Consider the following 64,513-nt stretch of genomic DNA (forward strand, 5'->3'; position numbering starts at 1 on the left):
AAGAAGCAGCAGCCCAAGCCCTCTGCATCCTAAGTGTAAGTGGGGGAAGAGAGGTGGAGCAGTAGGAAAGGAGACAGGGGAGGCTGAAGAAGTGATGGGAAGGGAGGAGAGGAGGAGCCAGAGATAGAAGAAGTGATGGAAGGAAAGAAGGAGCAGAAATTGGAGAGGAAATCCTCTCAAGCTCTATGGCAATGAATGAATGAATGAATGAATGAATGAATGAATGAATGAATGAATGAATGAATGAATGAATGAATGAATGAATGAATGAATGAATAGTACCTGTTAATTCTTTGCTTTGCTCATTCAAGACAAGAACAAATGGTCCTTTTCCTATCCAGCTTTTGTTTGAATGTGCATCTTAGCCCTTTGGTTGTCAGGCATGACTTGGCAACTAGCAAGATATGGGGGAAGCAGGGATTTAAGGGGTGGATTATGATGCTCTCACATTCACCCCAAACTCTACTGGTTTAACCATAGAGATTTGGGTGAATACTCGAGCATTACTTGGTGTGATGTCATCACTTCCAGGTTGTGCTGGCAGTGCCATCATTACACTGGGGATGCCAATCATCCCTTCCCACAAGTCCCTTCCTCCCCGTTTCCTACCAGTTGCCCTGCCCAGAAGCAGAGAGAGTGAGCAAGGAATAAGAGGTCTGCCATGTCCAGCAGGCAATTGCCAACTTTACTTGGCAGCCATGAATGGAGCCCCACCCAATTCTCAATAAAGAACCTATCTGTTCAGGATGGCAATATTCAGATGGGGTGTGTGCGCACTAAGCTCCTGGCAGGCGAAGCAGCAGGGCTGATGGGCTGTGTTTGGCTTGATGTGCTGAAACTTTGAGCAGACCAACATTTATTTATACTTAGTTTATTTATAGCCTACCTTTCTTGCTGAGACTCAAGACAGGTTATAGCAGTGTGATGGAATGTAGGAGACTGGTTTATACAGAAAATGCCAATACCTTTTTACACTGTCAACTGAAATCCAGATTGTTCATGACTATTTGAATATCTTTAGGTATTTTTACGCTGCTCTATAGAAGACCTGCTTCTGATGCATAAGCTGGGGAGGCAGGAACTGCGGTTCACATCCCTATTCAAAAGTGGGGGCCTGAAACTGAAGCTTTATGCTACCTAGCCAATAAGAGGAGTAACTATTTAAATAAGCTTCTCATCTGGTGGCCATTGTTTTGCCAGCTGCCGCCCCATCCCCCTCCTTAGGATATAGGATTACCTAGTCACCTTGCAAGGAATGAGAAGGAATTTTTTGGACTGCCCCCAAATTGGGCAAAAGGGGGTCTTTTCCTTCCCTACTAGCAGTGCCTTTCTAGTAGAGTAAATTCTTTCCCAACTCCTGCTACCTGAGATCCTTAACTGGAGATTCCAGGGTCTGAACCGAGGACCTTGTCCATGTAAAGTCTATGCCCTGCCGCTTAGCCAGAGCCTTCCTTCTAAGTGACAGAAGCAGGAGGATTCAATGTGTCAAGGCAGCCCAGCCAAATGTGCTGTATCAGCCTTTTCTGTCCGTGCAGGAATGGCACCACCAAAAATTTGAAATCCTCAGTAAGTCAAATCGGTTGATGAATTTTCATGTTAGGATGTAGTTAAAAGAAAGGACTAGCTGAAGAAATAATGAAAAACCAGAATAGTCAATGTTTAAAAAACTGAAAGATCATCATAATCTGTCTTGCTACTGCAAAGGCACATTTCAGTTGATATTGAAAATAAAATAAAAAACAACAAAACTATTATGAAGTGAATCAATTTCTCGGGCAAACATTGCTAGGGTCACAACTGATATTGCTTTTAAATATGTTTATCTACAAATTAACATAAAGACTGTTCAGTATGGTTTCCAATAAAAGGGATTTGTTCTGTGCTTCACCTTCCTCCCAGGAGACCAGAGCTCAAATTCAACTTGCAGATGAAGATGGATGAAGTTAAGCCTGACAGATGTAAATAAATTGGCCTGCTGAAAGTGGCAATATTCCCATCCCTCCTTGATGGGAATACATACAAAGCAAGAGAAAATCATCTCTGTTGTTTATACTTTTCCTTAAAGTGCATACAAGTTCACATCATTACCTCAGTTATCTTTTTAATAACTCTGTAAGGTACATCACTATTATTATCCCTCAGTTAAAGAAGGAAATTGAGGTTTCCAAAGTTCATTGAGGGAACTCACGCCTAAAGTGTGATATAACCCAGAGAATTCCCAGCTCAGAGATCATTCTCATAACCACTTTGTTATATTGTGTTGGATCCAGACTAAATTTTCTTTTGAGGGAAGGCCAGTAGAACATAACTTTTCTGCCCCCACCTTCAGTCCACTGATCTCCCCAAAATGCTGCTCCTGAGGAACAGGGGACCCTGACCAATGGCATGGGGGCAAACTGAGGCTCTGTAGCATTTGGTAACTATTACTTCTCCCCTTTCATTAGTGGAAAATATAGTCTGGATCCAATCCATTAGCTCTTATTGGAGTGGATGCCCCCTACTTTTGTCAGCTAAGTGTTCTCATGCCAGATGAAGCCAAACACTCAGGAAAGGACATTCTGGCCTCTGCCCATGACCAGAGGACTAAGGCCCACAGGATAGTTTCACAGGCAAGGGAAGATTAACTTGGCACAAGTATATATATATTTGAAATGTCAAATTACCTTTGCCTTCCTCCTCTTCTTTTATCTAATTTTTAAAAATTGATTGTAAGCCTGTGGTCAGGGCCTGCTTTCCTCTACTGATTTGAACAGCTTTGGAAGAAAGCTGTAGGCGGGGGGCAAATGCCTGGATAACAGGGACGCTTCATTTCTCCCCACCTTGTTGCTCAACATGAGGACTTGGGGACAGCTTCATTTACTATCAGTGACAGCCATACAGCCAAATCTAACTAGTTACGTGATATCTTTACACAATCTTTTTTAGCATATGATCCCTGATTGACTGATTATTATATGATCTGACTGTGAAGAAGACCTTTAAAAAATATCCAACCACTGCAAATGGGAGTAGCACAAATTTCAAAAATATGCAAAAGAACTGAATGAAGGTTTATTTTGCAAACCTTTTTAAGCCCTTGAAAATCAAAACCTCATGAAAATTCAGTGTGGAACTAGATTGAAATGAAATGTGTGCCTAGCTGAAATTAACAGGGAAATATAAATAAGGGAAATGCGCTAGACAACGTGTTTAATCAAATAAGTCATTCAAATGGTCTTCTAAGACATTCATTGATTTTTGATACCAAAGGAAGTCTTGATATAAAGAAGTTAATGCAGAAGATAGCCGTTTGTTTTGTTCTGCATGTTCCGATTGTAGCATGGAAAACCATGCCCTCCACAGGAACACGTTGGAAACTGCAAGGCAACTTCCTATCACCTCAGTCTTTCAATTGCAGCATGTCTGAATATCAGGTACATTGCAAGTGATATGAGGACTAATGCCATAAGGAATCAGAAGAATAGCTGTGGGATGACTGCCTAGACAAATACCAAAGAATGAGATGGAGGAGCATCATTACATACTGACAGGGCTTTTTTTCTGGGAAAAGAGGTGGTGGAACTCAGAGCAGAACCACAAGTGACAAAAGGCACAGATTGGACACTTGTCTGCTTCCCTCAAGTTTTGATGGGAAATGTAGGCATCCTGGTCTCGCAGCTTCTCTCTCTGACTGCCGTCCAATGGACTTTTCAACTGTCACTTGTCCAACATTCCGCCAAGCTGCCTACATTTCCCATCAAAACTTGAGGGAAGCTGACAAGTGTCCAATCTGTGCCTTTTGTCACTTGTGGTTCTGCTCTCAGTGGTGGAACTCAGGACCGCACAATGACGTCACTTTGGGTCAGCTGGAACAAGGAGGGAGTTTTTAAAAGTTTAAATCACCCTTGGCGAAAATGGTCACATGGCTGATGGCCCCTCCCCCTGATCTCCAGACAGAGCAGCGCGGAGGGCAATCTAAACTCCCTTCTGTCTGGAGATCAGGGGGCGGGGCCACCGCCCATGTGACCATTTTCAAGAGGTGCCGGAATTCTGTTCCAAGACGTTCCCGCTGAAAAAAGCCCTGCATACTGGACGTATTCAAGCAAGTCCTGCAACAAAGAAGGGGGTGAGATTCCAGGCCAGAGTTATGCACCTACAATGGCTTCTGCCTTATACTGTCACTCATTTCCCTGCCTTGGAGTTGCCAAAATGTTTGGATGTTTCAAAATTTAATAAAATGGGTCTTATTTCTCTCTCAGCCCAGTGTAATAGCTTTCTATCCTTCCCAGAGTGAACATAACTTGGTGTACCAGCGAAGGTAAAAAACGTACTCAGTAAACATTGTCCAGGGTCAGCAGCCCAGCCCCCGGACTTGCTGACAGGCAGTGGCAGGGGGCAGCTGGGAGGCAGCAGTTCAACTGCTCTGTCTGGCAAACAGAGCCAGAACCTGCCTACTCCAGGGGAAAGGGGCGAAAGGCCAAAGCCTCAGAAGGCTGGAGGGAGCAGAGAGAAGCCAGCTAGTCCCATCCCCCAGGGGGAAGAGAGGGGGCTAAACAGGCTAGAGGAAAAGGGCCAAGGCAGGGGGAATAGGGACCCAGCAACAGCCCAAACAGAGCCCTTACCTTCCACGGAGGAGAAGCAGCCACTACAGCCCAGAGCCACACCCTGGCTAGAGGACAGCAGCCTGACTCAGGCGGTGCTAGGAGCCAAGCCCCTCCAGGTGGAGCTGCCACAGGCATTCTGGGGGAGGAGATGGGTAGCCCTGCCCGGCATCAATGAGCAGGCAGCCCAGAAGCTGGCCAGGGCAGCTCCTCGCGAGCAAGGCCAGGCATGCTCAGCAGCACAGAAGCTGGCTGGGGCAGCTCCTCATGAGCAAGGCCAAGGAGACCTCAGCTGGGGATGGCTCGCATTCAACCCCACCCTGCCAGCAAGGCAAGGAAGCCAAGAAGGGATTAGTGGTAGGAGGGAAACACCTGAGGGAAGGCACAGCTGGGCCAAGTCAGGAGAGGGAACAAGCCTAGAAGGAGGGCGGGGCAGAGAAAGGAAGCCCTATATAAGGTGGCTAGGAAGAGCTCTGAGGTGGTGGGTTTGAGTAAGGAGTGATGGTGTGGAGTGAGAGCAGAGCAGTGCGAGAGTGGAGGCTTGGAGGAGAGTTCTGGGAGGAGATGATGGAGGACGCAGAGGGTAAGCAGGCCAGGTTGAGCAGGCCAGCGAGTAGACTGAGAGGGAGTCTGGGTGATGTATACCGCCCCTCCTTCCACAGAGCAGGGTCCTGCAGTATCCCTGGTGCCCCTCTGACGTCAGGGCTGGCCCAGCTGGGGTCCCACCCAGCGGCGGCAGCGACAAGCCCTGACAAACATTACTGATTATGACATTGCAAAATATACAGCTGTCAAGCTGAAGTTAAAATGCACACATAGATGGGTGTGTTTCCCAAATAGGTCTCCTTAATTAGCTGGGGGATTTAGCTTAAAGGAAGTAAGTGAGAGGGGGTAACTGGAATTCTCCATGTATGTTTACAGGGATTATTCTCTTAAATATCTCTCCAAATAAATCAGGCAGATGTTCAACCAGAAAGTTATTAATGAGAAAATAAAAAGGACAAACGTACAGAAAACCACACACAGCACACATACAAGGCTAACTAAGAAAATCACAGAGGAAAGGAGGAGAAAGCAGTTTAGGGAGGACAATAGTTACGTCTTGAAGATAGAAGTCCATGAAGACAGAAGCAAAATGACCAGCATTTCACAAAGAGGCCCAAATGAATTTGGGGGTGTATGGATGGGTCCCAAGACACGCACTGGTAGCTAGGGAGCCCAGATATAGGGTGAAATGCTTCCCAGGGCAAGCTGACATCTTTGCCCCAGAAACAATGACTTGATGGGTCTCTCTGGAGGTGGACAATGGAGTTGGGAGAAGCTAAATGGCTGTACCTGTGGTGGACTATAGGTGTGAATAGTGCTTGATGACTCCTTGAGTACTGGATGGGAAAAGGTACCAGGTTTGATGAGTAGCTTTGATTAGGGTAGATGGGTGAGGGGAAGTTCACGCATTGACACAATAAGTCAGGAGCTTCCTGGGAGCCTCATTGTCCTAACTCATGCATCTCTCCAGGGCAAGGAGGGGGCCGTTTGTCAGCCATCCACTCACATTCTGGTAACTGATTATCAATGTAAATAAGAAATCAAGGAAGAGACTATCCAAGAACCTCCTTCCTGTCATTTGAAGGAAATTCACTATTCCAGCTGCTGTGTATACAACCCAGCTACAGATGTACCATGTGAGGGCTTCTGCTTTTCTGGTTTACCTTTTTAAGCCCATCAGCTTCAATGAATTTAGAAGCAATATCCCCGCTCTTCAGGTGAGTGTAACCCCATCCAGAACACAAACCTCCTTTCCTACCTCCATCCTTCCACTCACTAGTAGCACTTCCATTTTGTTGGCATTACAGTTTATGACCCTGCCTCCACCCCAAAACTGCCTCCAAGCACTTCTTCAGTTTCTATAGGATCCCTGGGATCTGCTGGAAGCACAAGGTGAAGAGCCGCATGTTATCTCATTTCAATCAGTGACAGCCCAGCCCAAATCTCTCGTGGATCTCAACCAACAGATCAAATAGATAAAAAGCATGAGGGACAAGATGGAAAGCCCAAACAGCACTCACCCAGCACCGTCTTTGAAACCTACCTTCCAGATAGGACTGAAACTGCAAAATGGTGCCTCCCAGTCCCGACTCCGAAATGTGATCCAGAAGGATTCTATGAATGATTGTTTTGAAATTGAGAGGTCCAAAAGAAACAGTAGGGTTGCATTTCCCCCATCCATATCTGGGTAGAAGTCATGCACCAGGGCAACCAAGGCTATTTCAGTCCCACAATGAGGCCTAAAGCCAGACTGGAAAGCATTCAGGTGGTTCACTTCATTGAGGAAATACTGGAGTTACCCAGCCACACACTGTTCAATCATGGTACATGTAAGGCTGGTTGACAATTACTGTACTAAATGCCTGAAGTGTTTATTGGAATTACAACACTGTTATAGATTGTGAATAATTTTAATTACTACTGTAACAATGGACCCCCTCTCCCCATTTAATACGTAGTACAATGCAATGAACTTGTTAGAACTCACAGTACTGGTTTTCAGAATTTGGACTTTCTAAGTAGTGTGAGGGGGCCATGCTTGAGGAAGACAACTTTGCTATCTTCTCCCTCCCACAGCAGCTTTCTGTGACCTTCCCAATTACATTGCTCTAGGTCAGAGACATCCCCCAGAACAGCATGGGAGGCCAAAGTGGAAATCTACAGTGGAGGGGAGGCAAACTCTCCCCTCCTGCACAGATGAAAATGTTGTTCTGCTAATGGAGCAAACCTTGATTTTCAAAATGAATTTCATTGGCAAGGATCTTTTTGGTACCTAATAACTCTGGTGGCAGTGCGGAAGGGGTTGCAGCTATATAAGAATTTTCCTTATGTACTCTAGAGGGCTGCTCCCATAAGACTTCCAAACTACAAGGGGGAAATTGCAATAAGCAAAGTTCCCGGGAAATAATCTGGAGCATACATGGCCATTTAGAACAAAGTCTTGATGATCTATTTCTAGAGAGATACCCAACTCCTAAGCATGTGGTGATTATTGGAGAACTAATCTCCTTCTAATTGCCATGTTTTCAATGCCTACGTTTTCTCTCTCACACACACAGAATACAAGACTGTATAAGCATTCATGCAAATACACATCCCAAAAGAAACAAAGCGATACAGCACTTTTTGTGGAAATTTTTTTTTGGAATGGTTATTGAATTTTCCAAATTTTAATTTAAATTGTTTATGCCTTTTTTGTTTAATTTTGAACCATTCCATATTCTCTCTTTATTGCAAAAAGACAACATGCATCTTAGAAATTCAGGTTGTAATCAATAAAACAAACATTACATGTATGAATTTAAATGTATAAACAGTTAGAAATTCAACAATATCTCCTAATATACTATTACACGTTCACAATTTTGTAAAAACTATAATACAAGTTTACTATACATTGAGAGGAATTTAACATTCCTTTTCACATGATTTTGTTAAAAACCATTGAGCATCTCCATCATATGTGGCCATATATTTTCAAAGCAGTTTTCAGATGTTTTTATATGTTCCAGAACTTATAAAAGAGAAAAAACCAAAATATTTCACACCAGTTAAATTGACATCTTATATAGCAGTAATATGTGTAAGTTTTAGAGGGTAATTCACTGACCAATTTACACTGTTGCATTCTTCCCATTTTCGATCAGCGTATTCGCTCTTAAGTGGTCAGTAAGGCATAATTCTAGCATAGTAATATTTTAGACTGACTTACAGTTCTGAAGTTACTTGGAAGATATATTTGGTATTAATTATGCTAAATCCATTATAGCTTGTGAAGGTGGAAATATTTTCACAGCCAACTGAAAATAGTGTTACCCAAAGTGACCTATCTAAAACATACAAATGATGTTTAGTACTACTAAGTTCTAATACAGGGAGATCCATAGCTATGTCAAAATGAAGGTCACTTTGAACTAGTTTTCACCTTCTCCTCTGTATTAACTGAGTTACCACTCTGCTGCCCATCACTTACATTCTCAGTAACACAATAGTATGCTTTCAATACATGAGTTCAAGTGCACAACTCATTTTTGTGCTTCTGGGCCAAGAAATCACATTTAAGATGTCACTAGAGGATTTATGGAAGCCAATGTATCCTTAAAAAACCACCTCATTAAACACCCTCCCCCTTCAGATCCTGTATTTCATACACAACTAAAAAAGCCAACACTTATGAGCAAGGGCATTTGTCCTCTTTTTGAACAGTGTGTTAACAAAATTTTAAAACCATATGAAAAGGAATCCCATCCGGTCTGTGTCAAAAGCTACTGAAATTTTTCTTATAGCTTCACTCGCTTCTTGTAGTCTTCTGGATACAAAAATACAAGAAATCTTATGGAAATCTAGATGCTGGTAGTTTTCGTACACAAAAAGCAAAATATTTACAAAATTATACAGCTTTAAGAAAAACCCTGTACAAAATATATATATAGAAATCCTTTGTTCCCTCTATAGTTTGTTTAAACTGTCCAGACTCAAGCATTTTGATGCAATGGGGCATTTCAAACCATAAGCTGAGCCACAGACATTCCAAAGATTTTATAAGTGGCAGGAGAAGAGCAAGGCTTTGTATATTGGATGTGCAACAATCGTGCTTTTTTTTTTTTAAACTTCATTCACTGAGATTCAACATTAGTAGGAATGTAGCAATCTAGAAAACAAATGCCTTCATTTGAAGGGAAAAACGTCTTAAATTCCTTTCCAAATGTCACTAGAATCTAAATTGATACTGGTTTGGCTTTTACAGACCACCACAAGAATACAGAAACCAAATTGAGAGGAAGAACAGGGGGGAAAAAAAGCCTGACTTCATGTAAAAAGTCATATCCATACCTAGTCAATTTAAAACTTCCGGTACTTAACAGTAAATCAAGTACTAGTTGTTATTATATTTGAAAAAAACTTCTGAAGGATGAAATTAATATTTTTTTCTGATTTGCTTGCAGTTATGTTTGAGTTAATACAGTAATGTTTGCTCTGCTCCTTCAACATTCAGAATACAACTGGCATTACATGCCTCCTTATATGACAATGCTATTGTGTATGGAGTACCAAACAGAAGCACTAAGAATGAAAGGAAAAGACCCACTGGGTAGAGCATTTAGTTTTCACAGCAACAGAAGAGGTATGAAAATCTAGTGTCCTGGTAACTCAAAGCATATTAACCCACTCTCTACCAGAATCAGCACAATTTACTATTTGGTGCTTTAAAAAAAAAGATAAAACCAAATACACACAAAAGGCATCTAATTTACTCAGCATCCAATTTGTTTGTCTTCTCAACAGTAATTTTAACATTCAGTTTAAGAAATTACTCTGTGAAGAGTACAGCATTATATCACTCAAGTACTTGTTTAGACTGTATTTTCTTTGAACAAGGCTTGGCCTTTGTGGGCTAGAGACAATAACTTCCTTGGAATACTGCACAGATTTGGACTAAAAATTAAAAATAACGAATTCAATCATAAGAGTTGGCAGAATGATTTCTAATGTCTTGGGGGACATAAAAAAGTCTAAACACATTTTCCAATACTGGCAGAGGATACTCTTCACCAAAAACTGTCATCTCTGTTCACTTCAATGCGATTTATGCAGGATGTCTACTCATGTTCCACCAAAGCGAATGTGGAATTCACAGAAGCAGTGGCAGGTCAACTGAACCCTAAATTAATCAAAGACTGAGTTAATTTTGAGAATTAGATTGAGAAGAACTGAAATATTGTGATAGGATTAGCTATCATCAGTGCTCACAATGACTAGCTGGAATCCAACATAGTAGACTTGGGCTGGGCAGCCTTGTACTATAATTCCACCAGACAGCAGATTTCAGATAGAACGTAGGGGAACTAATCTCTTCCCCAATCACATTATATGCAATTCTCGATGGTTTATGAACACAGTGAAATTGACATAAGTGAAACTGACATAAAGCTAAATAGTGTCTCACCAAATGAAGGAACTTGGTTGAATTATTAGATCAAGGCAATGCTTACATATAAATGAATTTCACCCATCTCTCTCATTTGAGACTCTGCATTACTAAATAAAACCCGTAAAGGTAATTGATAATAAAATAATCCATATTTTAAAAACCAAATGGAACAAGTTGGGCATGAAACATTAAAGATGAAATGTATCAGAGTTTCACAACCATCTTTATAGTTCTGTATAAGCTTTGGGCCTTTGGCTGATCTAATGTCATGGCTATTTCTCTGCCAAGTTCATATATTAAACTCACACTTGCTCTACTGTTTATAAGGAAAAACAAAACAAAAACAGATTTTTGGCTCATTCACTTCCTTTAAATAATTTTTAAAAGTTTTAGTTTGAACAGTTCTAAAACTATATGATTCAATTTCAAGTTTCATCTTCTCCAAGAACGAGATTCATCTTCATCTTCATCATCGTCATCATCATCTTCAGGCAAAAATAAATCTGACGGTTCTGTCTCCTGGATAAAGTCAAAAGAAAAATGACACTATCATAAGATAAAACTGGCAAAAAGCAAAATTTTGGTCTAAACCAACATTCCCAGTATATTTTAACATAGCTGAAGTTGTTTTAAATAGGTATCTTAGGAACACATTACACAGTACACACAAAAAATGATGAGCACATGGTAAACAGGCATGATCAATGCTGCGAAGCAATCACACCTGTCCGTCATCTAATCAGTACTGTGAAGCTGCTGAACACAAGCAGCACTGATTGCTTCTAGAGTAAATAACAACCCTGCTACATCAGACCAACGTTAAACATTAAACTAGAGCTGTATTTTCTAGGAATCCTACCAACTTTATTTAGTGCCAAAATATAGAGAACTGAATCAGTCTACAATCTTTCTTAAATGTGTGCAGTGTAGTCCAGAAGCAATGACAAACTACTCCAGAAAATTATTCCAGTACCTCTTCCTTAGGTTCCTCCTCCTCTGCTTCAGCAGACACAGAAGGTACCTTGGGTTTGTGCCATGATATCTGAAGCTGTCGGTCTTTAAACTTCAATCCTTGGTTGGCAGCCTAAAAGTAGGATATTGGAGAAATTCATAGCTATGAACATAACAGGGCAAGGTTATCAGTAACTATAGGCTGTATGAGCACCAGAAGGAGCTTGAATTAACATTCTTCTTCACCAGAAGACATTATAACAATTGTCACCTCTACACTCTACTTTTTCTCTGAATTATTGAGTGCTTGGTTACTGATTTGCTGAATTACAAACTGGAATCAGTTTTGAAACAGTGATACAACTCAGATACAAGATGTTTGAAAAATCCTTGTATTGAAGCCAAACTGGAAAACTACTTATGCAAACCATGCAGCATCCAATAACATCTATTAACTGATAGTAACATAACCACTTTCCAGTATGATGAACATTTGTTCAAATATTAAGCAAGCACCACCTCTTCAGAATTAGAGCAATATTAACTTGCTAGTCCTGCCTGCTCAGAGCAAATGAGGTTATGCCATTATGCAAGACACCTTCCACCAATGGAACATGTAGACTATTTATATCATCTTACTTACAATTTCAGCTTCAGAGCGGGATTTAAATGTCAGAACAACACTTAAAGGAGAGTCTTCCTCATGAAGGCCTTCGATATCTCCAAATTTCTATAAGACACATACATCAAATGAGTGTTTTACAATGCAGCATGCTATTATTTATTAATTATTCATGTTATTTATAGAGGAAACACTTCTGAAACAAAACATTAATAATTTGACATGAAAAGATGTAGAGACTACCTAGTAGGAGCATATCTACATCAGATGGTACCCTGTAGTACGGTCTACAGGCTCCATCCCTTTACCAAAGCATCTCTCTGAACCAACTCCTTACAGCAGAACCCTATACCATAATATAATATGCCATAATAAAAGGTAACACATTTGATTCGGTTTCATTTTCCCGGCCATGTCGGACGCTCCTCTCCGCAGGTCCGGGAGGAAGCGCCCGAGCAGCCTGACCGGGTGGTTGACCTGTGAGGGTTAACCCCCAGGACTCCCAGTGAGGGGGTCAGGGTCCGGAGCGCTGCGGGAAGAGCCCCCTGAAGTCGATGCAGGGGGTAAATTGCCCGTCTGCTCCTACGGAGGCCGGCAGACTTGCGCAGCACATCGCGTGCTGCTGGGCCATGGAGAACGGCAACAAGCAGAATTAAGGTGAAAACCTGTAAGTAAGCGAATCCCTTCTGTCATTCCAAGCGTATGCGAAGGATTGGTGGGAGTTGAAGCTCAGAAGGTTCGGATATCTTCCCCTTCATTGAGTTTTGGAACTTAGTTGGCGGACTCCCCCCCCCCCTAAGATGGCGACAAAAAAGCAGAGCCCTGCTGTGGGCAAATCTGTTTCGGCTGCTTTGCAGGGGAAAGGAGAGTCTCTTGAAGAGGTGGTTAAACGGCCGGTCGTTGAAGCTACGAAGCCCTTTGTTGATAAGCTAAATGAAATCGGTCAAAGGGTTGGCTCAGTTGAGAAAGAAGTGAAAACCATTAAAGACGTAGCATCTGGGGCAGAGCAGTCTGCTCGGGAAAACGCAGTACCATGAAAGCAACAAACAAAGAAGTAAAGCTTTTGGAGAATCAATTGAAAGGGTTACAAGTGGATCATGCTCAGACGGTATTGCGTCTTCAGAATGTGAAGGAGGAGGAAAGTGAAAACTTAAAGGATTTGGTGTCGGAACTTTTGGCGTCATCCGCAAAGGCAACTAAAGAAGAGTTAAAAAGCGATATTCTGGAAGTCCGCCGGACATCTTCAAAATATGCAACGAAGCGTCAGCTGCCTCGCGAGATTATTATTGATGTTTCATCTAAGAAGACTCGGGACACCATCTTATATAATTCGTACAATGTGGACTTGGACTTTCTGGGTAACAAGGTTAAGATATTGAAGGACGTTCCATTTTTAGCTCGGAAAAGAAGATTCAAATATAAAAGGTTTACAGCTCTTCTGAGGAAGCGTGAAATAAAATACAAATGGTTATTTCCGGAAGGCATCTGGTTCAGTTATAAAGACCAAGCCTACAAGATAACATCAGAAGTACAGCTGAGGGACTTTGTGTTTAATCATCAAGAGTTCCAGCAAGGAGAGCATTTAGAATCTGAAGGGAATGGGGAGGAGTGAGTGAGCGCAGCTACTGTAGCTGTTCAGAGAGAGCTGCGACCGAGACGCGGGGGGGGGGGGGGGAGACCTGATCCTGACTGTAGTTCGTATTTTATAAGATCTACCAATCTAAGAGCATATTAGAAAGTTTAACTTTAAATAATTGTATTATGAAGGGAATGCAATACATGTAGATGTAGTGTGTCTGTTTTTATATGTTGTTTCTTCCCTTTCCCGTGTTCCCTTTTTCCCTTTTTTGTAGTTTTTGATGTTAGTAATTAAAAATAAAAAAATTATTAAAAAAAAAAAGGTAACACATTTCACTGAAGACTTTGATGAAAAACAATGTGCAAATACTTGATGAGCGAAAAAATGTCACAATAGTACTGTATTAGTAAAAGCTTTATCCTAGAAGTTTAGAGAATGTTTGGATTTTCAACAGAAAATTAATTTATATATTAAGCATAGCATCACAATGTTAATTCCAGAAATATTCAGTGGCTTCCTAGATACTTGTCCATTAAGAAGATATTCTTATTTTAAAACAAAAGACCAATTTGTACAGTGAACCAAAACGGTAGTCATCAAGTAACACGTTTATAACATCGCAGCTTTCCTCTATAAGCTTGTCATTCAATCTGTGACATGGCTGCAGCTGAACATTGCTGCCGTTTGACTGGACCATAAAACATCTAAGACTGTATTGTTATATCATATGGCTTCACAGGACTGTGTGGAAACTACCCTATCAGTTCTCATTGAACTCCCAAATTGTTTTGTATGTTTCCAGGGTTAAAGAGCTGTTTGCAAGGTTGGTGTAAGAGTTGCTTAAAGGGAAACTGTGTCTATATTCATGTGCTATGCTGAACATTCCAAGTACTGAAAGAACAGTTAGAGTTCAGTGCAGGCAGGTGTTCCGGGGGAAACTAAGAATCTGGCATCCCTATTCAGAATTCTGGCCCTTAACATATGGTATATGTTTGCAAGTGCTCATGCACATGTTAAATGAGTATTGCTGCCAAACTGGAACACAGAAAGACAGGCTTAAAAACTTCACTGGACCAAGTCACAGCAGTGAGAACGCCACAATCATCACTTAAGAAAATATTCAGTTATGGAAGCATGCTTCTATAGTTTGGCAAGGTATCAGAAGACCAGAGACAAGAAAAGGTGTCTACACTAGAATTTGAGAGACTCAGGTGGGAAGATCTTTGATTCTGCTATAAACTGTTAAGTACAGTTAGAGCAGAAGTGACAGTAACGCATTTAGAAACATTTGCATTGCTTCCCGGAAGCGATCTATTCTTTGGATTACTGCTGCTGCCTGCTTGGATGGAGCGACATAGAAACTGCTGCCTGACTGCTTGGAGGACCACCCAAGGAACTTCTGCTTAGTTTGAGAGTTGTAGACTTGCTTTCCCCATGTATTTTTGGCCTGGCCTGTTTTGCTTGTTTGAGTGACACTGGTTCTGTTGGGCTTGCTTCACTTTGGTTCTATTGAGATTCTCATGTTTGACACTGGTTCTGCTGGGATTTTCTGGCTTGGACTTGGTTCTGTTGTGCTTTGTTGTTCAGCTTACATTGGGACTGGCCAGGAGTTGCCACTGTGTGTTTGATCAAGGTTTCTTTGCCTTCAAAAGCCTTGGAATCCCCCCATAGAAAACAAAAGAGATTAGCTGGGGGCACCTTGTTCAGGGGCCTACAGAACTGGACCCTCTTCTTGAAACTTGGGTGCTCTGTAGTAGACAAGGAACATGTACCCTGTGATTTTAGGGACCTATCTGGAGCCAAATAAAAATCCAGATTTGAACAATAAATTGGTATTTTTGGACCCTAATATCCGGGATACCAAATATATGGTTTTCTAGATACTCGGATCTGAATAATATCCATTTTCTTTTGTGCACAAACCTAGCTGGTATTGAAATACGGTCCTGCAGCACTGAGTCTTTCAAAGTCTCCCCTACTTTGGGATACTTTCATTGAGTCAATGCAGAAAACGAAATCTACAATATTTGTTTATAAATCTTTGATGCCTGTTGATAAATATGCTATACAAAGACTCAAGGATGAATGAAGTAAGGAGTTAGATTGCCCAATTTTGCCAAAGCAATAGGGTATGGCCTTAGGCTTTATACCTGTTACTTCTATGGCTTTTAAGTTAAGACTTATTCAGCAAAAAATTATGTTTAGGGTATATTGGATACCCCAGCACCTTTTTAGTAAAGGATTCAGTACACTCTCTAACTGCTGGCATAATTTACTGGACTTGTCTCTTAACCATATGCTTTGGATGCATCCAGTTAAGTCTTTTGGGGAGGAAGTCATTACTCATTAATTCTGTATAAGAAGATTCATTGACTTCTGAAGATGTTTATGTACTTCTGAATTATTTGCCTGTTTCCTGAAGCCTAACTGATGGTCAATAAAAACGGACCCTTTGTGCCCTTATAGTAGCCAAAAGACTAACATAATGGCACTGCAAAGACAAATGCCACCCTCATGTAATTCAACAAATTGAGGACCTTACAACTTTATCAACATTTGAAAGTATAGCATGCTGATGACAACTGCATATAGATTTATTTTTAAATATTTAGAGACTTTTATAGAAGCTTACACGTAGACTTCTCACCACTGTTTTTGTTGCTGCTTATTTGGCCATTGTATAAATTTGTTAATTAAAAAAAAAGAAACTAGAAAGATTAAATATTAGTCACAAAATTGTTTACTTACTGAGAAATGCTGCAGCAACTCATCTTTTTCCTCTTCTACAAAACCCCCGATAGTTAGTGCTTTGGGACGATGATCTACCACCATATGATTCACTGTACCTCTCCCTCTTCCTCCACGACCTCGTCCTCGTCCTCTACTTTGAGCAGACATTCCTTTTCCACAACCAACAGGCAAGATTCCTAAACGGGCAGCCTATAGAACAAAGGAATGGTCTTCAGCTTTTGCTGACATTGTGTTTTATAGTATGCATTACACATAATGAGCTTGTACCTTTGATATTCGTGAGGGGAGCAGAAGTTCTGACATACATCTTGCAAATTTGGACTTCCCTGTTTCCCCTTTCAGCTGCAGCTTGCTGAGAGGCCTCCCCCACCATTTCATTCCTGATTGTCAGAGGACCTTCACGAACAACTTATGGGATAAGCAGGGGTCCACAGTGGGTGGGTGGGCGGATGCGTGTGAGCGAAAACTGGTGGAACACCCACCCCCCCGGTAATGCCTGTCTGCGACTGGAAACAAACCACAGGAGGCTAGATAATATTATTATAAATAGAGTAGATAAATTTGCAAATTTACCTCCACCTGTAACTGGTTGAGCTTTTTTCTTAACTCTGTTGTATCTTCTCCTGAAGATAGTCTTTTGTGATAGTCTAGTTCTGCATCCAAAAGTTCCTTTTGTGCCTTGAAATGGGAGAAAAGGTTAAAGAAAATATATTTGATTTTGTTTTTTCTTTCTTTCATTAGAGGTTTTGAAATACGTCCTTTTGGGATTAATTCGTCACCCCTAGTCTACCCGAACACTCAGCATGCAAAGAAGCAAAAGAAGAAAGTGACACCACACTAATTTCACAGCACTGATGCCAACTATAGACACTAACTATAGACAATGGTGATTCAGACCACACATAACTCCTGGAGATGCCCCGCGAAACCACACATTCTTGTTAGAAAGCCAAGAACCCCAGCTTTCAATTTTTAAGGAATTTAAAAGAAATTCATAGATGCAGGAACACATTTGAATAAAATGACAAAATATGCTAAATGTAGGAAATAAGGTAGACAGTATTGGTAGATTTTTTAAAAAAGCTCAATTTCACTGGGTTTTCAAAAAATCTATTCACTTTTATGAGTAACTATTTCAGAACATCTTGTTTAATAAGCATAACAAGCGGATCAATATAAGTTGCTAGCTACTATTTTAATGGAAATGAAACACTAAAAATATGCAGGTCTACTTTCTGGAGCGTGACAGAATTCCACCAGAGTCCAGCGCTCTGATGTAGGGCTAGGATTCTCTGGTCAGCAGATTAAAATGATAATTCCTGGTCTGAGACTACTATACTACCAATGCACAAAAACTGTATTAGGTGGATGAATTAGAAACATAATGGAAGTTAATTAACATTTATAAAGTTCATTATTTTTTATGGATAAATCTGCCCCACCATTTAATTTTAAACATTTCTATCCCACCTTTCTCTGCAGTGGACTCAAGGCAGTTAAACCAAACCACTGGGTATCTGCATTTTGAAATTCACATATGAAATGTAGTTTTAATGTATTTTTGCAAGTGAAAAGAGTTCTGAATGGATAAATATGCGATTTATGTTTAGCTTGTTATCCTATAGGACGTTTTATATCTTCAAACTTGGAACCTATCATTTTGGATTTAAACCAAGAAGATGCACTGTACTCTGCACTACCTGGGTGGTTCACATGAGCCATCAGTAAAAGGAAACATCTATCTTCAGGTCCAGATAGTTAATTTTTTTCAAAAATGTGACAAATTATTTTGCTACTGATTTCACTTCACATCTACATTGTATGGGTTACTGCTGAGTGGCCAAGCAAAAGGCACTGGGAGATGTGGAAGCTTGTTGCACTTCCCTCCCCGCCAGCAGTCTTTTCTAACCCCAGGAAAGCCCATTTCCACACGGGGCTGATGTGAGGAGGATGACGGGGATAACAACTGTCCCTCTTCCCTCAACAGAGCGGGATTTGCAGAAAAGGGAGCGATTCCTCCCTACCGCCCTTCATCCTGCCCAAAGCTCCATGCAGGGCCCATGTGAATGAGAAATCCTTAAAATCAGGTGTACTGTGTGGTTTATGTGGGGCAGCAAATAGCCATACTTCTTCCATTGATGACTTCACAGGATATAACCCAGTATCTTCCTTAATTAAGTTTATTAGAGTTGCTGCATTAACAGGACTGACCTCAGTTTTAGACTTAGGTTTTGATGTTGTAGAAGTTGCAGATGAAGTTTTTAATTCATCTTTCAACTGAGATATTTTTCCTGTTAGCTCTTTCAGTGTCTTCATGATCTCTGCTCTCTCCTCTGGTTTCATGGCTTTATTCTTTTCTAGCTTTGATATCAGCATCTATGTAAATGAAAATACGAAGACCACAGTAGATTAAGGTAAGTTCATCTAAGGAACTCATAAAATGCTACGTACCTACTAGAAAAACACTCTACATTAATGGGATAAAATCCAGGCCTACCTTTTGACATTCTATTTGCTTTTCCAGCATTTCTTGCTTTTTCTTTCTCATGTCTTGCTGCAGCTTCATTGCCTCCTAACAAAGAAGAAAATGCTTTCAGTGATATAAATAAGCATGCCCTAATTATTGTAACTAGAAAACTAATTTAACAGTTGGTTTCTCTTAGCTGATACTGTAAACATTATCAATTTAAAAACATATCAAATGTAAAATTACTGTTTAGTGGAGAACTTTCAATCAAGTACAGTACTTTCAATCAAGTCAGCAATAATGTATATTATTGAGCTGAGACTCAGGTCTCAGCTGAAATGCTATATCCCTCCCATGTCCTGTTAAACCATTATTAAATAAATACTTTTGACATCTAGGCTCACAACCAACTCAACAAGGTCTTTACTACCTCTCACCAACCCATAATCAGAGAAGTAACAAAATAGTATAAAAGTATCATTGGATCACTGCTGTATTCACAAAAAAATTCAGATGTGAACTGCTGAAGAGCCCCATATGCAAAGTTCAGCTATTTTCTGAAGAAAAAGGTAATTCAACATGATCAAACCAATTGTATTCTTGAAGATATTTCATATGGCAGAAGACTCATTAAAGAACTAACATTTTTCATATTAACTCTGCGAGAAAAGAAACTGGCAATATACTGAATATGGATTTTGAACACTATGCAAACTAGATTTCAATAAATGGTATATTCCAACAATAGGTGGCACCAGTGCATCATAATAGGCTGGATTCTTATATCTCCAGTGGGAGGTGCCGGCAAATTTCTTTCCCCTTCCCCTTCCTCACCAGTTCACGGCAGAAAGATAATAACAGAGAGTTGGAGGACCTCCATGGGATGCTTTACTGAGGAGGAAAGTGGGCCCAAACTTCTCTTTTGCCTCCTCCATCAGCAGTCTTTTTTTTTTTTTTGAAAAATTTTTATTGGGTTAGAATCCATTATTTCCACATTTACATTCAATTTTCCCCAATTTTTTCTCTAACCCCCTCCCTTTCCCCCCCCCCTTTTTGTTGACTTCCAACAGCTTTCCAACCCTTTGTCCCCTTTCCCTTACTTTTATTAGCTTCCTCTATCTAAAACAAATATATATTCTCCATTATTCTAAGCAGTACATCCTTAACTATTTTTAACATTATATGCCCAAACTGTAAGCCTTTGTTTCCATCTTAGATAAACAATTTATCCCAATTTTTCAATTTCAGGTATTTCTATATATCATAAACCATATAGATCATACATTCGTTTATATCAAACAATTTGACTTATTCTCTATATATATTACTCATTCTATCTTTTTATAATAGTTCTATATATCTCTCCTCACGTAGTCAATCAATTTGACCCATCTATATCTTCAGACATTCAGTTTGGTACAAAACTTGTCAGAAAAAAAGAAAATATTGTTAGTTAATCGCTCCTTATATTTAGTCCTTATAATTAATTATTTTCTCTATGTTCTGTTTGTTAACCTATATATATCTATAAATATGTCAATCTATTAATCTGACTGCTTATTAATTCACATTTATCTCTTCTCCCCCCGGTAAAGTCTCCCCCCTCTACTTCAATACTTCAGTAGTTCTCAAACTGCCACAGTTTTCCTCCCACCTCCCATTTCTTCTCCAGGTATTGTTTCAGCTTCTCCCAGTCTGTGTTGAACTGCCCTGAGTCCAGATCTCTCAATTTTCTTGTCATCTTGTCCATTTCAGCCATATACAGCAATTTGTAAGTCCAATCTTCAATAGTTGGCACTTCTTGTACTTTCCATTTTTGCGCATACAAAAGTCTAGCTGCTGCTGTCATATAAAATATCAACGTCCTGTGTTGGGCTGGAATTCCCTCCATTCCCAAGTTCAGTAGCAGGAGTTCTGGGTTCTTATTAATTTGAAATTGTAAAATTTCACTCATTTCTCTTATTATTTCCCCCCAGTACTGCCTGGCTACCTCACACGACCACCACATATGATAGAGGGAGCCCTCATGCTTCTTACATTTCCAGCATTTATTAGAAGTATTCAAATTCCCTAGCGCAATCTTCTTTGGTGTCATGTACCAACGATAGATCATTTTATAAATGTTCTCTTTGATATTAATACATGTCGTTGTCTTCATTGTAGTTTTCCACAAGTATTCCCATGCCTCCATTGTTATTTCTTTATTAAAGTTTATAGCCCATTTCACCATTTGTGTTTTAACTATCTCATCCTCGGTATACCACTTCAACAGTACTTGGTATACCTTGGATATTCTTTTCTTATCTTCTTTAAGAAGGGTCTGCTCTAGTTCCGAATTCTCTATTCGTATACCTCCCTTTACAGAGTCCGAATTATATAAGTCTCTGATCTGTCTATACTGGAACCAATCGTAGTTAGGTGATAGTTCCTCTTGTGTCTTTATTCTAAGTTTGGATGCTTCAGTTTTAGTTATTTCTTTATACGTTAAACATTGTTGTTCATTATCAACAGCTCTCGGGTCTATCACCTCATATGGAACCACCCACAAAGGGGTTCCTTCTTGTAGATAAATTCTGTACTTCTTCCAGATTATGTATAGACTTCTCCGAACAAAGTGATGCAGGAACATCGAGTTGACCTTTACTTTGTCATGCCATAAATATGCGTGCCATCCAAATATTTTTTTATATCCCTCTAGGGCTAATAGTTTCTTGTTCTTTAATGTCATCCATTCTTTCAACCAAACTAGGCAGATTGCATCATGATAAAGTCTCAGATTGGGCAGTTGCATTCCGCCTCTTTCCTTTGCATCTTGTAAAACTTTCACTTTCACTCGAGGCTTCTTGCCTGCCCAAACAAAATCTGATATTTTCCTCTGCCATTTTTCAAATTGTTTGGAGTCTCTGATGATTGGTATTGTCTGTAGCAAAAACATTACTCTTGGTAACACATTCATCTTAACTGCTGCAATCCTGCCCAACCATGACAAATTCAATCTATTCCATTTAATCAAGTCTCTCTCTATCTGAGTCCATAGTTTTTCATAATTGTTTTTGAATAGATCTATGTTCTTTGCAGTTAATTCGACTCCCAAATATTTCACTTTACTTGTTACTTCACAATCCGTTGTTTCCATTAACAATTGTTGTTTCTGCTTAGTCATATTTTTGCATAATATCTTTGACTTCTTTTTGTTAATGAAGAAACCTGCCAAGTCTCCAAACTCCTTGATCTTATCTATCACTCTTGGCATGTTCTCCAATGGGTCCTCTACAATTAACATTATGTCATCCGCAAATGCTCTGACCTTGTATGAATAGTCCTTTATTTTTATTCCACGAATTTCATCATCTTGACGTATTTGTATCATCAGAATCTCCAATACTAAAATGAACAACAATGGAGATAACGGGCAACCTTGTCTTGTTCCTTTACTTATCGTCAATTTCTTAGTCAATTCATCATTCACCACAATTGCTGCAGTCTGGTCTCTATAAATTTCCTTAATTGCTCTGATGAATCTTTCTCCCAATTGTAGCTTTTCCATAGTGGCAAACATAAAGTCCCAGTTTAAATTGTCAAACGCTTTTTCAGCGTCAACAAAGAAGAAACCAACCTCTTTGTCACAACGCTTGTCATAATATTCAATAGCATTGATCACTGTCCTTAAGTTGTCTCTTATTTGTCTGTCTGGCAAAAAGCCTGCTTGTTCCTCCTCTATGACTTCCGAGAGCCACCCCTTCAATCTCTCCGCCAATATCTTCGCAAAAATTTTATAGTCATTGTTGAGTAGCGATATAGGTCTATAATTTTTCACATTAGTCAGGTCTTGGCCCTCTTTTGGGATCAATGATATATTCGCTTCACTCCAAGTTTCTGGAATCCTTTGATCCCTTAAAACCCCATTCATCACCTCTTTTAGGAATGGTGCCAGTTCATTAGCCATTGTCTTATAGAATTTAGCCGTAAGTCCATCTGGCCCTGGCGCCTTTCCTAGATTTGCAGATTGTATTGCCTTACTTATTTCCTCATCAGTTACTTCACTATTCAACTTATTTCTCCAAGCTTCCGAGATTTCTGGAAGTTTGGTTTTCTCCAAATATGACGCTATTGATTCTTTGTTTACTTCTTTTTTATTATACAGCTTAGCGTAAAATTTATAAAAGGCTCTACTAATGGTAGCCTGCTCCAAATACGTTTTGTTGTCTTCGCAAATTTTATTTATTATCTTCTTTTCCCTTTTCTTCTTCAATTGCCATGCCAGGTACTTCCCAGGTTTATTAGCACCCTCAAACGCTTTTTGATTCAGTCTTTTGAGATTCCACTCCAATTCTTTATTGCTCATTGCTGTTAGCTGTTCTTGAAGTATTTTAATTTCCTGGTATACCTTCTTTTTCCCTGGTCTCTTTTTTAGCTGTATTTCTTTGGCTTTTATTTTCTCCTCAATCTCTTGTCTTTTCTCCTCTTTCTTCTTTCTTGCTCTACCATTTAAGTCCATTAGTATGCCCCTTACAACCGCCTTGTAAGCATCCCAAACTTTATTGGTTGGTACTTCTTTATTCACGTTGTATTGTATAAAAAACTTTGTCTCTCTTCTCAGTATTTCCATATTCTCTCTTTCCTGTAACAAGTCCTCATTTATTCTCCATGCTTTCCTTTTTCTCTTTTTTCCAAATTTCCACATAATTGGGTTGTGATCTGAGCCTACCATAGGCATTATTTCTACCTCCTTAGTCCATAATGCTAAGTCTTTTGAGGCCCAGATCATATCAATTCTTGATAATGTAGAATGCCTTGCAGAATAAAAAGTAAACTGTCTGCTTTTAGGATATTCTCTCCTCCATACATCTTCAAGAGTCTCTTGTTGAATCAACTCAAAAAAAAGCTTTGGTAATAGTCCTCTTTTCTTTTGTGCCGTTGTAGTCTTTTTGTCTAGTTCCAAGTCTGTCACTCCATTGAAGTCTCCAGCAAGAATTATCTGGTCGTATGCAAGATCGTCTAAATGCTTCCTTAAATCCTCAAAGAAGCTTTCTTTTGCACCGTTAGGTGCATAAAGTCCGACTACCAACACTCTCTTTAAATTCCAAATACATTCCACTGCTACAAATCTAGCTTCCACATCTCTCATAACAAATTTTGGCTGTAGCTCCTCTTTTATGTACAACACCACTCCTCTTTTTTTCTTGTTGGAGGCCGCTACATATTCTTTGCCCAATTTTCCAGATTTTAAATATTTTACATCCTGCTTTCTGATATGGGTCTCTTGCAAACAAACAATGTCACATTTTTGTTTTAGTAGCCAGTGAAAAGTATTTTTCCTCTTATTCGGTGAGTTTAGTCCATTTACATTCCAAGATAATACTTTACACTCCATACTCATAATCTTGTTGGTAAGTCTTTTTCATTGTCCTTAATAAATCGCTCCATCTCTCGCTCAGATCTGATGCGTTTTTTGGCCCCTCCAAACTCAAAGGACACTCCTTCCGGTAACTCCCATCTGTACCTGATTTTCATGTCCTTCAAAATCTGAATTAGCACTTTATATTTTTTCCGGTCCAGTAACACTGATCTGGGCAGTTCCTTCATTATAATAATCGTCTTGCCATCAATCTCCAATGGATCTTGAAACTGTTTTGTCACAATCCTCTCTTTCATATTTCGTGTTGTAAACTGCACAATCACATCTCTTGGTAGTTTCCTCTGGGTTGCTATTCTCGAATTCACACGGTATGCCACATCTAGGATAGCCACAACTTCCTCCTCCTCCTTCCCCAGGTACTCAGCCAACACCTCAGTCATCTGTTCTTGCGCTGACTTTCCTTCCACTTCTGGCAAGCCACGAAAACGTAGCTGCTTCTCCATATGTTTAGTTTCTGCAACTGACATTCTCCCCTTCACCAATCTCATCTCTGTTTGTTGCGTGTCTGCTAAATTCTCCATCGCGTCTTCTACTGTTTTAACTCTCTGCTGCGTTCCTTGTAATTCACTTCGTATTGTTTCCATACCTTTTTTCACTTCTGACAGCTCCGATTTTACTGTCTGTGTAACCTCTTTAACCTCTTTTATCAGCTCCAATTTCGTGTCCTTAAGTTCTTTAATCATATCTAAAAGTTTTTTGTCCAGGTTTTTATCCAGGTTTTCTATTGCCGATTGCCACTCTTTTTTTGACATCGTGGGGCTTGCTTTAGCTCGCTCCCACGAATCCGCTCTCTTCCTTAACTCCGTGGCGTAAAATTTAACGTTTTTCTATTTTAAATGTCCCGGTCTTCTTATAGAAATTAAATTTTAAAGAGTCCAAAATGTCGGGCGTCTTTTCTCTATGGTTTCTCTATGATTTTGTAATCCAAGATGGCCTACTTCCTCTTCCGCTGAAGCCGCGACCCTTCCCCTTTCAAAAATGGCGATTCCCTACTTCCTGCCCTCCAGCAAGGGCCGCTTCTCTCCAGCCACTCTATTGTTATTACGCACTTCCTGTCTCCCGTCTTCCCACAGCAGATCTCGCGATGGTGTCTTTTTCTCACAGCTCCAAAGCCACAGGTATTCAAAACAATAGTCCCATTTCTTTAATAACTTCTTTAAACTTAGTCTCTTTTTAAATTCGATTCCTGCCGAGTCTTCCCCTCCTTTTCACTAGTCTGTTGCAGTTTAAAAATCTACTTTTTTTCCTCTCTGTTTTTATCAATCTGTCCCGTCTCAGAAGATAATGATCTTTACCTTCTCTTCACTTTTCTTGGGTTGTAATCGCTGTTTCGATTTTAAGTTCTCCTCTCAGCTTCTTCCCCCAATCGATGCTTGGGTATGTAGGTCTTATGCCAGCCGAATTGGCCCCAAAACTGCCGCAGAGATTATAGCCGACCCGTCGCAAGGTGGGACCTCAAGGATCGGGGGGAGACTCGTTGTGAAGAGCCCCCCCTCGTCCGAGATCTAGCTCACCCTAGGGTCTTGAGCGTTCTTTGCCTGCTCCCCGCCTGAGAGCAGTCGGCCGCGGGCTATTTTCACCCCGCCGGCCGGTTAAAACGGCAGTCCGGTCAGCTCCGCAAGTGGAGCTGCGTTAGACCTCCATGGATCCCAAACAGGAAGTCCTCCTCCATCAGCAGTCTTGAAGCAGCACTGGCAGAACAGTGATTTTACTTTTTTTCCGGCTTCTAACTGTAGCTACCCATATTACATGGCTTTTAATTCATGTGGGTCCTCAAGCCTCCTAGATCACTTGTTCACGGTTCACAAAAAGTGTGTGTGTGTGTGTGTGTGTGGGGGGGGGGAATCAGCTTCCTATGTCAGCATTTGATGGTGCCACACAGAATCCAACCTGTTGTATCAAATACAGCACAAATAGCAAACGTATAAAAACCTACCTGTTTCTTTTTCAAAACTTCTTGGACATCGTGGGATTTATTGCCTGTAGTAGACTTGATGGATGTTTTTAAGTTGGAGGAACTGTACACCATCTTCATATGGGCAGAAGTGGGAAACATCTGAAAACAATCATTTAGGATAGTATGTATGTTTTGCCATTATGCAATTTTTTCAAGCAGCTATCCTGTATAAGAACAATCTTTTTAAAGATGAACTCAACATTGCAAAACTCTTGATATTTTGTAGGTTGCGAGGGGCTTTTTACTAGAGCCACTGACTGTTTTTAGGGCATCAGCAGAAATAATGTCACAGTACAGGACACAAATGCCTTCATAGAGACAAATGACTAGCCCAAGTTTATTAAGCACTGCATGGGAAAAGAGGGTGGACAAAAGAGAAGGTGGTCAAGCTCAGCTACTGTTCTGCTGGATACAGAGCCAGGATTCATTTCAAGATTCAGATTCATTTCAATGCTTTGCAAGTTCTGATATCACCACAAATTCAGCTAAATGCTGGGAGAACACTCAAATGGTACAGCCTGCTTACACCTCATGTGTTTCCCTTATAACCTCCTCTGGATTTTGGCAACAGACAAAATTGCTATCATTATTTTGCTGATCTACTTGGTGGTTCATCATCTTATTTTGCGACCACAGTAATTTCCATCTCATCAGAATGGGTTTTTAAATAGCTATCATGATGCATTTTCAACCTTTCATGCACAGAAAAAACGTCAATTCTGACATACAGAAGAGTTTTATTGGTCAACCTCAAAAGATAATTTGTTGTCTTACTGAACATTTTATTCAACTTGATGAGAACTACAGATCACACCACAATATCATTGCCGACCTATTATAATCCTTATTACTATTAAATCCTTTGCTAGTTTTTTCTTCAGTTCCCCTTATATGACAAAAATAATATACTGGAACTGTGATCTAAGCACTCTATTTCACAGAGGTTATGAATACCCAAGATCATTTGGAATATTCATGACAGAACCAGGCAACAAACTCTACCACACAAATACTAGCCATATACAAAATGCTTTGTTTAGATGCTAATGTACTTACCTGAGCATCTCCCGCTGCAGCACTGGACTGGCTAACCAATAAATGTTGAGAATCTGGCTGATTTCCACTAGTGGCTCCAAGGCGATGTTTAACTGGAACCTTGTTAATGACATAGGAACCTGATGTCACTGGTTTATTTGTCACCTGCAAAGATGAGCATAAAAAATAACAATGTGATTGTGGGTATTTTGATTAAAGACTTAGAAAAAACCCACTTGGAGGTACTTGGGGGTAGGAGGAAAAAGTACTCATTTGAACATGGGCACTACACCTTTGGCACACTGCTGTGCACTGTTACAGCTGGAGTCTGAGTCAGCATTTGCTGCTGCAGGGGAAGTTGGTGATGAAGCGGCTGTGGGTTCTGCTGCTGCTGCTGCTGCTGCTGGGAGGGTTGCAACGGCTGCTGCTCATTGTTTTCTCGGTGCCACAGAACTCTTATAAACCGATTATTTAACACTGCCTCTGTGCTCGAAATGGCTTTTCTGGCTTCATCATTTGTTAAGTACTGAATTAAAGCTGCTTCAGGATCACTTCTGAAGGCAACCTAAGGAATATACATTAGAATTAGTCAGCGTTACCTACTGTTAAAAAAGAAACATCAAAGACACCTGCTATTTAGGGTTTTTTTTTTTTTAAATGTCTTGTGCTCAATCTAAATAATACATGATCAATATTCCACCTGAGTAATGCATTTCCAAGTCCCTTTTCTGGAAACAAGAAAATGGTGTCAGAAACACCATTCCTGAAAGTCTTAGAAACTTCAGAAACAACCTCATATTAGAGGTGTAAATTTTTAAAGCACCACGTGTACTTTCAAAATTAGCTCCTATGTATAGAAATTCAGCTAGTCATTAACAAAAGAGTCATGAAAGGTTATGCAGTTCTTCAGTTTTCCAAGAAGAAATTAAATGTATCTTTTAAAATTTGTTCTTTTAGTCTAGATATGAGGATTTTGCTACTCCTTTCTCTTCAGCTTGATTTTCAGAGGCATACAAAGCAGGGGACCTGCAAGGATTTGCAGGGGGCATCTCATTTCCTCCTCCCCCACTATTTCTTCTTCCACTTCTCTAGCAGCCCCCGTATCCTGTCCCTTTTTCCTGCCTCCTTTTCTCCTTTCTACACACTAACCTTTATCTGCCTCCTCTCTTCAGCTTTTCTTCCTTCCCCTGCAAGCCAGCAGCCTCTATCTGGGAAAAGTATAGTCCAGTAGCACACTGCAGCTGCCAAGCCCAGATGTACCCACAAGAACTTGTGAGAAACACCTCACTTTTTCCTGCATCCCCACACTATTTCCTTTTTTTTCTTCCTTCTGCCAACCCTCCATATTCTCATCTTTACCTGCTTCTTTCTCACCTTCCTACCCACCAACCCATGTTTTTATTTGCTCCCATCATGGGCTATTTTGAAATATCACTTCATTTATACCCTGCCTCTCTCCACAATGGGGACTCAAAGCAGCTGACATCATTCCCCTCTCCTCCATTTTATCCTCACAACTCTGGGAGGTAACTTAGGCTGAGAATGTGGAGTTGGACCGTGGTCACCCAGTGTACTTCCCTTGCAGAGGGGTGATTCAAACCTGGGTCTCCCAGATCCTAGTCGGAAACTCTAACCACTATACACACTGTCTTTTAGTGCAAAGCTGCTGTTGAACAGTAGCAAACAGCAAGTCTTGGATGACACATGCAAGTTATGTTGTAGCAAGTTGCCTGGTGGTTACTAGTGGGGCTGGCCCTGAAGAAATCTCCCTCAAAGGCCAACACAGCCCCGGAAAAGGTCCTACTGACAGAAACCAAGGCCTAAAGCCTGGTAATTCTGTTGTGGCTGCCTAGCAACAATCACTGAGAACATTCATTTCTTAAAGATACAGGAGCTGCTTCTATTATTTTGAACAGTTTTAATCCTGCAAACCTGTGGTGTTTTAGGCTTCTCTGTTCATGGCTTCAATCTCTGGATTTAAGTATCCACAAATCTGGCCATGTTAAGAATTAGATTATTTGGTCAACATGGTGCCAGTTCCAAAATGCTTCTAAGAGGTTTGCCTTTTGTACTTCCCGTGTTAATGTATTTTAGTGATATTTATGTCTCATACAATTTTATTTTTTATTCTTAAAAATACATATATTTCATAAAGCTCTCCCTTCTTAGTTTATTGGAAATGTTTTCTCCCCCCTCCCAAATCATGTAAGCATAAATATATAAGTTGTTAACATTTTAACCTATATTTGAGTTTTGTTGGATATATTAAGGTAATATTTTTATCTGGATATATGTATTTGCAATTATCTTGAAGATCATAATGTAAGATATAAGTAGAACACACTGTAGACTGGTCACATAGTCTTTTGATTTATGCCCCATCCCCCAATCTAGGATGCTATTGGTTTACCTGAATGTTGACAATTGTTCCAAATTTGCTGAAATGTTCATTAAGCTGGGTAATATTGTTCAGTTCTGGGGGTATTTTACGAACTTCCAACTTGGTATTTGTATACTGGTTCTTTTTTGGGAATCCTGGCTTATTCTGATTGTTATTAGATTGTCTGAAGAAATAAAAAGCAACACTCACATTTTTAAGAGACAATTTTAAATAAATACTTAGGCAGAGAAGGAATGTTTGCTTCTGAAAACAGTTCACTACCCAAAGAACATAAGAAATGCCTTGCTATGCCATACCACAGTCCATTTAACAGAGGCTCCCAAGCAGGGTGAGATAGAAATACTCATTCTTGTTGCCTTGTTATACACATAATCCACTTTTAGCCATCATGGCAAACAGTCACTGATATATACACATATACCCTTTATAAATTCACTTAATCATTCTTAAAAATGCTTACACACTAGAAGCTATAATACTCTATGGCAATACATTTTGTTCCTAGAATTGTTTCCTTTTTCATTCTAAGCCTACCAGCAATCAATTTCATTGTAAAACCTCAAAATCCTAATGCTGAGTATGTGTCATCTCTATGTCAGGGCATTCAAGGCAGTTTATACTACTAATAAAACAAAAAGATTAAAAAACGGAACAGCCTACTTCTCTTAGGCCACTGGCAGTTTCTTCAGGAACAAATATCCTGAATACAGCAACTATGCCATACAATATTCCATATCCTATGCAAGCAAAGTGATGTTCAAAATTTTATAAAGACTCTCACTATATATGAAATGAGAAATACCTGATGTTCAAGAGGAACCAGATATCATATTGCAAATTCACAACAGTTACTGGAGTATAGCAGAGAATATCAGAAGAAAGCTAGTTTAGGTTTTATAGATTACAGTATAGATTTCAACTACATGGACCATGAAAAAATATGGGTGGTGTTAATGCCACAACATCTGACTGTTCTGATGTGCAGACAAGAGGCTAGTATTAGGACAAAATATGGGGAAACAGAATAGTTTCCAATTGGCAAAGGTGTCAGACAATACATATTTCCCTATCTGTTCAACCTACATACAGAACATATCATAAGGAAACTGGATTAGGTTTAGAAGAAACTGGAGTAAAAATTGGTGGAAGGAACATTAACAATTTGAGATAAGCAGATGACATCACACAACTGGCAGAAAACAGTGAAGACTTGAAATAATACTGATGAAGGTTCAAGGAGAAAGTGCCAAAGCAGGATTAAAGCTGAATATCAAGAAGACAAAGTAACGACTAGAGAGGAATTACACAATTTTAAGGATGACAAGACAGAAACTGAGATAGTTAAAGAATTTCTATTTCTTCTACCAAAATGCAGATTGCAACCAAGAAATCAGGAGATTGAGACTTGGAAGAGCAACCATGAAATAACTAGAAAAGATCTTTAAGGAAGTGTTGCTGGAGACCAAGAACAAGTTAATTCATACTATGGTATTCCCCATTATTATGTATGGATGTGAAAGCTGGACAATAAAAGCTAACAGGAAGAAAACGGATTCCTTTGAAATGTTGTGCTGGAGTTTTATGGATACCATGGATTGCCAAAAAGACTAGATAAAACCTAAATTCTCTCTAGAAGCTAATCTGACTAAACTGAAGGTGTTGTACTTCGGTCACATCAAGAGAAGACCCACTGGAAAAGATAATAATGCTACAAAAAGTGGAATGAAATGAGTAGGAAATGAGAAAATCTAACATATGATGGATTGACTGAATAAAGTATGTGGAAAGTGAGCCTGAAATGTTGGATCCCAGCTAAAATGGTAAACATTGGTTCATTTTGCTTCAGTGTACTGCTGGCAGACCCAGGCTTAGCTGAGACACCCAGTCTCTGTTAATCAACACCTGCAAGCACTCTAAGTCCCAAGTGAATGGACTGGAAGACCAGTCTTGGAGAAGTTCTTTATCTCATCTCTCCTGTATGTTCTCATCACAGTAATACCAATTAGTTGCCGAACCCTGATTGGCTCCTGAGTTGCCTGGTGACCCACTTGAGGGCTAGAAAAGTTGGCATTTCAGTATGTTTCATACTCTACCTGCTTTCTTCTTCACTTTGGCAAACCTCCATGCTGCACCAACTCAGCATAGAGAAGGCCTACATGCTACCAAATGGGAAAGAGGAACATCTTTTGGATATCAATCAGTGAAGCTTAAATTAGTCAACTCTTTAAAAGTTTTAGATAGAATTTTAGTTAGCAACAGCTAGATTATGTGTTTTTTGAACCTGTTGCATGATTTTTTGTTTAAAAGCCAATAAAATTTATTTTCTTGAAGCAATATCTGGATTTACTGATGGAACTTTGAGTACACCTCTGAAGACAAACCCAGGGGGTTGGAAAGCCAGGGTCTCGGTGAAAGCAGAGCTCTCAGTCAAGCCTTTCTCTGTTTGACAGAGTGGCTGTGTTCAGCGCTGGAATTAGGAGTCTAGGGTGCTAGGATCCACATATAAAGGAAGCCACAAAGTTGTCAATGATAGGATATTCTAAAGGTCATTAATTCATAGGGCTACTGTAAGTCTTAAGCAACTTAACAGCACAAAATATACATACAGTAATTTGACATAAGCCTTGAGGATGGGATGAAATTAAACCTTAATTAAGCTGGCAACATCATGAAATGACAGAGGAAGCTTTTAAGTAAAACTAGGTAGAGTCACAGCTATCATGAAAGCCCAAGCTGAGTTTCCCAGCCCCGTCTTGTTTAGTTGAGATCTCCATCTCAATACAAACAGAGGCCATGCTTCTCTGTTGCTCCTCCTGGATATATCTGCAGCTTTTGATTCAGTAGATCATGCCATCTTGTTGAGGCATTTGGAGGCAGAAGTGGGTATCAAGAGATGTGCCTTCAACTGATTCAAATTGTTTCTCACTGAATGGATTCAAAGGGTTGCTATTGGAGACCAGTTATCTCCAGAATGGGAATTATCTTGCTAGGTTCCACAGGGCACAATCTTATCCCCCATGTTATTCAAGTTCTATGTAAAACCTTTAGGAGAACTCATTCGTAGCTACAGAATTGGGTGCTATCAATACGCAGATGATACCCAGCTTTGTATCTCACTATCCAAATCACTTTAGGAAGCAGTAGAGATCTTCGGTCCCTGCCTGACAGCTGTGGTCAAATGGCTGAAAGTAAACAAACTGAAGCTGAACTTAAACAACAGAAGTTATGCTGGCTGGGAAGGAAGAGATCTTGAAGGACACTGTAGCCTTGGGGTTATACTGGATCCAGTGCTACTCCTAGAAAAACAAGTTAATGCAGCTGTAAAAAATGCTTTCTACAAACTCTGTCTGGTCTGCAAGATGGCTTCTTACCTCGACATGACCAATCTGGCCACCTGGATCCATGTCATCGTAATATCAAGGCTTGTCTATTGTAATGCACTGTACAAAGGTCTCCCCATAAGTTAACTTGGAAGCTCCAGCTTGTGCAGAATGCTGTAGCTCAGCTATTACTAGCTGCTAGGAGGAACATTACTCCCATTCTACAGTCACTCCATTGGCTACTTATTAATAATTTTTCTTAGCTAGGAGGGCTGTACTGTAAGGAAATGGTCTCAAAGAGCTGCATCAGTAAATGGATAGGGAGGGACTACAGACTTTACTACTATTGCTATAAGTATGATACTACTGGGTAGATTCTAAGTTGTTTGATATGTTGGTCTTAGAATTGCTTACGCTCTGTTTCAGCATCTCTTCAACTCTATATTGGATTTCTGCTGGTTTTAAATCCTTGCAAATTTGCATGTATATATCCTATTTCATTGTTTATTTAAACTGTCTTTGAAATTGACTGTACTCACACTGTAATCTGCCTTGAGTCTCAGAGAGAAAGGCGGACTATAAATAACATAAATAAATCTCTGTAACTTTAATATACATGAATTGTTTCCCATAAAGCTACCTTTAAGTGAAATCAAATAATTCTCAAACTAAACAAAGCTTATTTCACTGCACCCATTATTCATCAACATAAACTCTTACTTTACAATCCAAGGTTTCTTTGCAGATGGTCCTTCCATAGTGTTTGAAACACGCTTCCTGTTGTCTGGCTCAAGGACCACCCTGGAGACATTAGTGCTGTTACTCATAATGCCAATTGGAGGTTCAGTCTGGATGATTATATTAGCAGCTGAAAGGGAAAGCACAGCTGTATTATTTGCAGTGAACTGGAATAATATTTATAAAATGGCAAAGTGAATAGGAGTAAAGTTTTCAGATATATATGCTTTCCTAAAAATATATACAACTGGCATATACACATAATAGTAGAGGATACTGCTGTGACCCAGAGCTCATGTGCATTCAGGTGGCTCATACACAACTCTTGTTCCTCCGAGATCAGAAATCCATCATGACTTGAACAATCTTAACTCTACATCCCTTTCCTTCAGTGGTTAAAATAAATGGTTGAAAGAGCATGAACTCTCTCCACTATGGCAAGTGTGGTCCTCACCTTTGGATGGCAGATTGCCCTGCCCATCTCCTATGCTGTAATAAACTGAGTTATCCAATGGTGTAAAATTAGCAAAAAGGTACTCTAAGAGCCTCTGCTTCCAATTTTATAAAGTTTAACTCTAAGCACAGACAAAAATAAAAATATAATTTCTAATACAGCATAACTCTAGCAGCATTTCTAAATATTCTCACACCTCTTCTAAAGTGGGACAATCTTCTTTGGGTGTTCCAAAGGGTCAAGGATGACAAAAGGCCCTTCTTTCCAGCCATTATTTTAGGCCTGGATGGATGGGCTGATTTTGACAAGTCAAAATAGGGGAGGGGCTATGTACAAAATATCCCCCTCCGAACCCAAGACCAATTAAACTACCTTGATTCAGAAGATGAGATGGGGATTGCTCTCCATATTCTGGGGCAACGGACAGGTATTTCTATCAGTGTAGAATGATGCACACCAGAAAGGTCAAAACATGCACCATTTCAAGACTGGAAGTTAATAGCAGCCTAAGCATCCCATGCTTAGAACTCCTGAAGTTTTGATTATTAGAAGGAATGGAAAGCACAGTATACAAAAAGCAAAACAGACTTTAATTACAACTTTGTTTATCTTCTAAGAATTAAAACTGGAATGAGGAAAACAAGATCTCACCTCTTGGATTTGTATCCATCTCACCGGAAGTTAGGCCAATAAGATTAGGCCGCTGCATTGGTGTTCTTGAAAAGAACTGTCGATACTGAGATCTACCAGCACTGGTAATACTTGGAGCCTCTGGATTATAGCCATCGGGTTCGTAAGTATCTATTATAAGATAGACAAGAAAAATATGGATTTCTAATTATTTTAAAAAAAATATGTAAGCAATTCTATACTTGTAGGCTAGAATTTTTGACAAGGCACATGATAGAATACATATTATTTCAAAGTTTCAAGTCCTACTTCAACAATTTCTGCAGTTCTATGAGACCCGTGAGACTACTTAAACTGTGGATCCAGAGAAAACCACTATTGGATGAAGATACCAATTTCAGAAAACACTGACCTGCTTCCATTAGTTCCAACACATTCCTAATGAAGGAACTGAGGTAGGGTTTGTTTTTAAAAAGAAATTCAAATGAATGCATGTTATGCAAGGTGCTTCACTTAGGAAATTAACACTTTAATATTTCCTGCATTACCAAAAAAAGAATCTGATTGTGCCAAAGAGTCAACATTAAAGACTTGACAGAATCTTCAAGATTTAAAATTTTTTTTGGAACATTTGTTATTCAAATAGGACTAAATTCACATACAAGTGAGATACAGTTAGCTATATTTCTATGCATGATGCATGAAATTAAATAATTATTCCAACTGAATACTCAACAATATTTGTTCCAACACATATAAACCATTTGTTAAAGAATGTCATCTGACTGTCCTGTCCACTAAGAGCAGCATAATACGGTCAAAACTAATTATTATATAATTCGGCATTAAAATGCATACAATCAAAAAAATTATCAGCACACTGGTACATCCACTAAAGGCTTCTCACCTATGATCCAGTTTAGATGTTTACCTAGGGTCCAGATTTTGTTCTTGTGGTAGTAGAATGAATACCACACTTACAATCTTATGTGTCACACACAGCCCCACACTGAGGGTCAAATCATTCTGTTTACACACCTCTTTTAAACAAGAATAACTGTGATTTGGCCCACAACATATGCCTCTGACATGACTGTGGTGCAGATGAGGTGCCTGCATCCTACTGCATCATACAAGTATGATATTTAGCCAATGGAAGTGTCTGATCTATTTACTCATATATAGATTGGTTACATTTGGTAGTAATTTTCTCTCCTGCCACAAGATCACTCTTAAAATAAATTTCTGAAAAGTGTAAATTCCATGAAAACTAAAATTTTGAACTACATCAAGAATATAAGTGGGGATGGGAGAGATATGCATAACTATGTGGAGTTGCGTAATTTATTCTGAGTGCATTTAAATTGACCTTTTCTTTCGGTGCATAACGTGTTTCCTTTATGTGCAACGTTTTCTGCCTCGCTCTATAATAGGGTGCTATACCTTCTCTTGTAAAATCTATCAGTGGTCTGTGCCACAAAATACACAGTTGCATTTAAATACATGATTTACATATTCTATTAATTTTAGTTGTTACTTTTACATACTACAGCATTACTGAAATTTTGGGCACTGATTTTGGTTCTCTCCCTGTTGGGATACCTATACAGGTATTTTACTTCATGCTAAGGACCATTTCAGGCATGGTGAGTATCCTAAAAAATATGTTCCTGCAGGAAACGTATTGCATGCAATCTCTGTGACATATGACGTATTATCATTGGTGTGAGTACAGGACAGGAAGTCCTAAGTGCATTAACGCTGCATACATACGTAAATAAGGACACATGCCTTTGGAATACGTGATAATATACACAAGAGTTTCTTTTCATCTACACAGAAATTAACCATGTGTGCGACAACCCTTATGAAAGGTACAAGAAAAATTGTGATGTGCAGTGTTAACAGTCTCACACATACACTACCCTAACCACAAGTGGAGTACTATATTTGCTTACGTTCTGATACTGTATATAACAGGTTTTGGGGTAGAGGAGGAGGTAGTCTTGCTCTCACAGGTGCAAGGCTAGGCACCGTAGTTGTACCTGGCTGGTCACGGTTGTTTATCAAATTTGATTGTGACAAAGGTGGCCCTGTAATTAAAAGTTACAACAATTAAAACTAGTCAGATTTATTGATTAACTGTCATAGCAGTTTTTGTTCACAAAGCAGTGCACACAAGAACATTAAAACAATTTCATAAAGTAATTAAAATGCAAATATAGATACCTTTTGGTTGTTTTAAAATAGAGCGGTGCTATAGCAAAAAAAAATTACTTAAAGTACAATAGAATAAGACAGACTTCATTGGTATTCCTCAAACAAATTAAGTTAAATAAACTGACATTCTGAATAAACTGAATGCTTACTTCAGAGTTCCTGGGCTATAACAGAAAAGGCAGATGATATCATCAGAAGTTGGGACCTGAAGCAGTGTTTCATTGGCTCATTTAAAATTTCAGGCCATTTGATGGTCGGACGTGTTTGACCCAACCAGGGCTAAAACTATTCATGGTTTTTCAAGTGCATAATTTGTACATCTAATAGCTTCTGAATAGCTACAATAAATAAAATTTGTAACAACAACAATATGCTTATAGACTGCTCTTCTAGACAGATTAGGGCCCCACTCAGAACAGTTAGTTTTAGAGGTGTGCACCAGAAAAAAATTCGGGGCATGCACCGGAAAAAGCTTTGTAAACACCTGAAACCCAAAGCTGCACGCTGCTTTGGATTCAGGTATTTAAATCGTTTTGGTATGCTCTGTAAATATTCGGAGCATACTGAAGTGAGGGGGAAGCTTCCAGCCCCCCCAACCCCCAACCCCCCTTACCTGGCCCCGGAAAGGGGTATTTAAACCCCCGCCAACAGCTGCTTGGTGGTGATTTCCCTGCCAAACAGCTGGTCCTAGGGGTTTAAATGCTCAAGGGGCATTGTAAATCCCAGCCATCTTAGATCAGCTGTTTGGTGGGGATTTCCCCGCCAAACAGTTGATTCCAGGGTTTAAATTTCCCTTTCAAAGTTCTCAAAATGACCAATGCTTAAGTGCTCAAAGTGAGCAATGATGGGAACTGCCAAATTTAGCACTTTAATTATATGGATGAATTGAGATATAGGTATTGACAGTGATTAGTTTGATTCCTGGGAGGCTTTCCTGTTCCTAGTAGTTTCTGCGTCACCTTCGTATGCATCAGACCTACAACTGCAAGAATAGCTGTTGGCATGCCTCCATCTACCAGTATCTCTGCAGCTACTCTTTTTCACAATTCTCATGCCTGCCCTTAACCTTCCCAAAGTGGCCATCCTCAGCACAGATCTGAGATTACGATGTTCCCAATTCAAACAGTCCCATACTAACTAGCTCCTAATCCCCAATCCTTGACAGATTCTATTTTTCTTTAACCACAACTTTTAAACTTCCTTTTGCTGCCATCTGTGATCTACGCACCAGGGGCTCTCCTTGTGCTATCTTTTCTTTTTTCTTCCCACTGCTTCAGACAACCTTCTCTCATTCAGATGTCCCATTACCCCAATAAACTACCCCAGTTCTACACTTGAAGCCATTTATTTTTCTTATTGGAGAAAAAAGCTTTTAGAAACAAACTGCTGAATATGGATCTTACCTTTTACAAATTTATTAAAGATCTTCTCATTTGAAGACTACAGTCAAGATCCGAAAATGGATTATGCAATTTAATCTCAGCCACTGAGCTCATTACTACTTTATTCTAATACTATTAACAGAAAGCTTCAGCTCTCCATCAGTAAAACATATATAGGTGACAATCCTACATTTAATGTGTGCAGGATTCCTATATCCAATTTTCCAAAAATCTTTCCAATTATCATTTCAGCAGTGCCCTACACTTAGACACAGTAACTTCTGTAGATGTTTAATATTTAGAATATTATTTTTAAAACATCTTACTTGGTATAGGAATTCTGACAGGAGGTGGTGGCCGAGGATGTACTTGTGGTCCTGGCATTCTCAAGTTGTGAGCAGGGCCTTGTGTGGGTGGCATTAGCATTCCAGGTGGAGGAAGTCCTGGAGGTGGTGGTGGAAAAGGAATCATGCTTGGCAAAGATACTTCATCTACGACTAGTGGATCATTTCCATGATCAAACTGGCAGAGATCACCAAGTACACAAAACCCTCGCTCTGTAAAACAATACACACAACAATCGTTTATAGTATTAATAGCAATTATCCAACTTGTGATTGGCTGGAGTATCTTCAAAAGATGTTATATAGGGTTTTTTCTTCTTGTAGTACATGAATTAACAAATAATTCTAGTTAAAGGTTAACTGTGGAATGATTGTAAAAAAAGTAAGGCAGTATGCACTGAATTTTACAATGTTGTTCATTAGCATCAGCTGTAATACTCTGCACAGTACTGATACTGTCTATACCGTTTTATACCAAAATAAGTATTAAGTTATGTTGTGCCAAACGCTTGTTTTTAACAGAGTTAAAGCCTTGTAAAAGTTCATAGAGTTATAAAAAATTAAGGAGGTAATACAGCAGGAGCCAAACTGAAGTCATTCAAACTGCCTGCCCCACAACATGTCACAAAGGAGGCCTGGGGTGTAGCTGAATATCTGATTCCCCGTCACTGGCCCATGTTACCTAAATTAGATACTAAAAATCTTACTTGGCATGACTACTAATACAGGTATCTGACCACTTCTATGAGCAAACATTTAATCCTGTTAGGATGAAAGACTGAAATAAGGAAAAATACCATCTAGAACCATACCAAAAAAGCGACACTCATGAGAAATGAAGTATTAAAAAACCCCAAACATGACACACATCAACATTTCATTTATATTATCAACTGCCAACACAAAGGTGGCTTGAAAAGATGTTAGAAATAAAATATCTACATAAGACTAGATACAGAAGGACAACTAAGAGGAAGCTGAAGCAAGACATACCATCGTAATCTCGACAACGCCTTTTTGGTGGAACATTTCTGCCAAATGAATTAGAAGAATGATTGTTGTAGTAATTTGACCAGCTTTCTGTTGTGTTTTCAGGATGGTGAGCAGGTGCGATCACAGTAACAGCACTGGGAATACACTGTGCACCAGAGGAATACTGCTCAGTAGAGTTAGCAGGAGACAAAGACACTGGGTTATATGAGCTCTCCATGTCACTCCTTTCACACTTGAATTTGGCTCTCTCTCTGTGTTCTGTTAAAAAAAAATTAGGTAATTTTCTATGCTCTTTCAGTATTCAACATTTCTCAAGGCAATTGCGCATACAAGGACTAATACCACATATGTCTGCTTGGTAGATTAAAAGTCTATGGTCTGCCTGGTTAACTTTGTTGCAAGGCCCGAACAGTATATTTGGGCTACTTCTTGAAACAGAATGTTAACACTCTGCTTGCAATACTCACACCAACTAAAATACTTTTGTTAAGAAAAATAGATTTATCTTTTATATATAATTTCAATTAACAGATCTCCTCTAAAGTGTGCTGCACTGGTAAATACTTCTAAAGGCCTAAGATTCTTTTTTTTTTAAAAAAAGAATTCACCAGTAAACAGAAACCAGAAACCTCTTCCCTGCAAAAGAACACAGCAATTTACAGTAGTAGTCTCTACCAACAGGCAAAACACAATAGGAGGTGCAGTTATACCAGAATACTCCTGAGAACAAATTAAAAAAAGAAGTCCCTTGACTAGCTTACTCTACAGAACACAGCATCAAGTCTGCATTAATGACGCCTGAAATCACAACTTCTCCAAATCAATCCCCATGTCTTACTAAGTTCTCAGAGATGTGTGATAACACACTTCTTTTTAAAAGAGACTAAGAGAGCTATGGATGGGGTTCCCCTAACAGCTTTAATTCAGTTACTATAAAACTGGGATCAGAAATTCTTCAACCACAATATGCTGGCAACTCACCAACATTTCTGTTCGTATCCCGCTCTTTGTTTGCATCCTGGTCTTTGCTTCTACCTCTGCTACGACTCCGACTTCGACTCAGTCCTCTGCTTTTACTGCGACTCTTACTTCTTCCCCTTCGCCAGTCATATTTGTCTCTGTACAAGTCATTACGGTCATAGTATCTATCATAGTCTCTCCATTTGCCATCATCTCTTTTTCTTTCTCTAGTTCTGCTTGTAAAAAAAAATGAGAAGTGGATTTCTATAACATGACAAATTTGAAATACTGCATGGGCAAGGTACAGTACAGGTATCAAAACCATCAATCAAGATGGAACAAAAAACTGTTTAAGTGAAGATGTAATAAAATATTTTTGTACAGCAAACATAAACCCTTAAAATTAGTGAAGCCTGCATGGAAATAAAGTAAAATGAAACTGGACAGAAGACTGACAGGCAGAGTTGTCCTAATACCACCACACTCCTTGATTTCTCCATACTACCTGTGACTGTTCATCAAGTGTTTTCTGTGCAGGCACACACTGGGATTGTACAGGTGCAGGTTGAACATGGGGAGAGATTTTAAACTCTAAAGCCCTATAAGAGGGCACCCTTCTCCCACAATGTATGCATACTTTGTTTCCCACCAAAATCATGCATGTCGCAAAAGGAGGTGCCCCCATTCTCCTCAGCTGCTGGAGTCTGCATTTGGGGAGAGAACTGGCAGAACTCACAGCAGGGCAGGAGGGAGGGAATGTCTGCCTGTACAGAAGACACTCAATGAACAAGTTACAGATAAGGACGGCCCTTTTTGCATCATTGTTTCTTCTCTGCAGTCCCATAATGGGAGCATAGCAAGCTACTCACCAATGGAGGTGGGAATGAGTCTGTCAACTGAAAAGGGAATGGCAGGACTGCTGTTCCCATAGGGACTGAGCTGAAACTGCATGCCCCTTTTGGGGACCAGAGCAATAGAAGAGATCTCTAGATTTTCAAAAGCATTGTTCTATGCAAATAAAACAATAAATCTCTATGCACATCTAACTCGTGCAAGATGCATTTTGACTCAGAGGATGGATGTGGAAATAACACAGGCAACACAGGCTTTGAGACAAGTGCAATCTGGAAACAACTTTGGACAAAAATTCCATACTAGTATGCAATATAATCTTTTCAGGGAAAAGCTGAGTAAATGGGGAGGGGGGATCAGGGGCTCAATTCTCAGTGCAATTAGTTCCCCAACCCATTGTGCACATGTGATGGTAACTAGAAAACTCACTTTGCATGACAACAAGGCCATATAGTATGAAGCCATGGGTTCAAATGGAGACAACATAAACCTTGCTGACACTACAGATAAACTCCACTGGGAAACTGGGATAGGTACTGGAGGGAAAGTGTTAAGGAGACTGTTTTGACGCTTACTTTCTCTAGGGTAGATTTTGCCTTTAATCTTTCCCTTACACCCTCTGGGTAGATTGCTGCCACCAGGAATATTATATTCCAAGATTTTTTATTTAAGTTTTCCCTTTAGTAACGTGCCTAAGTGCCAGGCTTCTTCGTGGTTCTATGTGGCCCTGAGGATAGGAATGGGTTATAGCTATGACAGCTACTCTGGGATATAACAAAACAAAATAAATGTTTATTTTTTCAAGAAGCGTATCAGTTTCATAAAAGTAGTTCTCAGTTCTTAAAGTTACTTCATTTAAACTCATTTACACAGATCTCTTGTAAGGCTTCACACACAGTTAGCCTCTTTCTCTGACTCAATATTTCTCACAGACTTAGGCAGCACGCACACAGCTTGCCTGCTTTCTCCTGGCTGAAACTTTTCTCTCCACTCTAGGGGTGTGCAAGCCAAAAATTTTCGGCTATAGCCGAAAGTAGAAAGCCGAAAGAAGATTCTCTATCGTTAAAGCCGAAAGCTGAAACAAGAATCTCTTTCGGCTTTCGGGATTCTTTCGGCATTATTTCGGCATTCTTTCAGCTTTTTTCTAAGGGAAAATGCCTCCGTCTTCCAGGACGCCTGGAGGAGGCATTTTCCCACCGAATAAGCCCAAAATTGGTGGGGACCTTCCTCTAACCCTTCTCTAACAACCACCCAAGTTTCAGACAGATTGAACTTTGGGGGGCCATGTTATGGCCCCCCAAAGCAGGTCCCCCCATCCTCCCATAAGAAAACGAAGGAGCAGCATATTGTTAGCATGCTGCTGCTAATCTTTCTTCATTATTTCCTATGGGGGAAAAATGAAGAGGCAGGCTTCCTTTGCCAGGGGTAGCATTTTGCATGCAAAATGCCCCCAAGCCCTCAGGGGCCCTTCTCCCACCCCTCCTCCCACCCCCCACCAAGGCTCAGCCTGCTCCCACTTGGGGGGGGCCATTTCATGGCCTCCCCAAGTAGGTGCTCTAATCTCTACCGCTGACAGCTGGGGGAGGCTTGTGTTGCCAGGGGTGGCATTTTGCATGCAAAATGCCCCCCAACCCTCTGGGGCCCTTCTCCCACCCCTCCTCCCACCCCCCACCAAGGCTCAGCCTGCTCCCACTTGGGGGGGGGCATTTCATGGCCTCCCCAAGTAGGTGCTCTGCTCTCATCTCTACCACTGACAGCTGGGAGAGGCTTGTCTTGCCAGGGGTGGCATTTTGCATGCAAAATGCCCCCCAGCCCTCTGGGGCCCTTCTCCCACCCTTCCTCCCACCCCCCACCAAGGCTCAGACTGCTCCTACTTGGGGGGGCCATTTCATGGCCTCCCCAAGTAGGTCCTCTCAGCCCCTAAAGTCCACCCCTTACAGCCCCACACAAACCCAATTCCCCCCCAGCTGCCACACACAGACCCAAATCCCCACATTAGCCCCTCACAGACCCAAATCCACCCCCACCTGCCCCACACCCATAACCACAGGAACAGGCTGGCAAAGGCCAGCCCTCTCCCTTTGTTCCCTATGCTGGGAACTTCTAAACTCTCTTTCCCTGGGCAATTCTGCACAGCCCAGGGGTGCCACAATGGTGGGCACACTTCTGAGTGCCAGCTGGTCCCTGTGAAAGAGCACCTGAACCACAGACACCCTCCCTCAAATTCCCCCACCACCTACAGAGATGGCTGGCCAGCCAGCCCCATTGTTCCCTATGATGGGAACCAACTGCACAACAAAGAATAAAACAAGAACAACACAAAATAAAGTTTTAAAAAAATTATTTTCTCCCTTCCAAAGTACAAGTAGGCAAAGCATTATGACACATTACACCAGCAGTCCCCCACACAGAAAAATTAAAACAAAACTCACTTAACATCAGAGAATCACAAAACACGATTCCTGTCAAAAACACTTTATTTCTTGAACAGCTTTAGGTTACACAGCAGGGGGGAACACCAAAGGGCATGGCAGCACTATCTTACACAAAAATAACACAACTCACTTAACATCAGAGAATCACAAAACACGATTCCTGTCAAAAACACTTTATTTCTTGAACAGCTTTAGGTTACACAGCAGGGGGGAACACCAAAGGGCATGGCAGCACTATCTTACACAAAAATAACACAACTCACTTAACATCAGAGAATCACAAAAGCACAATTCCTGTCAAAAACACTTTATTTCTTGAACAGCTTTAGGCTACACAGCAGGGGGGGAACACCAAAGGGCATGGAAGCAGTATCTTACACAAAAATAACACAACTCACTTCACATTAAAGAATCACCCCAAAAAATTGCTGTCAAAAGCACTTTATTTCTGTAACTGCTTTAGGTTACACAGTAGGAAGGCACCACAGAGCAGGAAAGCAGTGTACTACACAAAAATAACACAACTCACTTCACATCAGAGAATCACACAAACACAATTGCTGTCAAAAACAGTGAAGTGGGTTGTATCATTTTTTGTAGTACATTGCTATCATGCCCTGTTGTGCCCTCCTACTGTGTAACCTAAAGCTGTTCAAGAAATAAAGTGTTTTTGCCAGGAATCGTGTTTTGTGATTCTCTGATGTTAAGTGAGTTGTGTTATTTTTGTGTAAGATAGTGCTGCCATGCCCTTTGGTGTTCCCCCCTGCTGTGTAACCTAAAGCTGTTCAAGAAATAAAGTGTTTTTGACAGGAATCGTGTTTTGTGATTCTCTGATGTTAAGTGAGTTTTGTTTTAATTTTTCTGTGTGGGGGACTGCTGGTGTAATGTGTCATAATGCTTTGCCTACTTGTACTTTGGAAGGGAGAAAATAATTTTTTTAAAACTTTATTTTGTGTTGTTCTTGTTTTATTCTTTGTTGTGCAGTTGGTTCCCATCATAGGGAACAATGGGGCTGGCTGGCCAGCCATCTCTGTAGGTGGTGGGGGAATTTGAGGGAGGGTGTCTGTGGTTCAGGTGCTCTTTCACAGGGACCAGCTGGCACTCAGAAGTGTGCCCACCATTGTGGCACCCCTGGGCTGTGCAGAATTGCCCAGGGAAAGAGAGTTTAGAAGTTCCCAGCATAGGGAACAAAGGGAGAGGGCTGGCCTTTGCCAGCCTGTTCCTGGGGTTATGGGTGTGGGGCAGGTGGGGGTGGATTTGGGTCTGTGAGGGGCTAATGTGGGGATTTGGGTCTGTGTGTGGCAGCTGGGGGGGAATTGGGTTTGTGTGGGGCTGTAAGGGGTGGACTTTAGGGGCTGAGAGGACCTACTTGGGGAGGCCATGAAATGCCCCCCCAAGTAGGAGCAGTCTGAGCCTTGGTGGGGGGTGGGAGGAAGGGTGAGAGAAGGGCCCCAGAGGGCTGGGGGGCATTTTGTATGCAAAATGCCACCCCTGGCAAGATAAGCCTTCCCCAGCTGTCAGTGGTAGAGAAAAGAGCACCTACTTGGGGAGGCCATGAAATGGCCCCCCCCAAGTGGGAGCAGTCTGAGCCTGGGTGGGGGGTGGGGGGAAGGGTGGGAAAAGGGCCCTTGAGGGCTTGGGGGCATTTTGCATGCAAAATGCCACCCCTGGCAACACAAGCCTCCCCCAGCTGTCAGTGGTAGAGATTAGAGCACCTACTTGGGGAGGCCATGAAATGCCCCCCCCAAGTGGGAGCAGGCTGAGCCTTGGTGGGGGGTGGGAGGAGGGGTGGGAGAAGGGCCCCTGAGGGTGAGGGGGCATTTTGCATGCAAAATGCCACCCCTGGCAAAGGAAGCCTGCTTCTTCATTTTTTCCCCATAGGAAATAATGAAGAAAGATTAGCAGCAGCATGCTAACAATATGCTGCTCCTTCGCTTTCTTATGGGAGGATGGGGGGACCTGCTTTGGGGGGCCATAACATGGCCCCCCAAAGTCCAATCTGTCTGAAATTTGGGTGGTTGTTAGAGAAGGGTTAGAGGAAGGTCCCCACCAATTTTGGGCTTATTCAGTGGGAAAATACCTCCCCCAGACGTCCGGGAAGACGGAGGCATTTTCCCATTGAAAAGCCGAAAGAAAGCCGAAAGAATCCCGAAACGTTTCGGCTTTTTTCTTTCGGCTACCCGAAACGTTTCGGCATTCCCCGAAACGTTTCGGCATTCCCCGAAAGAAGCCGAAACACTTTTATTTCGGCATTCTTTCGGCATTCTGAATGCCGAAACGCACATCCCTACTCCACTCTCAGTCTAAACTGCATTCACTCCGCCCACACCAACCAGTCATCAACCAATCATATCACTCCCTCATCCCTCTCTTTCACCCCCACTCTTCACCTATCTCACACCAAGCATTTAAAGATACATGCACACATTTACTTAAAATCATTACAGAGACCCTTCAAAAACTGCCTAGAAATGTAGTAAGAGAAAACTGTTTTACCATCCACCGGCTGATGAATGGCAGATATAGCAGCTAGGTGGACCTTAATTGAAGAGACTGACAAACCCGTTTTGGTCAGGGACATTAAACAGTTGAAAATCATAGCTAACGGGCATGGAAAGGGCAGCACCTCTTTCCCCTCCGCCCAGGAAGAGAGGCAGGACCATCCATGAATGCACACGGAGCAAGTGGAGCTCTTATAAACAATCAGGATTACTTGTGCCACCTCATTTGAGGAGAGCCTGAGAATCCACATTGTGAGCTGGAGTATGGCCACTTCTTAGTGAAATATGCAGAGGTTGGGTATGAGAGGCTATGTAACGCTTCTCTGCCATGGCCATGGCCAGGAGGGTGGGAAACCACTCTTGGCAGAGCCAGATGACCAGCATGCAATGCAATATGTAATTCTGAAACCTACACAGAAAGAAAAAGATGCTGTGAGCTCATGATCGCTTGGTAATTTGCAATCCTAAAATTTAAAGTTGTGGAATAAACTTTCCAGCCTAGAGCATTGAGTTTTCATCCTTCTTTATTGGCTGGGGCTGACTTAGATACATGGTGATAGCGATCTTGCACTTACTCAGCAACTAGTGATGATGGAGGGGGATGAGTGCAAATAAATCCACAATTCTGTTGCTTCAGATTATAGAGGTGCTCTATCTTTCTGGATATAGCCAGAATAGAGGCAGACTTCTTCCGCACACCATGAGCAATGTTCAACAAGTCTTCAACTGCTGGGAAGGCTACAGTTGCAAGAGCATCCCAGTAAAAGGCCTGTAATACCTAACTTTTGAGTTTAGGTGTGGAGGCCAAGACGTCTAGCGCCAATGCTCTCGCCATGCAGATTATCTGCTCAGAAAAGAGCCCGAAGTTCTCATTAGGGGAGAATGATGCTATCTCTCCAGGTGACAGATCTGAAGTGAACTTGGAGGAAAAATCAGAATGTGAAGCAGCTTCCTCTTTATTTGAGAAGATGGCCAACAAAGCCTGGATTCAAGAGGCTGGAACTGATGTAGGCACTGGCACCAAACCCAGCAGGGGGCGTGCGACTAACAGGAGTCAGGTGAAAAAGTTTTGCCCAGTATAGCAGATGCAGACATGCAAGCTCACCACGGAGCAAAGAACTGACTGCAGTGGACAAGCAGGTGTGCCATAGCTGACTGCAACAGCTAAGAATGCAATGCAGGTGAAGTAGCTGAAACCAAGTGTGGAACTGTTGATCATCAGACACAGCGTCTTTCATGAAAAGGATACTCTCTTCTCCTTCATGCAGCAAGGGCATGCAGGGTGGAGACTGTGTGCAGGAAAGCACTACATTGTCTTCCTTTCTAACAGATGGAATTGAACCAGCAGTTGAAACTGGTATCAGATTATGGTCTTACTTGTGGCAAGATGAAGTTGATGACATAGATGCAGATCATTTTATGTGTCTGGTTTTGACTTTTGCTTTCTTAGCAGGTGGTTCCGATGATGAACAATCAAAAAGCAATGGAACCAGCAATCAATGTTGCTCCTGATCCAGTGTTGGAACCGGCAACTGGCGTTTGGAGCGGTTGGGTGTTGCGATGGACAGAACCAATGTAGGTGGTTCAGATCTGGGGGTAGGCTCGTGTGCAACAGATAGCTTTGCTGCCAGGGTATCAAAGTCAGACATTACCTTTTCCCGGAGGACTGCTTGGAGCCTAGAGACCCTATATCACTCCTGGCTGTGGGTGTGAAACACTGGCAGTGTCAACACCCAGTCACAGTGCGGGGCTCACCCAGACAAAGAAGGCACAAATTGTGTAAATCAGTGTGCAGCATCTTTGTTTCACACTGCAAACATTTGTTTAAGAGGGATTTTTGAAACATTTTGGCTCTCTCTCTTTAGTTTTTCTTTTGATGACAAGGCTAGGAGAAAGTGGTATGTTAAGAGAAGAGGAATACCGAGGCATTCCCAAGCAGCACAAAAGAAAATCAACACAAGGAACTTCTCCCAATAGTGACAAAAAGAGTACTGAGGGAACAGGGGTGCCTCCCTTCATGACGCGTGCAGTTTTGGTGGGAAACAAACTGCACATGCATCATGGGAGAAGGGTGCCCCCTCACAGGGTTTTAGAGCTTAAAATCTCTCTCCACAACAAGCCTGAGCAGTCCCAGTAACTGTGAATTAAATTGGTACTTTTCTTGACTCTTCCTGAAGTAAAATAAATTATTTGGGATGAAAAAGACACGTATCTCAGAGGTAAAGCAAGAGGTGCACTTGTCAGGATAACAACAGGGTGGCAGAGGGATTCACACACCATTATATGTAAATTGCAATGCTCCCAAGAGAAAGCACCATAGATGCTCGCTCTTGCTATTTCAAAGAGTGATCAAGAAGCCACTTTCAGATCTCAGGTGGGGAAGAAACCGGTAAAGAAGATTGCATTTAGACCTGGCGTACTTGGGCCATCCCATTCATTTCAGATCAGCACTGTGAAAAGCTTTTCAAAGAAGCCTTCACAGCATCCAAATTGCTAGAGCTATATTATGAAATTCTCCATCCAATGGGAACCTCCAAGCCACTTCCTTATGCAAGTTTGCATATTGAATTCTATTTCTTTGTGTGGTTATTCATTGATTTAAAATGAATGAAAATAAATTAGTCAAGACGGCATTCCTGGAACTGCTCTATCAAGGCACAGAAAAGTTGTAAAGTGGGGCCATTTCCCCCCCATTTCCCATCCCAGTCATTTAATCCTCTGTCCCCAGCAAATTCACACAAGGAAATTATTTCCATTATAACAGTCTTCTTAAAATGATTAGATAATAACCAACAGCAAGACTGATTAGAATACAAAAAGAGGAAACACATTATTAAATAACACTAACCTTTGTTCATTAGAATCCGAACGATTTTTTTGTGGGCTAGTATATTTTTTCTTTTTGCCCTCTCGTTCTTCTTCAAAAGATTCCTGAAATATCTAAGGACAAATAGGTAATCAGCTCATACCAGCTCCCTCTTAAAAAAATACAAAAAAGACTTTGAACACTTCACCTAATACAGACTTAAATTCACAAGGGTGAATGTGATAAAAATTAGAGCAGTGGTCTATGGCTTGGGACATTCAAGTGGGTAATATGCACTAAGCACCTACGGAGCTGCTACCTGTTTTGCTGCCTTTTGGAAGGACCTGTTCCAAGCGTGCACACGTAGAAAGCAAGGGTACCCTGCCTTTTTGCTTCCATTTTCACACATGCTGAGAGGAGCAACAGGATGACAAAGTGAGATCATTCAGTAGACAGAAGGATTCTTCCATGGCTTCGGCTTTTGCCTTGTTCCTTACTGTGGCATACCTCTAGGTGCTTGTCTTGTGTTTCTTTTCCATGGCTCTCTTCTTCTCTTGCCCATGATGACACCAGTGAAGTCATAACTCTGGCTCCCCCTCTTCCAGTGACATAGCTCTGATGTCACATTACTTCCTATTATGTGCTTGCAGCTCTGTAATCTAGAAGGTCACCTATTCTTTCTGGTAGCTCAGAAAAGTAGAAATGCAGGCACTGGACAAGTCCAGACCATCTTCACTTTGAGTATCTTCAGAACTTTCTCTTAACCACATTATGCCTGTTATTTTGGTTTAACATTGTGAATACAAAATTACAAAAAGTGCACATCTTGCACTATATTACAGGAGTATTCTTAAGTGGTTATCCTCAAATATGAAAAACAAAAAGTCAGTTCTTGAAAAGCACACTAAACATTAAGTTAGGATTTTTTTCTTCCTTTTTTCTGCCTTGACTCAGTGAGAAATGCAGGCTATAAATAACATACATAATTAGCAATTGTGCATCTTTATTTTTTGCCATTTAGCATTCTGCTATCACATTTTGAAACTCTGCAACTACAAGTGCTGAACCAGTTCTATTAAACACCACTAACTCAGTACATCATATCTATCTGAACCAAACCAAATTGTACCTATGGGCCACTGCAAACCCAGGTTGTCATGGTGAGAATTTGCACAATAACGAGATACAGCTACTTTATCTACACTGGGCCTGTTCCTATAGAACCAACACTACTACTATTCTTGCTGTAGATTTTAAAAACAAGGCCAGTCTTCTAATCTTAGTCTAGCAACTGTCCATAGCCAGACAAAAAATGACTAACACAGTGCACAACTTCCCCCATCTCTGAAATAAACAAATAGGTTTTTAAACAGTTTTTTGAAAATAGCAAAGCTATTTGAGAATTATTAGTTCTCAAAAGCAGAAATGTTGCAGTCACTGATAGCAGTTCTGTACAAAATGCATTACTTTTGCAACCTGAAAGCCATTAACTTTCATGACATAATGCAAGTCATAGCTGCTCAAAATCTTTGTGAAGGGAAGACAGCAAAACAGTGAACAGTGAAGAGCAAAATACTGAACTACTCTACAGAAAGACTACAAACCTGTTCTAATCTAAACATGACTGAAGTATTCCTCAATCAATCATTTGACATTAGAGGAAGACTAGAACTAGAAATAAAAAAATCCCCTCTAACATTACAGGATACACATGCCTATGAGATGGGGGTGGGGTAAAACTCCATGAAGCAAGGATATCATCTCTCACTTGACCTCATCTAAGTATAGCAAAGTTCTTTACAAGTAATGTGTTCATCACTTAAATCAGGCCAGCCTATCAGAGCTAAGAGAATACTACTCTACAGTACAGTACTTTATCTCAGTAAGCTTACTTCTAGAATAACACCCACTGCGCCCTGCACTGTATAATTTTAGGAGAACCTCTGTCCTGAGACACTAACCATCAAAAGCAAGAGGTAAAGAAAAATGAGAAGCGAGTCTATGTACCATTTTCCCCTTTTCTACTGTAAAATGAATATTTATTTGATGCAGAGGTTAGTGTCTCAGACTAAGACCTGAGAGACCACCAGGTTCAAATCTTTAGTCCGACCTGGAAGCTTGCTGTGTGGTCTTGGGGCAATAACTCTCAGCGTAATCTACCTCACAGGGTTACTGTGAGGGTAAAATGGAGGAGCAGAAAACATTGTGTAAGACACAGGCTCCAGATTAAAGAGAAAAGTAGGATGCAAATATTTAAATAAAAATTTGCAGCAGAAGTTCATAAAAATATTTTGCAGGGCAGAATTGTGTTCAGGCATAAAATATAAAAAATAAATATAAAGTGGGCATCTGCTATGATACTGCACTAGAATATTCTGAATTCTCACTAATATAAGCTCTAGAATGTATTTATATTCCAAGGGAAGTAGATTTTCATTGGAATGAGTGACAGTCTGAAGCCCTCATCACCCCTCTGCTATATTTAGTTTCTTAGTCATGATACTGAAATTGTTCTTTAGTATGCAAGAGAGGGAATTAATAAGATTACATAGTGAGATACAAAATATTACTGTTTCCTAGTGCAATGTTTCCATAGCTCTATTTCAATCCTAGAGATTATTAATAAAGGACTTTATTTGGATTTTACTTGTCTCATGTAGAAGACGACTGAGGCAAGTTAAAATGTTTTAGAAGAACCCATATAATATATATTATATGCTGTAACATACCTTCACTAACAGTTGAAACCCTGGTAATTAAAAGTCAACCCAAACAGAAAAATATACCACCATAATTACAGACCTGGGTGAGTCCTTCTATGGAAGAAAGTTCTATAACTGAGAGTGAAGTTTTAAGTAAGGGGCTTAATCATCTACTTTCAGCCTCAAGATAATTTTTATTCATATTGTTGTAGATTACTCTGTTTATTTTATAGTACTTTTATGTTCTTGCATAAATTTATTGATTTTCTGGTTTTCATTGTATTAGTTGTGAGCTACTTCAAGAGAGTTCTGAAGCATATAACTTTTCTAAACAAATAAATATAGCAATATGCCCCCAGTGACCTATTTACCTTTGATCTCTGAACTACATAAATTTTGTTTCAAGGTAGTAAACAAGTAATTGATCACTATCAGATCTGTAAATAAATCTCATAATGTCTGTAGCAGTGCTGGTGGGGGAGGGTAACTCAACTGGGGCCACAGTACTGGGGCAGGATGGGCTAATCTTCTCCCCTAGCTACCATCTCCAACATAGAAATCATCCCAAGGCTAGCTGCTGTAGTTTGGGAGGGAGTAAAGATATTTTTGTGTAGATAAAAAAGAGGTTAATCTCCTATGCTTCGGCAATATGCAAATCCATAAAATTCAAATTCTCCGAAGATCTTGCAACAGATCTCATGTCTCATCTATCTGCAGCCACAGTAATAGTATTTCACTATAGTGACTACACAAGGCACCTGTGGCTCAAAACATACCAACAGCATACAATGAACCCCTGTTAAATTAGTCAAAGAAGTTTGTTTGAGTACTGCATATATTTCAATTCCCACCCCCACTCCCAAATTTCTGAATTTTTTTAAATTGAAAAAAAACAACAACAACTGGGGCGTTACAATTTCCAGAAATTTTACGTCTCTCTGACTACAAAATCAACATTACATTTGGGTTTCTAAAGCACTGATTGATTGAATAACTGTAGATCTGAAGCAATCCAGCAAGTCAACCTCCTTTCTTAGCAGCACAATACTTGCCAGCAAGGAACCTAAACTACAGCCACACTTTTCTTCACCCCTAGCTACCATCTTACAATTAAAAATGGGCCCTGACAGCATCTTAGATATGGGCCCTGACAGCATCTTAGTATCCAAGCACGTTCACCCCACAGTGAAGAATACTAACAAATGGATTGAAATAAGCACCAAAATAGCCCACTTTGCTTCGTAATTTTTTTTAAAAAAAATCTGTAGTCAAGCTGACCCCCAGCTAAATTATTGTATTGCTCAAGAATGTTTTAAACAGGTTTGGACTACCCTAGAAGGATACACAAAGAAATCAGTAAATCAGCACTATAACAGAGAGATTAAACTGCTACTTACACCCACTTGTCTCGCTTTAATATCCAAAGGAAAAACATTATGTTCATATAAAGGCAGGTTAACTCACAAGCAAGAGGTAGAGAAATTTAATATTACCTCCTCTTTGATTTCTTCTTTTCCTTGTCCTACAGGCTTAGATTCTGGTTTTGCTGGTTCGTTGGGAGATAGGTAATCCTTGGTGTAGAGGCTTTCAAAGAGTTTATCAACAAAACCTGATGTTTCTGGCAGAAAAATCAGACAGAAAAGATTTGAAATCTTAAAAAAGGAAATCTGGTAAGAAAACTGAAGGAAAAGGGAAACACTTATTTTCCTTTCCTTCCTGCCCTCAGGGCATTTTGTCCGGGTTTTTTTCCCACTTGGAAAAACTAAAAGTTTTGGAAGCAACTTAATATCAATTTTGAAATATTTTCATTTTATAATGATGATTAAACTACTTTCAACACAAAGTTTACAAAATATTGTTTTAAACGGCCTATTTATTGCCTTAATTTTTTTAATTGTAAGAATGTACAGTTTACTCTAGATGTGTTCAACTCTCAAGTTCTCGTCTGCTTTAGATTCCTCCACCTTCTAACAATGAATAAAAATTTGAAAGAGTACAGAGTACAGCATATTTTAGTCTATGTTGATGAAGAGACCAAAAAAAGGTACCAAAAATGAAAGTTAAAAATAGGAAGTTATTGATCTTTCAGAAACCAGTTCTAGTGAGAAAAGATGGTAATATTTTTAATTAATCAAGCATGGTCATATTATTTTCAAGAAAAACATTAATTCATTTTATTAAATTAAATAAATCTAAATAAAATATTAAGATGCTCTATACAAATTAGTTTAAACGTATAGATATTTTTAATATCTATACATTAAAAAAATAATTTTTACTGAAAGATTTTAAAATCAAAAATTAAAAAGGGACAAAAGAAAAACAAAAAGGAAGAAAGAATAAATAGAGAACAAGAAAAAATAATTAAAAATATGAAGGAAAAGTTTTGGATTTTCTCTACGACAAACATTGGCATGATTACAGAATTCACACTAGTCTATTGTTATCAGAACAAAACTTCTTTTTCTATAATCCTTTCCCCCCTCTTACTCTTCAAAACCACAAATCATAAGTTTGTTTGTTAAGATCATGACCTGAGGACACCCCCCACCTCATTTATTAGTATAACAAGCCTGATAAAAAGTTCTGGTGAACTCAAAAGTTCGCATAATGCTTTGGGTTATTTTGGTTGGTCCATCAGATCAACATGGCTGCCTTCAATTTCCTTCTTCTATGAGACTTACAATGAAATCCTATGCAGAGTTACTCCAGTTCAAGCCCACTGAAATCAATGGGTTTAGCCTGGAGTAACTCTGTTTAAGATTTCACTGTTAGTTTGATAACATGGAATGCTTCACTAGTACATTGTCTCCTTAAAATTTATCTTCATATCTGGATTTACACTATCAACCCCTGATGCTGTGATCAGTTAGGCTGAAAACAGATGCTATTTTTACCCTATAAAGTTTGAAAGAGGGATCAAAACTTGCTTTTCAAAATGTCATGGCAATTGGCTATTTCAAGAAAAAGAGTAAAGAGTTCTATGAAGTGCACCCAAGACAATATGCATTCTTAATGTGACGCCTTGTTCCCCAGTCACATTCCCTAAGATATGTAACAGGAAAATATGCCACAAAATTGGAACCACATTAAAGCTGGAAACTGCTTCACTTCATAGCTTTCTGCAGTTGGTATTATTTCTCGAGGCAGTAACCTTACATAGAGTTTTTTAAAAATCTAATTCATATATGCCAACATGAACATTTTAGATACCCCCAACATCTCCAGATATTAATTATATGATCACTTCTGATTTGTTTTGCAGATATTAGTGTTTAAACAATATCCCTCAGTTTGAACACAAGAACAATTTGATATACTTTACTAACCAGCTCCAAAGGCAAAAACCAGCCCAGTTCGGTGCTTGTTTATACAGTTCCACTACTTTTGATGAAATTTCCAAGTAAATTTACATGGGATTGCAACATAAATACTAAAGTTAAATACTCTTGGGATTATGGAGATCAGATCAGACTGTACGTATTACTACAAAAACATTTAAAGTAGTGTTTTGTCAATCAAATTCTAGCCTTGATGGAAGGGGGTATTTTTATTACAGAGTAGACAAGGTGTTTTGTGCCACGGTAAAGTTTTACTGTGGCACAGATTAACTAATCTCTAAATTACCATAGCACTTTTTGTTTTACTGATTCCATAAATTAGCATAGCAACTCCTCAGGCAATTTAAAGATGTCTCCTCACTGTTTTGGTTTCTAAGTTTAAATATCTGTGGTGTACAAAACCTGATCTTTCACACTTCGTACTTGTAGTCAAGTTTCTTTATGAATACAGTATAGTTCTTTTGTGGAGAGGAAAAGGCTTTCATACATGTGGCACCCTACAATTCCGCTGCATATCTAGCTTCCTAATTTGCCATATTAACAAAAATACTGTTATTAACAAATGAGCAAACAATACCTTTTTGTAGAAAGACATCTAGCTGATCAGCACAGAAAGCCTTCAGCTCTTTCTCTGGCTTGTCTTTCTTGACCAAAGCCACAACATAGTTAGCTAAGGCTGATGGATCGGCATCACATCTAAGGAAAAAGTCACTTTTATGAGTATGTTATTTAGTTGCTTGTATTGATTTCAGTAAAACCTACAAAGCCTACGAACTGGCACAATTTTATTTTACTTCACTCATGCCCATCTTTCTTGCCAAGACTGAAGTGGATTACAAAATACAGAAAACAGTTCAGATAGCATAGAATATCCAATAAACCATACAAACTAGGATTACTGACTTGGAGAACAATGCAAAAAACAAAGTATGATACACTAATACAGAAGATGGCATTCAAAGGAAATACATACTTTACACACTTTCTTCCCATAACTGGAAACTGCAATTTTATTTCTAGTCTATAATTGCTAGGAGTTTAAACTCTCAGAAGCAGACTAAAAGATGCAATGCCGAACCTCTAACCCCACTGCTCCTTGGCTCCTGTTGCCTCCTTAGGACTATCAGGTCACAATGCTGCAATAGCAGAAACCACAACAGGTAGAATTTGCTGCCAGAATCTAAACAGAGGAATCCCATGTCCTTTTGCTTCCTCTCTTGCCTGCCTACTGCCTTCCTTCCAGTAGTGCCCACTCCAGCCAATCCTATCCCTAGGGCCCATCTAGAGCTTTGCGTCAGAATAACTTTCAAGTTGATGTCTCCAGCACCTATTATTTTTTCAGGTTTTCACTTTTTAGGCCTCTACCTATTTTGTTCCAGCTTAGCAACCCTAATACTCCCCATAGCATACAGCCCCTCAGAAACTGGATTCCAAACAGCTTGGGTTCCCCTTATAGAACTGAGTATTTCATATGCTACACAAACTCAGCACCATAAGCACAAGATAATACAGATATTAACCTTCACATATACAGGGGTAGGGAAAGATTTTGCTGGTCAGCAGGGCGAACAATCTTTCATTAACTCTGTTACTTTAATTTCATTTGGTCAGATGTATTCCTTTGAATTGGTAGTGGAGAGTGCCCTCCAGTCATAGCTGACTTATGACAACTTCTGGTGGAGTTTTCCTGGCAAGAGTCTAACAGGAGTGGCTTGCCATTGCCCACCTCTGCAATCCTGGTCTTCGTTGGAGGTCTCCCATCCAATTACTAACCAAGGCTTCTGAGATCTGACAAGATCAGGCTCACCTGGGCTATCCATGTCAGGGCATTCCTCTGAATTAGCCACCCAAATATATTTCAAATCCCAAAATTATGTATAAAAATTGGGGTTTTCCAGCCTTGGCAAGTAACATGTTACAAATATCTTAAGCTTTAATGCCTATTTTTTAAACGTACATATGACCAAACCAAATAGCTTGCCTAGCCTTACTTTTCCAGGATGCTTGTCAGTGGATTTTGACTTACACATCCCCAGTACCTTTAAAAATAGTGAGGAAAACTCAATACTATGAAAACGAGCAGTTTCTATCAGCATAAATGTTGGCATTCTCTTACATCTGTAATTTGTTCTCTTCTTTTACAGAAGCACCCCTCAAAGAAGTGTTTCTGTAAAGGAATAACATTTAAAACAACCACTACTGTGATAGAATAACAAAATTTAGACACTAAGATCACACCTTACTGATTTCAGTCCTTTAGCAAAATCAGATTTAGCCACTCTATACAGAATATTGTTCTTGAAAGTTCCTAAAAACAAAACTGAAAAGATGTATTTGTACCTTCCTCAGCATGCAAATAATGATCAAAAAGTATGTTTCAGGAAGACTCCAAATCTAACTATGACTTTTCAAATATTAATGTTAACCCAATGTGGTGCTGAACAGATTCTATCTGCATGTGTTTGTCTTATAAGTATTATGCATAACAAATATGTTAGAAACAAGTTAGGAACTTTCTTAGTCATGGGACTACCTTGCAACTATGCAATAAGTTCAAAATTATTCTGAAGTTTGGGAGTGAAGCTTCCCCAATTATAATTTTAATATATTTATATGGTACTGTATAGTTGATTGATAAATTAGCTCTATGCAGAATATGAGAGACACACTAAAGCCAGCAACACACATAAGGACTGAATAATTAGCACTTGAAATCTTCAAAGAGCTGTGCAGACTTTTATAAATTAATCTTCCTTCTATGTGGAAGAAAAACACAGATTAAAATCCACAAATGAGATGAAAGCACTGATACTTCATGTAATTATAATTACATGAAGTCACTTCATTTTGCCATAAAGGTAAAAAGTTCAATTCACTGAACTTAGAACCTACTTGAAAGCAAGTGGGCCAGAGGAGCAGTTTAACAATTCAAATGCAAGAATTTAAGCGTCAGGATAATTTAAGAATTCTGTTGGAACCTCTTCCCACTTGCCTTTAAGTCCAATACAGTGATGCCATTTAAATAACATTTAAACAACTTGACAAAGGCATCTGATTAAATTATAAACACCAGTTGTAAGTGTAAATACACAAATGTGACACCAAGACAACAGTACAGCCATAACATAATTCTATGCCTGATCATACTACACAGCCTTTTGAGAATCTAATACCTTAATTTACCTTGAAAGCTACCAAAAATAGAAAAGAAGAAGAGAGCAGCTGTACTTGAGCAGGCCAACAGTTTATCTACTCCGGCATTCTGCTTCACACAGCAGCTAACAAGATGACCCCAAGGAAGTCTACAAGCAAGACACAAAGGCTATAGTCTCTCCCCGTTGTTGTCCCCTGACTTGAGACAGGCACTGGACATCTTCCAGCTCATTATCCAAAATACCTGAGATGCATCGGCAAAGACAGCGACTGGCAAGGTTAGATTCTTGTCTAGGTCCAGCTGGTTTAGGGGCCTAGTGAAATGATGCCCCAGAAGCCTCTCCACCTTCAAAGGAGCCCCAGAGTGCATCCCTGAAGACTGTGAGGGATTCATCCAGTTCAGAGACAAGGGGCCTCGCAAAAACCTGACCATAACCCTGAAGCTTCAAACTGCAAAATAATCCAGACTATATTCTATTCCCTGAACACTTCAGTTTCCAACTTCAAACCACTAGCTGTGGTATTACGGAGAAAATGAGGGGTAAGCACTTCAACCCTACAACAGAATTACAGCAGTGAAGCATAACGGGCCTGAACATTTATATTTCTAGAAGCAGTTTTGAAGAACAGCTTCCGTGCTAGTGACATGCGACAATAGTTCTGTGTTATTAAACAATTAGTCACTTAGACAGCTCTCTGCAGAGTGAGGAGCCAGCGTGAAGCCCCGCGAGGAAGGGGGAAGAGCATCCACTCCCGAGGACGGAGGGCAGCCCTCTGGCCTCTGAACCTCAACACAGACTCTCTTTCCTCACGTGCCTCCCCGTCCCCATCATGTCCCCCTCCTTCCCAAGTGCAGCTACCAAGACGCTCTCCCGGCAGCCGATGCGGACCAGCCATCCTCACCCTACCCCCCATACTCCCGAAGTTGCTCTGCAACCCCCAGCCGCCCAGAGGCGACCGTTCCTCAAACACTCTTTTCTTCCCCCTCCCCACACACAGCGGCGAGCCCTGCCCCTCCCCCCGCTCCACCTGCCCCTCCTCACATATTCATCCCATGGAGACCACTGCGCTGCCCCCCACGCAGCCCCTCCCCCACTCCCTCCCTCGGGGGCTCGGCGTCCCCCCCTCCCCTCAGTTTCCTCCTCGCCCCCGCACTCACATTGGCTCCAGTAACTTGGCCAGCCAGGACTTGAGCGCGTCCACGTTCTCTATGATCATGATGATGGCGCTGCTGCGGCTACACTCCGGGCCGCATCGCCCCGTCGCGCTCCCTTCCCCCCACGCCGCCAGCCGTGTGCCGCCGGCAACTGCCCCCGCCCCTCCCCCTCTGGCCGAGCCTAGGCCTAAAGTCAGACCAGGAACTAGCCAACCGAGAGTGCAACCGAACCTGCTAGGTGCCGGAGAGGGGGCGGGTACCCGGTCTCATGGCGGAACCAATCGCGTGACGGGGCCCTCAGACATTCGAGCCAATTAGAAGCTGCTGGGGTAAGGGGCGGAGGTCACTGGTAAGAAGGCCGCAGCAAGTTAGGTAGAGTCGGCTTGCGTGAAATCCTTGTGGTGCAGCCAAGTGAGAAGGGAAAGCAGAGGATTGGCGAAGAAGTGACGGCTGCCCCATGCGGGTGCCTGACGAAGAAGGCCAAACTTGAGCAAAAGCTCCACTTGTTTTAATCGTTGTGCGTGAGAGGCAGCGGTATAAAAATAGAATGCTCCTGAGCGCGTACAGAGTGCATTTTTTCTGTACAGCCTCCAGTCTCTAGTTGGCATGCCTGGTACTGCAGTGTTTCGCAGACAGCATGCTTTTGTTTTCTCGAAAGGGTGTTTCCCATCATTTAGTTCCAGCAAATGTAAAAAAAACCTTTGAAACCTAGCTGAAGTTGCACTTCTAGGCAACTTGGCAGTGACTCTCATGGAATTCCGTCTTATTTTGAAGCAGGTGTGCATCTAATGTGAGAAATCAAACAGCAAGACTCGTTGCATTTAGTGAAGGTGACTTGTGAACGCGGTGTTTGCAATTTGGGGTGCTGTTTTTGATGAAGGGCTTTACAATTTTAGCATGCTTTCTTTTTGCTTTGTTTTATGGCATATTGTTTTGGAAAGTACTTTGTATGTAGCAGAAGTAAAATATGCATTTAAAAATCAACTTTGGAATAAAAAGGCAAAAGCTTGATTTATGAGGGTACAATTCAAGCATTCGGAAGGATCCTATGATCACCTGCAATAGGGCTTACATCTGGGAAAGCATGTTTAGGATTGTCCTGAACTGCATCTTTTCCCTTTCCTAACTGAAGATTTGATAAACTGTATTTTTGTAATCTATATAGAGATGGGTCTTTAGTATAAGATCCCACTTTCTTCCTCCCCATTCCACGCATCTTGATCTGTCTCCAGTACTATAGGTTTGCCAGTATGATTGCTAACTGCCTGGAGAAAAAAAAAAGCCTTGACCCTTTAATAGAGGCTTAATGGGATGCTATTTAGTTCCACAACGTGAAAATCATCAGCTGCTCATTTCTGCTCATTAAGCCTTAAAAGAACAGAACATTTTTTTCCAGGGCTGTTGGCAATCTTGTTTGCTGGATCCCGAATTTCATTTCAATTTGTGTCATTTGAATAAAAGAGAGACATTATCAGTGCCATGCCAAGTGGAATTAGCCCTTTGACTTCAATGGGCTTAGAAGGGTGTAACTCTGTTTAGGATGGCATTGTATATTATGTAGCATGGAATAAAGAACAGTCGGGTTAAATAAGGAACATATGGAAATCCTACCTGGAACAGTGTGGCTTTTCCACAAAATGCATTCTAGGGTTTTTTTGGGGGGGGGGGGTTGGGGGAGAAGTTAAAGAGTAGCTCAAAAACGTATACTTGGTCACTTATAATTTACTGGAAAAGAAGTTAGCATAGGGTTGCTAGTTCCTGGTTGAGAAATTCCTGGAGATTTGGGAGGTGGAACCTGGGGAGGGTGCGATATGGGGATGGAAGGGACCTGAGTGGGATATGATGCCATAGAGTCCACCCTCCAAAGAACTGAACTCTGTTGCTTGGAGATTATTTATAATGCTGGGAGATCTCCAGGCAAAAGCTGGAGGTTAGCAACTATAATAGGATGAAGCTGAAAAGATCCCAGTAATAAGAAAATTTACTTTGAAATTTTCTTGAATTGTATGAGATTTACTGTCAGTAAATGCCCTAAGATGATTATGTCTATCTTATACATGTGTGTGTGTGTGGTGCTCTCAAGTCAGAGTTGACTTATGGTGACCCCTAGTGGGATTTTCATGGCAAGAGACTATCAGAGGTGGTTTGCTATTGCCTGTCTCTGCAACCCTGGTCTTCATTGGAGGGCTCCCATCCAATTACTAATCAAGGCCCACCCTGCTTAGCTTCTGAGATCTGATGAGATTAGGCTCACCTGGGCTATCCAGGTACTTATTTATTTAGTAGATATCTATGTCACCTGTGTAAAAAGTTAGAGTGAAAACTACACATAGCTGAAGGATATAGTAGTAAAAGTGCTGCAAATTTTACTTAAACTTTTTGTTATTAGCCATTCCAAGTAATGATGGACACAAACATAAAGCCTACTATACAGATGTGAAATGTCAGTCAGTCTGAAATTATCTAGTGCAGTGGTATTCACTCTGTGGTTTGCAGAGAGCCACATACACAAATAATTACCATCAGTCAAAAAATATGAATATTTTCATACCTTAAGCTCCACCCTACCAAACACATATACCATAATATGGTATAACAATATTAAATAGGCTTGTAGATAGGTAGGGTGGTCTCTTCCCAACACAGTTTAACCTTAGCTACCCCTTGTGTATCTGGAGTGAGGGAAAGGGGCTTCCATTTGGCCTTCCTACTCTCTTTTCATTATGAGTCACAGTAGCTCAAACTAGAGGAGAGCAGGGTAACTGTGAAGGAAAGGAGTGTAAAATCACCCCCTCAGCCTGTTCTGTTGCCAACCTCCTAGTAGAGCTTGAAAATCTGAAATTATAACAGATCTCTAGACTACAGAGATCAGTTCCTCCGGAGAAAATGGCTGTTTGGGAGGGTAGACTATTGGCATAATACTATGTTGATATCCCTCTACTCCCCAAATCCTGCCCTCCCCAGGCTCCACTCCCAAATCTCTAGGATTTTCCCAACCAGGGGGCAGACATGATGTTCAGCTACATGCCAATGTCACCGCTAGGCAAAAATCCAGCTGTGATGTCAGCCAGTGCTCAAGAAACTTTATGGTACTATCAACTGATGCATTGACGTTATGACTAGGTGTTTGCCTGTACATAATGGCATATAGTGGAGCATCATTTCCACTGCCTGCTGTTCTCCCACTGGCCCTGGAGGTGTGTGTGTGTGGGGGGGGGTGAAGGGGTTCTTCAGTAGGAGAATGCCTACCCAAAGCAGCCATATGGTATCATTAGGTAATGGTGGTTTTCCTCTCCTTTGTACCTGCCTGCTTGCTTTCCTCCTGGTAGCAATCTGGGCACTAGGATGAGAGCATAGAGCGTGTGAAGGTGAAGAAGGATAGGGTTTGTCAGAGACAATGGGCATTTTACTTCCATCCCTAAAATGAGACCCACAGCTGAAGAAAATAACAGCTTACCTGTCCTCCAGTCTCTCCAGCAGCAGCTGTTTAAAGGTGAACCACAAGCCCTACCAGGCAATGTACTGGCCCACTTTCCTGGAACATGAGGCTGGTGCCATGTTGGGAATTGGTGTTCTGAAGAGCCACAGGTGGCATTCCAAAGAGCCATATGTGACTCCTGGGCCACTAGTGATTATCATTGATCTAGTGATTAACAGTGCTATCCTAAGCAGAGTTACACCCTTCTCAGCTCATTCACTTCAATAGACTTAGGGTGTAACTTTGTTTAGGACTGCACTGAAAGTGTTATACTAGGAGTGGTTACCTTAACAGTCATGTGTCCCAGCATGTTTGTGTGATAATGTATGTCATTCTCCTGTTCATCTTGATTTTGAATAGTGGTTTCCAAATATTTTTGGTGCAGATAAATTTCTCACTTCATTAATATATATAATGGAGTAAGCACTACTGAATAACATGACATTTTTTAGTAGACCCACTCAGAGTTGCTCCTGTATATGAAACTATCGTTATTTAAAATATTAAAACTTGAGTTCTTTAACTACATCAGCTCACCTGATGCCCATTTATACAAAACTAAAGACAGTCCAAGGATGCAAGGTGGAATAGAAACATATTAAATACATTTTGTTCTATTTTTATATAGCCATATGTAATGTGAACTGGCTTAAGAAAAGCTTCAGTGATTTCAGTTGGAGAACTGAACATGATTTCTCATGATGTATCAATGTGAGCACCAGGTTTCTACTGTGAATTTGGAGTAATTCTAAATCTATATATGTATATGAAGACAAGTGTCATGACTGATTCATCAATGCCCAGCCCAAACACCTAGACCTAGAAACATGAAATTTGGGGAGAACATTCTTTTCATGATGTAAACACCCACTAAGAAGGGATTTTAAGACATTTGCCCCCTAAGGGGGCAAAAGGGTAAAATATGTTTTCCCAAAGGGATACAGCTTCCCTGCGTGGCTGGCAGGCAGCTGCCTGCTTGCGCCACTGCCAGCTCAGCCACTCTTCCCTGATTGGGCCAGTCTTTCAAGGTCATTTGCAAATGTGGGCAGATTGGGGCTCGCAACATTTCACACCTCATTCCCTTCCTCCTCCCCAGACAGTTGGAACACAGAGGTCATTTGTGTATGTGACCTGATTGGTCCTCACCCTCCACATTCTAAACAGTATGCAGATGATACTGGGAGTCGTTAAATGTGTCCTGAGGTGAAATGCACCTCCCAGTCTTCCCTTAAAAGTTCACTAGAGTTGCCAACTTAAAAAAACACACACACACAAGCCAAAAAATGTTACATACCATATGTATTATAAT

At 40.5% G+C, this 64,513-nt stretch overlaps 1 protein-coding gene across 2 annotated transcripts; it reads right to left on the reverse strand.

Annotated features, from left to right (window-relative positions):
- Positions 1-7,764: 7,764 nt before the first annotated feature.
- Positions 7,765-59,886, reverse strand: RBM27 (RNA binding motif protein 27). 2 transcript variants are annotated; one of them, XM_054977039.1, is made up of 21 exons: positions 59,730-59,886; positions 55,995-56,113; positions 53,570-53,694; positions 49,417-49,508; positions 40,802-41,013; positions 39,821-40,078; positions 38,810-39,040; positions 36,840-36,974; positions 34,903-35,052; positions 33,780-33,927; positions 29,749-29,902; positions 27,631-27,903; positions 27,360-27,503; positions 26,283-26,402; positions 18,958-19,032; positions 18,672-18,836; positions 17,034-17,138; positions 16,458-16,649; positions 12,152-12,238; positions 11,531-11,641; positions 7,765-11,076 (listed from the first exon to the last, which is right to left on the reverse strand). In XM_054977039.1, exons 1-21 carry the CDS (start codon positions 59,786-59,788, stop codon positions 10,990-10,992), a joined length of 3,042 nt encoding a protein of 1,013 aa, XP_054833014.1. In that variant the 5' UTR covers positions 59,789-59,886; the 3' UTR covers positions 7,765-10,989. The 2 variants fall into 2 exon arrangements, with proteins under 2 accessions (XP_054833014.1, XP_054833013.1); XM_054977038.1 differs by having other exon boundaries at positions 40,802-41,016.
- Between the last annotated feature and the right edge of the window lie 4,627 nt (positions 59,887-64,513).

Source organism: Eublepharis macularius, chromosome 4, assembly GCF_028583425.1.
Source record: "Eublepharis macularius isolate TG4126 chromosome 4, MPM_Emac_v1.0, whole genome shotgun sequence".
Lineage (NCBI taxonomy): Eukaryota > Metazoa > Chordata > Lepidosauria > Squamata > Eublepharidae > Eublepharis > Eublepharis macularius.

Coding starts and splice junctions, on each gene's coding strand:
- RBM27 (XM_054977038.1), bottom strand. CDS start 59,788: ATGATCATAGAGAACGTGGACGCGCTCAAGTCCTGGCTGGCCAAGTTA. Junction 41,017..49,416: donor TCGGATTCTAATGAACAAAG/GTTAGTGTTATT, acceptor TTTTTTTACAAG/CAGAACTAGAGAAAGAAAAA. Junction 19,033..26,282: donor AAGTTTTGAAAAAGAAACAG/GTAGGTTTTTAT, acceptor CTTCTTTGTTAG/GAGGCAATGAAGCTGCAGCA.